This window comes from Triticum aestivum, chromosome 7A (assembly GCF_018294505.1).
Source record: "Triticum aestivum cultivar Chinese Spring chromosome 7A, IWGSC CS RefSeq v2.1, whole genome shotgun sequence".
Lineage (NCBI taxonomy): Eukaryota > Viridiplantae > Streptophyta > Magnoliopsida > Poales > Poaceae > Triticum > Triticum aestivum.
Window position 1 is genome coordinate 18,447,219 of NC_057812.1, and position 72,089 is coordinate 18,519,307.

A 72,089-nucleotide genomic window follows, 5' to 3' on the forward strand; every position below is an offset into this window, starting at 1 on the left:
TGTGATATGGCCAAAAAAGGATGTGATGAATGATATATGTGATGTATGAGATTGATCATGTTCTTGTAATAGGAATCACAACTTGCAGGTCGATGAGTATGACAACCGGCAGGAGCCATAGGAGTTGTCTTTATTTATTTATGACCTGCGTGTCAACATAAACGTCATGTAATTACTTAACTTTATTGCTAACCGTTAGCTATAGTAGTAGAAGTAATAGTTGGCGAGACAACTTCATGAAGACACGATGATGGAGATCATGGTGTCATGCCAGTGACGATGATGATCATGGAGCTCCGAAGATGGAGATCAAAAGGAGCAAAGTGATGATGGCCATATCATGTCACTATTTGATTGCATGTGATGTTTATCATGTTTTACATCTTATTTGCTTAGAACGACGGTAGCTTAAATAAGATGATCCCTCGCAATAATTTCAAGAAAGTGTTCTCCCTAACTGTGCACCGTTGCGAAGGTTCATCGTTTCGAAGAACCACGTGATGATAGGGTGTGATAGATTCTTACGTTCGAATACAACGGGTGTTGATGGGCCTAGCATGTACGGACATGGCCTCGGAACACATGCGAAACACTTAGGTTGACTTGACGAGCCTAGCATGTACAGACATGGCCTCGGAACACGGAGGACCGAAAGGTCGAACGTGAGTCGTATAGAAGATGCGATCAACATGAGTGTTCACCGATGATGACTAGTCCGTCTCACGTGATGATCGGACACGGCCTAGTTGATTCGGATCATGTATCACTTAGATGACTAGAGGGATGTCTATCTGAGTGGGAGTTCATCAGATGAACTCAATTATCATGAACATAGTCGAAAGGACTTTGCAAATTATGTCGTAACTCACGCTTTAGTTCTAATGTTTTAGATACGTTCCTAGAGAAAATTTTGTTGAAAGTTGATAGTAGCAATTATGCGGACTGGGTCCATAAACTGAGGATTGTCCTCATTGCTGCATAGAAGGTTTATGTCCTTAATGCACCGCTCAGTGAGCTAAACCTCAAGCGTAAGTTGTAGATGTTGCGAACATCTGACATACACGTTTTGATGACTACATGATAGTTCAGTGCGTAATGCTAAATGGTTTAGAATTGAGGCACCAAAGATGTTTTTGGAAACATTGCAGAACATATGAGATGTTCCAAAGGACTGAAATTGGGATTTCAGGCTAGTGCCCACGTCAAGAGGTATGAGACCTCTGACAAGTTTCTTAAGCCTGCAAACTAAGGAGAAAAGCTCAATCATTGAGCATGTGCTCAGATTGTAGGAGTATTACAATCGCTTGAATCGAGTGGGAGTTAATCTTCCATATAAGATAGTGATTGTTCTCCAAAGTCACTGTCGCCAAGCTACTAGAGCTTCGTGATGAACTATAACATATCAGGGATAGATATGATCCTTGAGCTATTCGCGACACCGCGAAAGTAGAAATCAAAAGGGAGCATCAATTGTTGATGGTTAGTAAAACCACTGGTTTCAAGAAGGGCAAGGGCAAGAAAGGTATACTTCATGAAACAACAAATCAGTTACCGTTCTAGTAAAGAAACCCAAAGTTGAACCCAAGCCCGAAACTAAGTGCTTCTGTAATAAGGGGAACGGTCACTGAAGCGGAACCACCCTAAAGACTTGGTAGATCAGAAGGCTGGCAAGGTTGACAGAAGTATGTATTGGACATACATTATATTAAATGTGTACTTAACTAGTACTCCTAGTAGCAGCAGGGTATTAGATACCGGTTCGGTTGCTAAGTGTTAGTAAATCAAAATAAAAGGCTACGGAATAAACGGAGACTAGCCAAAGGTGAGATGACGATAGGTTTTGGAAGAGTTTCCAAGGTTGATGTGATCAAACATCGCACGCTCCGTCTACCATCGGGATTAGTGTTAAACCTAAATAATTGTTATTTGGTGTTTGTGTTGAGCATGGACATGATTAGATTATGTCCATCGCAATACAGTTATTCATTTGAGGAGAATAATGGTTACTCTGTTTATTTGAATAATACCTTCAATGGTCTTGCACCTAAAATGAATGGTTTATTGAATCCCGATCGTAGTAATACACATGTTCATTCCAAAAGATATGAGATAGTAATGATAGTACCACATATTTGTGGCGCTGCAATTTTAGTCACAATGGTATAAAACGCATGAAGAAGCTCCATGTTGATGGATCTTTGGACTCACTTGATTTTGAATCACTTGAGACATGAAAATCATACCACATGAGAAAGATGACTGAAAGGCCTCGTTTTCAGTAAGATGGAACAAGAAAGCAACTTATTGGAAGTAATACATCTTGATGTGTACAATCCAATGAGTGCTGAGGCATGTAGTGGATATCGTTATATTCTTACTTCACAGATGATTTGAGTAGGTGCTAAGTATATTTGCTTAATCAATCACAAGTCTGAATTATTGAAAGGTTCAAGTAATTTCAGAGTAAAGTTGAAAGATCGTCGTGAAAAGAGGATAAAATATCTATGATATGATCATAGAGATGAATATCTGAATTACGAGTTTGGCACATAATTAAGACATTATGGAAATGGTTTGACAACTGATACAGCCTGGAACACCATAGTGTGATGGTGTGTCCGAACATCATAACTGCACCCTATTGGATATGATGCATACCATGATGTCTCTTATCGAATTACCACTATAGTTTATGGGTTAACATTAGAGACAACCACATTCACTTTAAATAGGGCACCACGAAATTCCGTTTGAGTTGACACCGTATGAACTATGGTTCAGAGAAACGTAAGATGTCGTTTCTTAAAAGGTTTGGGGCTGCGACGCTTATGTGAAAAAGTTTCAGGCTGATAAGCTCGAACCCAAAGTGGATAAATGCATCTTCATAGGACACCCAAAAACAATTGGGTATACCTCCTGTCTCAGATCCGAAAGAAATAGGGATTGTTTCTAGAATCAGGTCCTTTCTCGAGAAAGAGTTTCTCTCGAAAGAATTGAGTGGGAGGAAGAAAGAACTTGATAAGGTTGTTGAACCTTTACTTCAACCAAAGAGTGGCGCAGCACAGGAAAAATGTTTCTGTGGCACCTGCCTCAGTTGAAGAGAAAGCTAATGATGATGATCATGGAGCTTCAGATCGAGTTACTATCGAACCTCATAGGTTGACAAGGGTGTGTACAACTTCTAAGTGGTAACCCTGTCTTAAAGGTCACGTTGTTGGACAACGATGAACCTATGAGCAATGGAGAAGCGATGGTGGGCCCGGATTCCAAGAATGGCTCAAGGCCATAAAATCCGACAGAGGATCCATATATGAAAACAAAGTGTAGACTTTGGAAGAACTACTTGATGGTCGTAAGGCTGTTAGGTACATGTGGATTTTAAGAAGAAGATGGACGTGGATGGTAATGTCACCGTCTATGAAGCTCGACTTGTGGCGAAGAGTTTTTTCACAAGTTCAAGTAGTTAACTACGATGAGATTTTCTCACCCGTAGCGATGCTTAAGTCCGTCGGAATCATGTTAGCATAAGCTGCATTTATGAAATCTGGCAGATGGATGTCAAAATAAGTTTCCTTACCAGTTTTCGTAAGGAAAGGTTGTATGTGATACAATCAGAAAGGTTTTGTCTATCCTAAGGATGCTAAAAGGTATGCTAGCTCCAGCGATCCTTCCATGGACTAGAGCAAGCATCTTGGAGTCGGAATATACACTTTGATGGAGTAATCAAAGTTTATGGGTTTATACAAAGTTTGTTAGAAACTTGTATTTACAATAAAGTGAGTGGGAGCACTACGCCATTTCTGATAAGTATATGTGGATGACATATTGTTGATCCGAAATGATGTGGAATTTCTGGAAAGCATATAGGGTTATTTGAAAGGTGTTTTTCAATGGAAAACCTGGATTAAGCTACTTGAACATTGAGCATCAAGATCTATAAGGATAGATCAAAAACGCTTAATGGTACTTTCAAATGAGCACATACCTTGACATGATCTTGAAGGTGTTCAAGATGGATCAGACAGAGAAGGAGTTCTTGCCTGAGTTGTAAGGTATGAAGTTAAGACTTAAAGCTCGACCACGGCAGAAGAAAGAGGAAGGACGAAGGTCGTCCCCTATGCTCTTGTCATGGGCTCTATACGATATGCCATGCTGAGTACCGCACCTGATGTGTGCCTTGCCACATGTCTGGCAAGAGGGTACAAAGGTGATCTAGGAGTAGATCACCAGATAGCGGTCAAAATTATCCTTAGAGGAATAAGGATATGTTTCTCGGTTATGGAGGTGATAAAGAGTTCGACATAAAGAGTTACATCGATGCAAGCTTGACACCTATCTGGTAGCTCTGAGTAGAGATACCGGATACGTATAATGGAGCAACAATTTAGAATAGCTCCAAGTAGAACAGTTATTTGACATGGCTCCAAATAAAGCGTAGAGATTTGCGAAGTACATACGGATCTGAATGTTGCAGACCCGTTGACTAAAACCTCTCTCACAAGCAACATGATCAAACCCAGAACTCATTGAGTGTTAATCACATAGTGATGTGAACTAGATTATTGACTCTAGTAAACTCTTTGGATGTTGGTCACATGGCGATGTGACCTGTGAGTGTTAATCACATGGCGATGTGAACTAGATTATTGACTCTAGTGCAAGTGGGAGACTGTTGGAAATATGCCCTAGAGGCAATAATAAATTAGTTATTATTATATTTCCTTGTTCATGATAATCGTTTATTATCCATGCTATAATTGTATTGATAGGAAACTCAAATACATGTGTGGATACATAGACAACACCATGTCCCTAGTAAGCCTCTAGTTGACTCGCTCGTTGATCAATAGATGGTTATGGTTTCCTAACCATGGACATTGGATGTCGTTGATAACGAGATCACATCATTAGGAGAATCATGTGATGGACTAGACCCAATCCTAAGCCTAGCACAAAGATCGTGTAGTTCGCATGCTAAAGCTTTTCTAATGTCAAGTATCATTTCCTTAGACCATGAGATTGTGCAACTCCCGGATACCGTAGGAATGCTTTGGGTGTGCCAAACGTCACAACGTAACTGGGTGGCTATAAAGCTACACTACGGGTATCTCCGAAAGTGTCTGTTGGGTTGGCACGAATCGAGACTGGGATGTGTCACTCTGTGTGACGGAGAGGTATCTCTGGGCCCACTTGGTAGGACATCATCATATGTGCAATGTGACCAAGGAGTTCATCACGGGATGATGTGTTACGGAAAGAGTAAAGAGACTTGCCGGTAACTAGATTGAACAAGGTATCGAGATACCGACGATCGAATCTCGGGCAAGTACAATACCGCTGGACAAAGGGAATTGTATACGGGATTGACTAAATCCTTGACATCGTGGTTCACCCGATTAGATCATCGTGGAACATGTGGGAGCCAACATGGTATCCAGATCCCGCTGTTGGTTACTGGCCGGAGAGGTGTCTCGGTCATGTCTGCATGATTCCTGAACCCGTAGGGTCTACACACTTAAGGTTCGATGACGCTAGGGTTATAGGGAAAGTATGTACGCGGTTACCGAATGTTGTTCGGAGTCCCGGATGAGATCCCGAACGTTACGAGGAGTTCCGGAAGGGTCCGGAGGTAAAGATTGATATATTGGACGAAGGGTTTTGGAGTCCGGGAGTGTTCCGGAGGTACCGGGTGATGACCAGCATGACCGAAAGGTGTTTCGGGAGCCCCGGCAAGTGTTGGGGGGCTTCGTGGGCCAAGGGAAGGGGGCAAACCAGCCCACTAAGGGGTTGTGCCCCCCCCCCTCACCTATTCCCACGTGACCAGGGGGTTTGGGGCGCCCCATCTAGGGTTCCCACCTCCTGGCTTGGGGGCCAAGTCACCCAAGGGGGAGATCCCATCTGCCCTGGCCGCCCCCCCCCCCCTAGGGGAAACCCTAGGGCGCCTTCCCCTCCCCCTTGCCCCTATATATAGTGGAGGTTTTGGGGCTGCCCAAGACACGAGATGAACTTTCCTAAGGCGCAGCCCTACCTCTCTCCCTCCTCGTCTCTCGTGGTGCTTGGCGAAGCCCTGCTAGAGTTCCGCGCTCCTCCACCACCACGCCATCGTGCTGCTGCTGGACGGAGTCTTCCCCAACCTCTCCTTCTCCGCTTGCTGGATCAAGGCGTGGGAGACGTCACCAGGCTGCATGTGTGTTGAACGCGGAGGTGCCGTCCGTTCGGCACTAGGATCATCGGTGATTTGGATCACGACGAGTACGACTCCATCAACCCCGTTCACTTGAACGCTTCCGCTTAGCGATCTACAAGGGTATGTAGATGCACTCTCCTTCCCTCGTTGCTAGATTACTCCATAGATTGATCTTGGTGTTGCGTAGAAAATTTTGAATTTCTGCTACATTCCCCAATAGTGTGCTCCTATAATACCACGGTTGAAACGTTTGTTCCAAAACAAAGAGCATGCCAAGGCGATGCGATGTCACACAGAAGACCGTAAGAAAGATGGGAGGTTGAGAGTACCCGCTGACGGGTCGCAGTGGAGAAAAATCGAGAGAAAGTACATGAAGGACTTTGCAGGTGATGCAAGGAACGTATGGTTTGGTCTAAGCGTAGATGACATTAATCCTTTTGGGAGCAGAGCAGCAACCATAGCAGCTGGCCTCTGACTCTACGTATGTATAACCTTCCTGCTTGGTTGTGCATGAAGCGGAAGTTCATAATGATGCCAGTGCTCATACAAGGCCCTAAGCAACCCGGCAACGACATTGATGTGTACCTAAGGCCATTAGTTGAAGAACTCTTACAGTTGTGGAATGGAACAGGTGTACATGCATGGGATGAGCATAGACATGAAGAATTTGACCTAAAGGCGTTGCTGTTTGTAACCATCAATGATTAGCCTGTTCTCAGTAACCTTTCAGGACAAACAAACAAGGATACCGCGCATGCATGCACTGTTTGGATGATATCGACAATATATATTTGAATAATTGTAAGAAGAATGTGTACCTGGTACATCGTCGATTTCTTCCGAGCAGGCATGCTGTAAGAAAGAAAGGCAAGCATTTCAAAGGTGAGGCGGATCACGGGACGAAGCCTCACCACCGTACTGGTGCTGATGTATATTATATGGTCAAGGATTTGAAGGTAATCTTTGGAAAGGGTCCTGGAGGACAACCTATTCCGAATGACGCTGACGGACGTGCACCCATGTGGAAGAAGAAATCTATATTTTGGGACCAGCCCTATTGGACAGACCTAGAGGTCCGCTCTACAATCGACATGATGCACGTGACAAAGAATCTTTGCGTGACCCTGCTTGGCTTCTTGGCTGTGTATGGGAAGACAAACGATACACCGGAGGCATGGGAGGACCAGCAACGTATGCATGGAAAAGACGGCATACATCAGGGTCATGCCAGCTATGCTCTTACCAAAGAAGAGAAGGAAATCTTCTTTGAATGCCTGCTCAGTATGTAGGTACCGTCTGGCTTCTCGTCGAATATAAAGAGAATAATAAATATGGCAGAGGAAAAGTTTCAGAACCTAAATTCTCATGACTGCCACGTGATTATGACGCAACTGCTTCCGGTTGCATTGAGGGGGCTTCTACCGAAAAACGTTCGATTAGCCATTGTGAAGGTATGTGCATTCCTCGATGCAATCTCTCAGAAGGCAATCGATCAAGAAATCATACCAAGGTTACAGAATGATTTGGTGCAATGTCTTGTCAGTTTCAAGTCGGTGTTCCCACCATCCTTCTTTAGCATCATGACGCACGTCCTAGTTCACCTATGTGAAGAGATTACCGTTTTGGGTCCTGTATTTCTACCCAATATGTTCCCCTTTGAGAGGTTCATGGGAGTCTTAAAGAAATATGTTCATAACCGTGGTAGGCTAGAAGGACGCATCTCCAAGGGCCATGAAAATGAGGAGGTCATTGAGTTTTGTATTGACTTTATTCCTGCCTTAAGCCGATTGGTGTTCCTGAATCGCGGGATAAGGGCAGACTGGGTGGAAAAGGCACGCTAGGAGGGGATCAAATAATATGTATGGACGGACATTCTCTCACTCAAGCACACTACACAGTTCTACCGAATTCTGCCTTGGTGGCTCCATACATGGAGGAACACAAGAATTTTCTACGCTCTAAACACCCGGAGTAGTCTGATGACTGGATTACACATGAACAAACGGGGACTTGCGCCGGTTGGTTGCAGACATGTGCCATGCATGACGCCGCTATTGAAGATGAACTGCACTTGCTGTCCAAGTTGCCATCTTTGAATATATTGACTTTCAAAGGGTACGAAATAAGTGGGAATACATTTTACAGGATCGCCCAAGATAAGAAGAGCACCAACCAAAACAGTGGTGTCCGCTTTGATGCACCAACCAAGACGGGAAAGGACACATATTATGGTTACATAGAGGACATATGGGAACTTGACTACGGATGTAGTTTGAAGGTCCCTTTGTTTCAGTGCAAATGGGTCAATATGACACGAGGCGGGGTAACTGAAGACCCGCAGTACGGAATGACAACAATGGATCTCAACAATCTTGCGTATGCAGACGAACCATTCGTCCTAGGAAATGATGTGGTGTAGGTTTTCTATGTGAATGACACGTCTACCAAGCCGAGAAAAAGAAAAGGTAACAAAGTGAATACATCATACAATCAGCGAAAGCGCCACATAGTTCTTTCAGTGAAAAGAAACATCGTTGGAGTGGATGACAAGACAGACATATCAGAAGATTATGAGAAGTTTGATGAAATTGCTCCATTCAGAGTGAATATTGACCCGAGCATCCAGTTAAATGATGACGATTGTCCATGGTTGTGGCGCAAAGGGACACACGTGAAGAAAAAGTTCCACACCCAAAGATCCCACTCTCGGATGTGATCGGCTTGATCACTATCATCACTTTCTTCTCTAGTGAGTCTCCGTACTTGTATATGTTTATAATAGTTAGGGTGCTTATGTGTTTTGGCACTTGAAACGTGTATTTTTGTGCTTCGGGCAAACGTGTACCTTTCTGACATCATTTGCTATTCTTCATGCATTTACTAAATTTTTGAGCTAAATGACCCTAGAATTGAAAAGAACTACAAATGAACTTTGAAAAGGTTGAATGTTGGCATGGTATCATCATTTCACCCACATGGCACGTGCAAAAAAGTAGAGAGGGTTACAGCAAAAACTGGATGCACTTCATGTACAAAATGGACAATCTGTTTCGAAGTATCAGGGTTTTGGACGAAACTCATCTGTTACAAAAGGCATTTCATATTTTTGAACTTATTTAAACTCCAGACTTTTTGTGTGTTCTGTATGTACCATTCAAAGTCATGTCATCAATTTTCAACCCTTTCTGACATTATTTGCTATTTTTCATGTATTTACTGAATTTTTGAGCTAAATGACCCTGAAATTGAAAAGCACTACAAATGAATTCTAAAAAGGTTGAAAGTTGGCATGATATCATCATTTTACCCACATAGCATGTGCAAAAAAGTAGAGAGGGTTACCGCAAAAACTGGATGCACTTCGTGTACAAAATGGACAATCTATTTCGATGTATCAGGGTTTCGGACGAAAACTCATCTATTACAAAGGCATTTAATTTTCTAAATAACCTATGTATTACCAAATTGAATATAATGATAAAACACACTAATATTAAGCATAAGAAAAAAGAATCACTGAAAAATGTATTTTTAAAGGTAAGTTATTCACAAACTAGTGATTCACACAAATTTCAAATGATTCAAATTTAAACTATTCAAATTTGAAAACTACTGGCACTAACAGAGAGTTTGTAATTTTTTGTACCTAAAGCAAAAAATATTCAAAAAAAAAACTCTAAATACAGCAAAAAACAACTAAAAAATAAATAAAAGAAATTAAATAAAGTAGAAAAGAGAAAAAACTAAAGAAAAAAACTCACCTACTGGGCCACAGTAGCCTGCATACGACTAGAAACCCAACCTGTAGTTGGTCCAGGATGCAGGCCCACAAACCCAGTAGGCCCCACAGGGCAGAGTAGGAGAGGTAGGCCTAGAGGGCCTGCATTCGAGAGGAGCTCAATGCAGTGTCCGCTCCCCTCGCCGGCCAGATGACGATTAGAATGAAGAAGATGACGGCTCCCAATATCTGAATAATACCGAGGAGGGTGATATCATATTCAATCGTGACGACCGAATTGATGAAATCCAGAACTATGATTATGCTGACAAAGAAAATGTTGATCTTGAAATAACAGAGACCAAATCAGTGCGGAGTTCTTGTGAAGGACCAAATCCCGATCTCCACGCAAGAATGGAAAAAGGCACCGTCCAGATCTTACTTTTGTCGACGACAAAGCAAAAGATCTACTTTGGGAATCTCTCATGAAATATTTCACCCTACCAGATCATTTCACAGATGCAGATGTGTAGAAAGTCAAGGACGCTGCTCTTAGAAAGATGGCAATTGCATTCAACACCCACAAGAAAACTATATGGGCCAAGTACGTCAAAGGAGGAAAGAAGACTCCAGAATTCACGGGAACACTAGAGAAGCAGAGAGATCACTGGTCCCCTTTTGTGAAATTCAAGGGATCGAAATTACCTAAGGAACGGTCGAGAATAAACAAGGCCAATGCTGAAAAAAGGAGCAGTTCCATACGCTGGGGCTAGGTGGCTACGCGGTGGCAATGCCTAAGTGGGATAAGTCTGAGAAAGAGACGGTGGATGGAGGGGTCATTCCAGTTACATTGAGCTGGCCCCCCAGGTGCAGGACTTGGTTCTATGCGCATGGGGGGCGTTGGACCTGAAGACATGCAAGGTTGTGAAGAAGGCAACTCTTAAAGGAGCCAAGGACAAGTTACTTGTTGCAATAGAAGATGCTCGAGCGGGGGTGTTCACGCCCAACAGAGAGAACGACGAGTTTATGCACGCCCTGGGAAATCCTGAACACCCGGGAAGAACACGAGACAAAGGCGTTGTTCTGTGGTATGAGGGGTTTGCGGACTGGAACAACGACTACATAAGCCATGCGAGAAGGAAGATGGAGGAGGAGAAGAAGAGGAAGATGGAGGAGGAGCAGAGGAAGCAGAAAGCAGAACACCTTAAAGGCCTAGAATCAAAGCACGCGGAGTTGGCACTCCAATTCCAGTAGCAGCAGCAGCAGATCGACTCACTTAGCCAAGAAATGGGGTCTCAGTAGCGGCAGCAGCTAGCGAATGATCCAGCATCGGATAGCACTGTCCCATCCATGCCGAGAAGCAGCGTGGGTTCCGCCCCGGGCGAGGCATTGCTGGATAGATACCCTGTGGATGACATCATGGAGAACCCTAATTGTGAGCTACACTTCAAAATGAAGAACATATCCATGAAGGTGGTGGACGACGTTGCTTATACAAATCCCCCTGAAGCAACCTTCCATTGCAACCCAATTCCAGCTGGCTATGCTCGTGTCGTGGTTGATGAAGTGGTGGACCAATATTCGGGGCTAGAGCTTGACATTCCTAGAGGCGACGAGGAGCACACACTGGGAGAGGCCATACATCGTATCATCCTATAAAGAAAGGATTGCATCATCATTCCAAGGCCACCGCCTCAGCACAGTCCTGCTCCTTCAAGTCCGCCAACACGTCAGGCCACTCCTCCTTCAAGTTTGGCACCGTGTCTGCCCACTCCTCCTGCTCCAAGTCCGGCACCGCATCAGCCCACTCCTCCTCCTCCAAGTCAGCCACATCAGCCATCTCCGTCGCCTCAGCAACAGCGGAAGAGATCCGCCGCAACTATGGTGCGTAGCGGTACAAGTCGAGGTACAGGAGCAGGTACAGGAGGCAAGCGATTTCAATATGGTCCAAGCAACCTCGTTCCTCTTTCGAAGAGGCCTTACGAACTAACTCCGGAGGAAACCAAAGCCGAAGTGCGATCCCAATTGGACGCCCATTTTGGACCGAAACCGCCAATGCTGCCAAAGGAGAAAGTGGCCGAGGATGTCATTGACCACTTTATTCGTATGGCTAAAGCACTAGATCCCAAGCCTGTTGACTCAGACTATGAGCGCCAAATCGTAAAGGCACATCCAGCACAACAAAAGAAGGAACCAAGCTCGAGCTCGAGCCAAGCAGCTGCCAAAAAAGGGGGAAAACCATTCCCTAGCTGGGAGAACAGGCAGTGCAATCGATCCCCCCGCTCATTGTACCAACACACGCGAGTACAAACGCCGATCAGCTGGTAATAACCGACGAGCATAGAAGGCAGGCTGAAGAGATCGGTATCATTGTTTATCAACTCCTAGAGCTCGAGCCCATGGATACGATTAGAGAGGAGGACATAAAATGGAAATATGTCGGTGGCAAACCTTTGGTCAAGCCTGAGGAGGTCAAGAAGCTCTCAACGAGAATGTATGAATTGCATCAATGGTACATGGAAATTACGAAGACTACCAATCGAGAGTCCCTCATGGTGAATGTCAAGGAAGAGCATTACTTCCATGAGCTAGCTCTGTCTGTTGAGTATACATAACTGTTTCAGTTATTCAATCAAGATGCACTCGACAAATCTATCGTCAGTTGCTATTGTCTCAAGCTAGCTGTAGTGCTCTCGTTGATCATTACATGTAATTATCCTCACTATATTCTTTTCTGTGGTATTATGCAGGATGAAGATATATGAAATGAAAAAAGTTGGACGCTATGGCATTATGTTCATTGACCCAAATACGATTAATAAAGATACATGGACATATCAATTGTATAAAGTAGAGGTAGAGAAAAACATGCTAGAGTTCTTGAAGAGCCTCAATACCAATCGAGATATACTACTTCCTTACAGCTTCAAGTGAGTCACACTGTTTTGTACTACAAATTTTGTTTTTGCTTACTAGCTAGATGTTAATAAGTGTATAGGGTTTAGAATAGTTGATGAATGTTATGCACATGCCTGCTTAATTTATACATGCAAATGTATGCGCATGCATTTTCCACTAGATCTTGTTAGTCATTAAAGTTGAAGACGCAACAATTGAAGTACTAGACTCACTACTTAAAGAAGCTAGTGACTACTCAATCGTGAAGGGGACAGTCAACAGGTAATTTGAATCATTATTAAACTATATGTCGGCCTCAACTAATTAATAACTCCTTTATTCATTTTCTTTGCTGGTGGGCATGGCTTGTCAAAAGTTCATCAAAGAGGTTCCAGGCGAATGGAAACAAAAGCTGTATTGGTTTCGACCCAAGGTAAGTAATTAAGTATAGTACTAGCTAGCTACCGTCTCTTTAATTCTAGTTTCTATACCATTAATTATCATGCTTGATTAATTATTATCTGATTGAATTCTATTCTCGTAAAGGTCATGAAGCAGGCGTCGGGGACTGATTTATGTGCATACTAGGTTTGCGAGAACATTCACATGATGGCATCCGAAAGAAACAAAGGTGCTAGACAGCTATGGGTACATTTGCCAGAACACTATTCACAATTTTTACATCATTATCGATATCTAATCACACAACTATTACATGCATTTTGATCTCCTTCTTAAAAGTTCAATGAGGTGCGGGATAAGCTCTTACCAACGGATCGCGTATGAGCAATTGAAGAAGAAATAGCAGGATTTCTAATTGACCAGGTCATAGATTCCAAACGAAAATACCATTACCTGCTACCGTAGTAATGCCTCCATGTAGGAGAAATTGTATATACTAAATTATATATATATATATAGTAACGCTATACTAAGAGTGAGTGTAGAATAACTTATTCTACACCCCAGTAATGATACATACAAAATATAGTAACACACTATGTAAAATATAGTAATTTTCGTAAAAATGTAACAAATTACAAACTTAGATGATAAAAAAATTATATTTCGAATTACTACATTTTGTATACCGTTTACTTGATTTTGTATATAGCGTTACTAGGGGTGTAAAATAAGCTATTCTACACTCACGCTTAGAATAGCGTCCAAACCATCCTTGCCGTAATAAAATTGGACTTGGGTGGTATGGTTTCCTTCGTGAGCCAACTACCAACAAACTAGACGAGGTAAGATTATGGTTTGCCTTCGTGATCCAACCACCAGCAAACTAGACGAGGTAAGATTATGGTCTTCGTGATCCAACCACCAGCAAACTAGCCAAGGTAACTTTCCTTCTTGGTAACGTAATATTACGACACACCGACGTGACACCAGATTAAGTACAGATTTCTTTTTTTCTTTTTGCCTCCTTGAGCCAATGACCATGAAACTGAAGTAACAAGTATACCGAGAGGTGACATTTCCCACGTAAAATTCCTCATACATATGCCATGTGGGACCTGGCCCCACATGTCATCCACACTACAGCACCATACGGTACTGCAGAGGATCTGAACCCGTTAATGTAAGCAAACTGCCGTATATTTATTTATAAAACTAGAATTTCACGTGTCAGGACAAGAAAACAATGAAATATGCATCACTATAGCTTATTGTAAAATCACACGAAATAAAAATAATCAGCAAAACCAAATTCAGACGGCATAAGAACTTCTCACATGGCCTTCGTGTGCCCATAAAAGTTTGCAATATAAAACTGTTTTCTACATATTCGTGCAATGTAATGACTATCAACTAGTATATCTCCCATGCATTGGTACTATATAACTAAAACTGGCACATGTTGAGTGTCTCCAGATACTTCGTCTCCAAGTCGCTTACAAACAGCTTCTTCCTTCCTTGATTATCACAGATTCCCTATTTGTCATTTTCCTGATAAAATCACAAAACGTGGATCAAGTGAGATAATGTCAGCTAAAAAAATACATGTGTATTTGCATATGGTGCAACCGATGAACCAGAGTAGCTCATCATGTACATTCTACCAAAAAAAAAACTTTCTTCCATACCTTACAAAAAATGCAAGGCAAATTCAAGTAGTGACTTTCCTAAGGCAATTACACAATAGCCCTAAAGTCGATTCACACTAGGGGAATTCTGCAAAGAGGAGAAAACATTATGTTTCCATGAAGTTCATCATGATTGATGACAATAACTAGAGCTTAGTTATATGGTGCGGCCTCACGTTGATCACTCCAAAAACAAAAACTGAACTAGAGAATGAACCGCGCTTCAATTGATATAAACCACATCAAGAAACAACGCTAGTTGGAAACAAATACCTTCCTTTTGACATTGGATATTTGTTCCTCCATGAGAATGACGAAACAGTAGAAGAACGTGCCAACAAAATTAACACCTAGCATGCACCCAAACTACAAGCTGGAGGAAAAATGCAAGAACCCAAATTACAAGCTTAAGAAAATTTGCAAGAGGCTAGATACCAAGGTCGCAGCTATGCTTGCGTTGTGGTAGATGTCGCAGGACGCCTATGCAATTTCTGTTGACCAACTCAATTCCAACATAGAACTGCTACCTAACTAGAGGTCAACGAGGCAACACAGGACATGTAAACTTTAATATTGCTATGCAATTTTATTCCACTAGTTTCAAACAATCGAACACATTACAAAATATGCAACCCAAAAATCCTGGTTCTGAAATTGATAAATGGGTTCTTCCCCATTACAGTTTCCAGAAACCAGTGGCTCTAACATGATGATTTTGGCAGAAACTTTAGGAAAAACTTACAACAACTACTATTGTTCTCTAGTGAAAGATCGCACTAAATATACATGGACATATTGTGCGAAGGTAGAGTAAAGGGTAATGCCATCATCAAGATCACGTTTTACAAGACATCTTTTATGGATCAATAAACATGTACAAAGTTCTATGAGGTAACTAAAGCCCACGTATCGTCATATGATGTGTTGATCCCAGAATGATTAGTTTTCCTAAGCATACCTAATGTTGCCATTAGAGTGTCCAAAACTGAAATGCATAGTGCTAATGGAAATAGTACAGTACCGGTTAAACGCAAACTCAGAAGAGAATGAGTGTGTTTCCATGAGAGGAAAAACCTAGACATGCCCATGCAAATGTGATGGTGTCGCGCTATTTTTCTTTAAAACAAACATCAATTGTTGAGATTTGCCATGTTCCTTCAATGGATCTTCCAAGAATGCAAGTGTGGCAACTTTATTATGTTTGTTATTGGTCCTACTAATCAGTGGAGTTACTTTTCAGAAAGAAGATTAAAAGAAAGAGGAGCTACAAATCTGTAACAAAAACACTTAAGTGTCAACTGAACCAAAACTTGCAAAATCATCTTCCGCTTCTCGGTTGATGTATCCATGAACAAGGTCAGTAGGAGCTAAAACAAGACGAACCAAAATAGAAACATGATTGGGACCCCTCAACAGTTAAACTAATACACTGAGAGGTCCTAATCCTGTTTGTAAGAATTCTGAGAGACAAAGATAAGATATATAGGGCCAACAAAAACTAGGAGCATGTCCAACTAATACATTTTCCAAACTTGCATGCAATGTAGTCCCTCCGTTCCTAAATGTAAGTCTTTTTAGACATTTCAGATAGACTATAAGATACGGATGTATGTAGACATATTTTAGAGGGCATAATCGCTCATTTTGCTCCGTATATAGTCACTTGTTGGAATATCTTAAAAGACTTACATTTGGGAACGGAGGGAGTAGATTGCATCGCTTGTTTACATCAACATACAATTGGAGCATGTCCAGTTTTATTCTTGTGTTCAGTGTGCATCAACAGATCAAAACTAGAAATAAATAGGTGCTTAACCATTCATCATTCGCCTTAAGCACATTGTAAAAATGTGAGAAGCAAACCTGAGAAAGGTTAGTGTACTGAAGGCGTATGCAGTGCTTTCACAGAGGTGACAAAGAGCTACAAAATGTACGATGAATTGTAAAAGGAAAACAAAATTCTGCACTTGTCATTTTCGCTAGTTGCTACTGTATCTCACTAGTCTTCAGGTCTGCACCCACAGAAAGTTCTGAAGCATCACTAGTGTTCAGTTCTGAAGCAGATTCAGAATGATGGGATACCATCCTAAATATAGTAGCAGCATCCCAACTCCATTCCAAGTGAAAATGGCCGGAACTGGTTCTTGTTTTTTTGTAGCAGTGGAGCTCTAAAGAAGAAATAAGGAATAACAGTTCATCTAAAACAGAGAAGATAGACAAGAAACAGGGCTATCACGTTTGGCTGGATCTAAGAAGATACTCTGGTGTTGTTCCTCCTCTGCAGCTTCTCCTCCTGCGTGATCCCCACCTCCTTGATTTGATCCCACAAACGAGCTAAGGTTTTCTCCATCACCCCCTTCAGTATGCAAGCTCATCTCTTCTCTTTCATCTCCTTAATTTCTTGGTCTTTTACCCTTTCTTTACCCTGCTCCTCAAAAATATAGAACCCTAACCCTAAAAATTAAGAAATTCATGGAGAAAAGGGAATGGAAGAGGAAGAGGGAGGTGTTACCAATGAGAAGACCGCTGACGATGGAGAGGGACGCCGGAAAAGGTCGTTGCCGCTGCCGACGTCGCACCAAATCGATGCACTGCCCAGTTCGCCTCCTGTTCGCTACCGCATGAAGAGGGAAAGGGGGAATAATCCATGCGGGAGAGAGAGGGGTAGCCCTTGCTTCAAGATTGTCCCTCCGGCGCCATCGACATGGCTGCCGCCGCCTCCGCAAACCGCAATTGCCAACGAGGAGGGGCTGACGAGAGAGGAACGTGAACCGCTCGCACCTGATTAGAAAAGACAGGGTACGGGTGGAGACGTAGAGTGGGCTAGCTCCAAAGGACCAGTCAACCGTCGCATCAACGTAAGCAAGGTAAATTTATGGCGGTAGACGTGGAATTATATTTTTTTTATCGGTTGAGGATTCGTTAAGCCACACTGTTGCTCGGTCAGATGACTGGGGTGAAAAATTACTTATTCTTCACCATGTGTCCTTAATAGACTTTCTATATATATAATCAAAATATATGTTATGTGGTGAAACTAATGATGCTACCGAACAATCCCTTTCGAGCATCTTCTATTGCTTCAAATAAAGCGTCTGAGGCTGTTTCAAGATTTTTCTTTTCAATAATCTGTCCTGTCACAGCGTCCAACTGTCCGCTATAGCTGGAGTGACCCCTGTGGCCAATCCGTTTTGCTGGAGTGACCCCTTCATCAAGCATCTTGGCCTCAGCTGCTTCCCACTTAGGCACAACTCTCTTGTCACCACCTGTCCCCAGAACATGGTGATACTCTTTTTTCGATGCATTTATCTTACTTTTTTCTCGACCTTTCTAGAGCTTCATCCGACTCCTTGTACTTCACAAATTCGTCCCAGTGATGTTTTATCTTCTCTAGTGCTCCCGTGAATTCTGGAGTCTTCTTTTTTGCCTTGTAGTCGTTGTATAATATTTTCTTACAGCTCTGGAATTGTGTGGCCATCTACTTAAGAGCCCACTGCTTGACTTCCAACTGTTTGGCATCTGTGAGACCATTTGGTAGGTTGAAATGTGACATGAGCGTATCCCAAAGCAAATTTTTCAATCTTTTGTCGACATAACTAACTGCTTGATTTTTCTTTGGCTTATTCCATTCTCGAATGCTGGTCGGGATGTTGTCCCTAACAATAATTCCTCATTGATTTACAAATTTACGGGCATTCTGTTCAGGAGCAAGCGGTTCGACATCTTCTGCGACTTCATCGATGTTGAGCTTTATGTCATCGCCCAACTTTTTGGCCAGGCCTCGTATCCTTCTAGGAAATTGGCTCGATCCGGAAGGCTAAAATAAGAAGATTCGTTAATATATATTGTACAAATTAATTAATACATCTAATGAGCACCAGAGGCTTTATATATATGTCCTCGCCGAACTTCTCCATAATCTGGTCGTGAAATACCTCGCATGGCGATAAAGTGTCGTGAGAAGGAGGTTCCCACTCCCGGGAAAGTCATTTGCGGCCTACTAGCGTTCAAAGTAACAGCAATTTTTAGGCGTTGGACGGTGGTACGCTAGTAGAAAATGGCCCATCTGTCCCGGTTTAAGAGGTCCATTAGCCACGGTTCTGGAACCGGGACTAATGGGTCAAGACTAAAGCCCAACACCTTTAGTCCCGGTTCGCTTACGAATCAGGACAGATGATGCTTCACGTGGCCGTTGCGACGAGCCCAGGCAGGAGGGTTTTTAGTCCCAGTTGGTAACACCACTGGGACCAAATGGCATCCACGCGTCAGCAGCTGAGGAGCTGAGGTGTTTTTTTAAAGGGGGTGGGGGGAAAGGGGGTTTTGGAGGGCTAATTATTTAGGGGTTTCATATATTGTGTTAAGTAGCTAATAGTTAGAGAGAAGTGACCTCTCTTATCTCCGTGCTTGATCGATGCTAGCTACCATACGTATAGAGAGAACTCGACATGTTAGCTAGTAAGAAAATTAAGGAACCATTAAGTACACAAGATCGTGATGATGAACATATACAGAGAGAAGTGATCGACCTCTGTTTCTCCGCGAGATTGGTCGAACAACAAGTTTCCGTATATCTATCCGACGCTACTAGCTACATATATACAATATAAGATCTCTAACAAACCCTAACGTCTAAGGTCTATTTGAACTTCCACATGGTATTCTCCGTCTTTATTTATGACGTGGTCAAGAAAGAATCCCGCCAATTCCTCTTGAATTGCTCGTATGCGATCATGTGGTAGGAGTTCATCCCGCATCACCCACATCTAATTTAAATAATTGGTTCAATACATGAATATGAATGAAACTCAAGACAAACGATGGTAATAAAGAAAATTGTGAATATTATTGTTTACATACATCAAAATCATTTTTAGAGTAGCCCCCCCCCCCCCCCCCCGCCTAGATTTCGTCGAGTTGTAAATGAACTCACAAACGTAGTATCCACAAAAATAATTCCCGGCTTCCTGCCACAAGACCTTTACGAAAAATAGAGTTCAATCAAACTGATAATCAAGCATGCTTAATGGTTTTGATGAAACTAGATAGAATCAATGGGAGATGCGCGGAACTAGCTAGTAGTACTTACTTTCGGGTGTGTAAATCGCAACTCCTTCGACCGTGCCGGAGCAATGGCGGTGAACTGTTTCCAAACCCGGCCAGACAAAGAGAATAATTACTTGATATGAGGAAATGAACAAAGTTGGCGATACGGTGCGATAATGATCGATTGAACTTACCTCTGGAGCATACAAGTCATGTTCACATACTCCTCGGGACTTTTTCTTAGTGTCCAAGACAGTTATTATTCTAGTTTTAAGCTTAATCTCTAGAAAAATAAAGTGAAAGCTGCACACGCATGCATAACTCATCAATTACATTAATATAATTAACCTCGAGTAAGGGAAACCGAATATGCACAAGACAGTAACAATCACTGGAAGTTGTAAGGAAAGATTATTTTTTATTTTTTTATTTTTAATCAATGATTGTAGCAAGGTTGTACTCGATCTCTTCGACAGTGTTTGACCGTGTATTCATGTATGATATTTGGGTTAATGAACCCAATGTTGTAGATATCTGCTTTCCTGCATTCGACGATCTTCAACCTGCATAATATAGTGAGGATAATTATATATACATGCAATGAAAGAGCTGAGATATATAGAGAGAGACTTAATTACAAAAGTAGTACCTACAGAAAGTAGGAAGTCACGAGTGTTTTGTCGAGGGCCTTTTGATTGCATAACTGGAATAACTCGTCAAATTCAATATTCAAAATATCCGTTCCAATTAGGTTGTGCTCCTCTTTAATTCTCATCGTCAAAGTATGCCTCCTAGACTGCCTGGATCTTCCCATGTACCAGCCATGGAGTCTTCGCATCATCTTGTTGGACGAGGATGGTCAGGTTTGACGAGAGGCCTCCCGTACTCGAATCTGAATTCGTCCACCTCCATTATTTCAATGGGTACATCATCAGGCAGGTAATCACCAAGATTGGTACCGGGCACCATACCCGGATGAATAGCGACGATATCGCTAGACACCTTGAGCGGGGGGGCACATTTGCTTCACCTGTTCGCCGAGCTGGGGAATTTGTTTCCCACTTTTTTGTGCTGCTAACCTTGCATCACTACAAGTACTTCCCGACCGCTCTGCTTCCTTATATGCCTTTTTAATAGTGCGCTCATAGTTGGAATCCGGCGGAGGCGGCAGTGGTCGCATCAGGGCATCGATAGTCCGCTTCAGTTTCACCGGATCCATCGTTTCCTTCGGAGGTGGATGTTTCGGTGCAAAAAAGTCCATCACTTGGGATGACTGATGTCCTCGTTTTCCTTGCCGGTCCTCTCATAAGGTAACTTTTCCGGAGCGTTGAGAGATGGACCGTATTTGAACTTCTTCGCTCCTCTGCTTGTACTACTGCTAGCCACCGGAGCGGCGGCCTCTCTCTTCCTCCGTTGCTGACACGATGGAGTCGGATGACGCACCGGAGGAGGCGGAGTGCTCCAACGCGCCGGAGGAGGTTGAGTGCTCCGACGCGCCGAAGTAGGAGCCGTAGTGCCCTTGTGCGCTGGAGGAGGCGGGCTACTCGTCGGGGGAGGCGAAGAAGGAGCCGGAGTGCCCTCACACGCCAGAGGAGGAGGCGGAGGAGGAGGCGTCTAGTTTGGAAGCTTGATGTACTCCTTCTCGCATGGACATGGAGTCTTCAGAGCAAGACCCAACTAAATCTCCCCTTCACATGTAGGGTAGTCAAGCTCGAGCTCCTCAAATCCCTGCAGTACTTCATCCGCCATCACAACAGCATAGCCCTCTGGAATCGTACGGCAGTGAAAAAGTTCCGTCGGGTTGAGGAGGTGGAACAGTGCCAACAACCGCCTTCAAGGTGATGTTTTGCCATTTCACCATAGGCTGGCAATGTTGAGCCTCCATGATAGCATCCACGGGGTAGGTAGGAGCCGTGAAGTCAGGTTGCTGAACAAGCTCCGTGGAAGCCACGCTGCTTCTCCGCTGAGATGGCGGGATAGCTTCTGGGGTAGCTTCGTGCCGCTGAGATGGTTGGTAGGCAGCTCGCTAGCTCTCAACTTGTTCCTCTAGCTTTAGTACTCTTGCATTGAGCTTATGTATATCGTTGAGCTCCCCTTTCCTCTTCCTCTCCCGGGTTTTGTAACCGGCTGCGCCGGGAAACCCAATCTTCCATGAAAAGAAGCCTGGCGTGCCTCGTGTTCATCAAGGGTGCTCTGGATTCCCGAGGGCCTCGGTCAGCTCATCATTCTCTCTGTCGGAAATGAACGTCCCTACCTGCGCTGCCTTGATTGCTGCCTGAACTTCGTGATGGGTGTTGCAAGTTGCTCGCCCGTCCAACGGCACTTCCCTGTTTCAGGGTCCAAAGTACCCCCAACCCCGAAGAACCAAGTCCTCAAACGGTCAGACCAGTTCAATGTCTCTGGTTCGACCCTTTAGCAATCAGGTCTTGCTCAGCTTTGTCCCACGACGGCCGGGCTTTGAGGTAGCCGCCAGACCCCGTGCGGTGGTGCCATTGCTTCTTTGCAGCATTCATCTTGTTTGTCTCTGACATCTTCTTACTCTTGTCTGATGTCTTGTAGGCCAAAAATGCGGGCCAGTGAACTCTTATCTTCTCAAACAGCCGACGAATTCTGGAGCCTTCTCTTTGTCGACAAACTTTGATTTCAACTCTTCCTTCCACCTCCTAAATAGCTCTACCATCTTCTTAAGAGCATACGACTTGATAAGTGGCTCTATAACTGGCTTATTCTTATCTTCATCTGGCGGTAGGGTGAAATTTGCCTTCAGCGAGGTCCAAAGATCATCTTTCTCTCTATCGGTGACATAAGAAACTTGAGGGTCTTCTAACTTAGGACTATTCCGTAGATGGAGGCTGATCGGGATGCTGTCCCTAACAATAGCTCCGCACTGAGCAGAAATCCTTGGTCCGCGTGGGTTCAATCGGTTGGCCATCGCCCGCGATTGCTGTGATCGTGAACCTTTCATCCACGCGCAACCTTTTCTTCGGGCCTCATCTCGTTACCGAAGTATGGCTCGATCCAGAGGGCTATAAAAGAAGAAAGAAGAGTTAATATATGTACATACCAAAACAATTAATGCATCAATTAGCTAGTAAGCATAGGCTTAATTAATACATATATACCTCGCCGCACTTTGCAACAGCTGATCCCGACTCCGTTTGGTCACCGGAGCCGTCACCACAGTCTCCTTCTTCAACCGGCATTCGTTCGCCGGAGCCATCATGATCATGACATTCCTTCTCCATTGTTCGATCACCGTAGCCCGCTTCCTCTCCTTCCAGACCATCGGTGTCATTGAGAAACGATAAGACATCACACCCATCGTGGATTATGTCCCCCAACATCTCTTCTTGTTCCAAGTCTCTTTGTTGATCCATAGTTTCTGCAAAAATTACAACATGGCAATTAATATACAAACATGAGAGATGGATATATTAATAGTGGCAAACATAGACCTAGCTAGCTAATCACACAACAAGGAATATTAATTAGTGGGTTGATCGATGTCCCCCCGCATGTCGAAGAGTTACCAGAGTTCTCTCATGAATGTCGACGTCCGAACCGCCTCTCTCATGAATGTCAAACAAGGGATTTAACAAAATGGTGCCATTCTGGATGTGCAGAAAATAGTCCATATTTTTCCTGATCTCATCTACCCTTCTGTATGTCATGTTGTCTAGTCTAAAACGATTCAAGAAAACCATGGCTTCATCATTAGTCGGAAGTAACCGGGGCATGTTGGTACGAAGCTCCCCAAAGTTATTTTGGAACGGAGTCCCAGATAGGATAATTCACTTTTTGCTACAAAGTTCAGCAAGAGCCTTCCGAATATCGCTATTTGGAAGGCCTTTGCTGAACTTCGTAGCAAAAAGCGGATTATCCTATCCGGGACTCCATTCCAGAATAACTTTGGAGAGCTTCGTACCTTCATGCCCCGGTTACTTCCGGCTAATTATGAAGCCATGGATTTCTTCAATACTTTGACACAAGAAAACATGACATATAGAACATTACGTAGATGAGATCAGAAAAAAATGGATCAACTTTTGCACATCCATAATGGGGGCATTCTTGATAAATCTCGATCCTCGACCCCTCGATCCCTCCGCGATCCTCGAACCTCGACCCCTCGATGACCCTTGACCCTCGACCCCTCGGCGATCCTTGAACCTCCACCCCTCGGGGACCCTCGAACCCTCGGCAAGGCTTCTAGGGTTTGGGGTGGCCTCGACGCTTCTAGGGTCTAGTCGGGCGAGAGGGGGTTGATCGACGTCCCCCTCATGTTGAAGAGTTACCGGAGTTCTCTCATGAATGTCCGACGTCCGGACCGCCTCTCTCATGAATGTCGAACAAGCGATTTAACAAAATGGCGCTATTCTGGATGTGCAGAAAATGGTCCATATTTTTTTCTGATCTCATCTACCCTTCTATATGTCATGTTGTCTAGTGTCAAAAGATTCAAGAAAACCATGGCTTCATCATTAGCCGGAAGTAACCGGGGCATGATGGTACGAAGCTCTCCAAAGTTATTTTGGAACGGAGTCCCATGTAGGATAGATCACTTTTTATTACGAAGTTCAGCAACAGCCTTCCGAATATCGCTATTTGGAAGGCCTTTGCTGAACTTCGTAGCAAAAACGGATTATCCTATCTGGTACTCCGTTCTAAAATAACTTTGGAGAGTTTTGTACCATCATGCCCATGCTAATTCCGGCTAATGATGAAGCCATGGTTTTCTTCAATATTTTGACACAAGACAACGTGACATATAGAACATTCTTGTTAAACTGCGACACTCGACTCCTAGGCGACCCTCGACCCCTCGGCGATCCTCGAACCTCGACCCCTCGACGACCCTCGACCCTCAACCCCTCGACGATCCTCGAACCTCGACCCCTCGGCGACCCTCGACCCTCTATCCTAGTTCCCGACCCTCGACCGCTCGGCAATCCTCGACCCATCGGCAACCCTCGACCCTCTACCCTAGTTCCCGACCCTCGACCCCTTGGCGACCCTCGACCCCTTGGCGACCCTCGACCCTCTAGCCTAGTTTTCGACCCTCGGTCGCTCGGCGATCCTCGACACCCTCGTTCCCGATAAAAAATAAGAAGAGGAAGAAGAAGAAAAAAAGAGGAGAAGAAGAATGAATAGAGGAGAAGAATAAAAAATAGAATTCTTCTTCTCCTCTGTTCCTTCTTCTTCTCCTCTTTTTTTTCTTATTCTTCCTCTTCTTATTTTTTTTTCTCCTCTTCTCCCTCTCCTCTTCTTCTCCTTCCAACGTCCCTCCTCATGTCGAAGTTACCGGCGAGGGGGTAGACGACAACGACGCTCACCCCTCATGACATGCCTGACGTCCGACATCCCCCCTAATGTCTTGTCCGACGTTCCCCCTCATTTTAACTAATTTCTATGAACAAAAAAATATTCTATGAACAAAAAATATATTCTATGAACATCATATATATATATATATATATATATATATATATATATACATCTCCATCCATATGAACATATATGGACAAAAAAATACATAGCCACATATATGAAAAAGAAAATACATATATGAAAAAAATGCTATGAACATATGAAAAAAAAATGTTATGAGTCGGGGCGGCGTGGTGGCTCATAGCGGGGGCAGCTGGCGACGGCAACGGCAATGGCGACGGCGACGGCGAGGGCGGGCCGGGGCGGGGGCTCGGGCGCGGGGCAGGGGCGGCGCGGACCTGGGTGGTGACAGAGCGGGGGCGGTGACGGCGCGGCGACGAGGGCTCAGGGCAGGGGTGCGGCGACGGCGTCGGAGGCAGGGGCTGCGCGGCGACGACGCCGGAGGCAGGGTGACGATAGTGACAGCGGGCAGAGGGTCAGCCTACCAGCGTCGTCGAAGGGATTGAAGAAACTGAACGACTATTTTGACAAGTGCTGCTTATATAGACGAAGCTTTGGTCCCGATTCGTGGCACCAACCGGGACCAAAGGAACCCAAGCCCCGGCGCGGGGCTCGTGCCACTTGGTGGGCCTTTGGTATCGGGTGGTGACGAACCAGAACTAGGGGGGGGGAGGGGGGGCTTTAGTCCCGGCCCTTTAGTCCCGGTTCACATACAGGGACTAAAGCTGCATTTTCCACTAGTGATTGCCGGCCTTTCTAGCTGGCATTAATGTTTAATTAACGTATTTTATTTTTGAAATATTTGTGATATATTTTTTCGCGCGCGAACTCAAAAAATTGGTCGGGCCAGCGTTGGGCGCAAGCACCGACCCAAAGGTGAAAGCGCACATGAGTGTCCGCCGAGAGGACCCAAACGGACAAAATCGCCATCCGTTTGGGTCGGTCGGTTGGAGTTAGCTCTTATTCTCTTATTTCTAGCACAATCAAATGTTTGCGCAAGACTTGTTCAGAAAATTTCTAGAGCATATTGATAGACACGGTAATTATACATGCAGTTGAGCATAGTAATTATGCATACAATTGGCATATACTGAGGAACAAAGCTTGAGGGACACAGTTGCTCCCGGCATATACTGAGGAACAAAGCTTGAGCATAGTAAACATTCACAGAGTAGAGATGGCGTCGTAGCATGCTGTCATCGCGTCCGTTGTATTGAGGGCCCCAAGAGCAATGCACGCCTCTGACATTTCACAGGTAGGAACATAAGGGTGTATAGAGGTCACAACCAACGGACTTAGTATGGTTGGTGATGAGCGTGATGGTCAATGAAGGCGGCATCACAATATATCGAGCTTTAATATTAGCAGCATCACCTGCAGTGTAGTCCATTGCATTTTCCACTGTCTTCTCCCCATCTGAATACATATATACGAAACATGCATGAGTTTAATTCAGCGGGAAATGTATATGGTTGCAAACTGAAAACAACATCAGATGTTGTAAGTACACACAGAACATGCTTGACTCACCGGTCATCAGGACCATTACTTCCGTTTCAGAAGTGCTTGGACTGTCGAACCGCCACGAACTAGCTCTCTCCTATATATCAGAAATAAGATCCAATGACTTCCAACTTCACTCGACATTATTTTTTCCTTTGCGGCACATGATGTATTTCAGGTGCACATGCTCCCTGCTCAAATCTCATCTTGCAGAGTTGCTCTAGTGTTGTAAGTAGAAGAGAGAACAAACGAAGAAGAAGAAGAAGAAGAGAAATGGGTTATCACATTTTCGATGAAGGATGGATTTTATTGGCTCAAAATGAAGCATCTAGAGGATATATAATGAAAGAGAAATTAACTGACCCGACTCTCGCAGTCAGCACGATCAGTGCACCTCCAGGCTCAGGAAGAATATATGATTCCGCCGCTGCTTCTTCCACTTGCACAACATTGACCTTGGATAAGCATTTACCTTGGATGTCAATATATGTCCATTCCCAGTTCTGCCCGCAGGTCGTGCTCGGACCGGTCCTCCCGTAGTCGCAGTACAGGATGATTGGGGTGTGCGTTCACTTCACATGGCAGCGTATCAAACCTTGCAACTTTAGCACCATAACTAAGTAAAATCTCGTTCAGCTTTGGAAGGTGGTTGATACCAATAATCCCTGATTCCAGCTTGCACCAGCTGATTTCTATCCTTTCCATGTGGGGCGATGCACCCTCCACAAACCTCACCTCCCTTAGTAGAACGAGACCAATAATATCAAGTTTTCTGAGGTTTGGAAATGCTCCCGCACTTAAAACGAGCTTCTCTCCACCATACGACCACCAATCGAGGCGAAGGAGCATGAGGTTGGGCAGTGACCCGAGTATCTTCATGCTTCTCCCCCCTTCTATCATCTCGCTCTCCCTTAAGTGAATCTTCACCAGATACATCAGCCTTCCAACCCAGTTGGGCATCTCTTTTCCAAGAGATCCAACCAACTTGAGGCTTTTTAGGAGTGGGGTGGAAAGGGAAATAGAATGCAGCCACTCGAGCGAACTTGTGGTAGAACTATTTCCTCGACCATCCACTCTAAGCGAAGAGAGGGAAGACAGCTTCTCAATGGATGCACCAAGTATCTTGCATTTCTGAAGGCTGGCCGTATGTGTCATAACACCTAATTTTCTTAACTGTGTGAGCTCCCCTAGCTCTTTAATTGCTCGGCACGCAGTAGGTTCCACTTCGACAATCATTAGTGTCTGTATCTCCTGTAGGTTGCAGATTCCATTAGGCACAATCACACCATCAGCAGTACCACGTGTACAACGGATGCTACGCAAACCCTGGAGTTTAGTGATCCCAGTTGGTAGGCATACAATATCTCTGTTCCTTGTCTCCAGACTTTGTAAGGCTCGCAGTTTCCCTATGGATATTGGAAGGGCAGACCTCTCTGAATACCCAGCGTTAACATATCTTAGGTGGAGAAATAGCCCTATGTTGTTGATATCTTTTTGTCTGATGTCAAATCGTGAACCATGTAGATCTAACACTCTAAGCATTCTCAATTCAGGCGAACAAAGTGAAGTTGTTCGAGCTATGGTTCTCTCCCCAAACACAGTATATGACCGAACATGGCTCCAATCCATGCCTATCTTTTGACACTTGCTCCCGTGGTATGCTACATGGCGGAAGTTCTCCCCTGCCACACTAGCTAGATTATCCTCCGCCAAGCATACAAAATTTTCTTCTCTAGAAATCGACACCATGACATCATGCATGATATCATGAACTCGACAGCTCTTCACACATCCTTCTATGTTCACTTTTGATGGCTGAATCATGCTTCGGTTGATTAGCTCGTCAAAATAACTTTTTGCAACCTCTTCAATTGTCACCCCACCTCTGACTCTAACAAACCCCTCCGCAATCCATCTGCCTACCAGATGTCTCATTTGGATTTCAACATCCTCGGGAAATATACTTAGGTACAAAAAACATGACTTAAGATGAGATGGCAAGTGGTTGTAACTCATGGTAACAATCCTCCTCATCGCTTCAAGGCTTGGGTTAGTCTCAAGCTCCGTGGGGAGCTGGCTATAAAAGAGTCCCCACTCAGTGACCTTTTTTGTAGCAAGGATGCCCCCTATTGTGAGTATAGCTAATGGTAAACAACCACACTTTCTAACTAGTTTTTCAACTGTAATATGCAAGTTGTCATCTTTCTCCAGGTCATCATATGTTCTGCCTGTCTTTTTTAGTAGCAAATTTGTGGCATCATCTATTTGCAGGGGTTCAAGATGATAGATAAGGGACATAGAAGTACACAGCTTAGCTAAGCCGACATCTCGTGTTGTAACTATTATCCGACTACCTTTGTTGTTTCTATTAGGAATAGCTATATCTTTGATCCACTGCCATGCTTCTACAGTCCACAAATCATCAAGAATAAGAAAGTATCTCTTATCCTTTAGCTCTTTTTTGAGATACCTGGCAAAGTCCTCTACTTGGGCTGCCTTACCTTCAATTTCTTTCAAACATTTCTTCAGTGACTCACAACCCAAAAGCTGCCTGATCATATCCTTGAGGATTTCTATTCTTAAAAATGATTGCGAGACTGTGATCCAAGCACAACAAGAAAAGTTCTTCACAATACCTTCCTTACTTTCATAGGTCTTCCTTGCAAGAGTGGTCTTTCCTAGACCGCCCATGCCAACCAAACAGATCACCTTGGCAGGACCATCCTTAGTTTCGACATCCATTAGTTGAATCAATTGCTCCTTAGGCTTGGAAAAGCCCACAAGTTCCGCTTCATCAATATTGTTAGCTAAGTGAGTGCGAACATCATCCGTGTAGGAATCTATCTCTAGGATATTGGAGGCTTCTGTCTTGATTAAGTTGTACCTTATATTCCTATTGCTTACTTCTTCAACTCTTGATTTGAGTTCGCGGATTTGCATGGCGATCCGACGACGGTCTTTTAGTTTTATCAACCGCCATGACAAGCTTTGGCTTCCCACATGCAACATGAACTCGTCCAGGCAATCTTCAATGTTGTAAGACAAGTCTCTTATTTGCTTTGCCCACACCTTGAGAAGCATATCTTTGTTCTTTATCCTCTCAGCGACCACTAGGAATACTTGCATCGTCTCTAGTTCATCTTTTATAAACCTGCCAAACAATAAGAGAAATAAAACACACTAGCTTAATGTTGTTCTACAACTTGCGGCACACCACAATGTATGCAAAATTTGAACCTTCATGAGTATATTTTAAGTTAGCCATGAACACTTGATGCCATTCTCAATAATTCTATGAAATATCATAATGCTATCAGTTAGGTATTACCTCCATTTAAAAATACACGATATTACAAAATATATACACCCGTTCTTTAACTATTAAGAACTATTTTGTATGGAGATAAAAAGATAGTACTATGATTTGATTTATCATGAACTTTTTTCATAAATATCAAAATTGTTATAACATTTCTGCTAAAAATGCATCCATATGACAAGAGCAGTCGAACTTGCATGTTGGAGACCATGCTAAATCATAATTGACATGTATTGTGGAGTAAATTAAATGTTTATTTTTATTTAAAGTATTCATAGATCGAAGCAGTATTGTTGCCCTAGCAAGGAGGATTTGGAATTTATAAACATAAAAGGATGTTGTTGTTTTTTCGTGGGGAAATTTTTGATCTATTCATCTTCAATCATGGCAGTACAACGAATACCGAAAATAACAAAAAATACATCTAGATCCGTAGATCACCTAGCGACGACTACAAGCACTGATGCGAGCCAAAGGCGCGCCGCTGTCAACGCTCCTCCATCGCCGGAGTCGGACACAACTTGTTGTAGTAGACTGTCGGGAAGTCGTCGTGCTAAGGCCTCATTGGACCATCGCACCAGAACAGCAACCGCCGCAGATGAAGAATAACGTAGATCAGAAGAATCCAACCCGAAGACACATGAACGTAGACGAACAATGAGATCCGAGCAAATCCACCAAAGATAGATCCGCCGGAGACACACCTTCACATGCCCACCAATGATGCTAGATGCACAGTCGGAATGGGGGCTAGGCGGGGAGACCTTTATTCCATCTTCAGGGAGACGCCGCCATCTCCTCTTCCTGAGCAGGACACAAACCCTTGCAAAACTGAAAGAAACGACTAAAAACGGAGCCCTCCCGCCGGCCCTCGCCGAGATCCATCGTGCCCCCATGGCCACCGGAGAGGAGGCGGATCTGCGGCTGCACCGACGGAAGGCAGAAACCCTAACTCTATTTGTGGAGAAGGAGGAGGCGGCGGCTAGACATTTCTGCTTCCTGAGTAGAACAATGTTGCATTTGTGGCATGGTATAAGGGCGCCACCAACTTAAGGAAAAACAATCGGTTATCAGCTGGTTTTCCGTACCTTTTCTGTCTTTGTTTTTTCCTTTTTCCTGCACTTGTTATTTTCTTCACTGCTGTTTTTTATTTCTCTTTTCCTTGTTGTTCTACGGTTTTCTTTGTTTCTTTCAAGGTTTTCACCAGATTTCTTTAAGTTTCTTTTTCGGCTTCATTTGATTCTTTCTCGTTTTTCAACGGTTTTTTATTTTCTCTCGGCTTTCATTATTTTCTATACATATTTTTGGTATATCTAATACATTTTTAATAGTTGCTAAACATTATTTAATCAAGATTAACATATCTTAATACTCCCTCTGTGCCTTAAAATATGAAGTTTTAGCCGTTCAATTTGAGCTACTAAAATATCATATATTATGGTACAAAGGGAGTACATGGTTAACACTTTTTTCTATACACATTTAATATTTTTCAAATGATACATTAATAATTTTTAATATAAAAAATCTTTTTCGATACCTAGTCAACATTTTTCTATACACATTTACCTTATTTCAATCACTTGATTGACATTTTTTCAATACATGGTCAACATTTTCGTATAAATATTTAACATTTTTTAAATGCTTGATGAACATTTTTTAAATACTTGTTTAACATTTTTTTCAAATGCTTGCAGGCTTTTTAAATACATGTTCAGCTTCACACACACATTATATATTTTTTGTATACATGAGAAACATTTTCTTTATACATAATTAACATTTTTTAAATGCTTGATTAACATTCCTTTCAAAAGCATTATGTAAAATGTGTTTAAATATATGTTTGTAGAATATTTGCGAGCATAAATGAAAAAAAAACATGATGCAATCCTCCACATTTAACATGTCTTGCAACTTTTGTAGTGATTTTTTTTATCCGCAAACGCTTAGGTCGGCCGAACAGGCGTTCGATGGGGTGATGCTGTCACCTAGTTGTGACAAGGTCTAAGAGTTTTCTTCCTTTTTCTTTTATTTTTGTTAAATTATTTTTCTCCTTTTTTGGACTTTATCATTCTTTAGGAAACGAATTTTCAAATATTGTTTATATTTTTTTAAATCTAGAATCTCAAAAAATGTCCCCCTTTTTAAAAAATATTCACAAATTTAACAAATGTTTGCAATTCAATGAAAGTTGATAAATTTTAATTAACATTATGTGGTTAGCAATTTGTGGTCAAAATTTTCTTAAATTATTGGGAATTTGTAAAAAAAATTGGAAATAGTGTTCAAGTTTGTAAAATTTTCATACACAATTTGATATTTCAAGTTGTTGACAATTTTGAAGAAATGGTTAGGACATGAGAAAATGTTCATGTTCATTGGGGGCATTTCATGACAAATTGTTGACATTTTTTCCATGCATGAAATGATAGAAAATTTTGACAGTGGGTGGGCATATTCATACTAGTTATCGCTGCAAAATTTGAACAAATTCGAACACCGAACACTTGTTGTGTCATGGCCGGCTAGTATTTTAGGGTTTTTGCACTAGGAAAATGCTAGAAATTGAATAAAATGTCAGGTATCAATGAAACTTGGCAGGGATGCTTTCCATGGTGATGCCATTGTGTAGAAAAAATTTGGTCTGTTTGGCAGAGGTGAAAAAAAAGTGCTTCGAAACTTGCCCTACCGGCCTACCCGAACGGTTCAGGTTGTACATGGTGTATTTCTTGCTATGCATGAAATAGTACCAAATTTTGCCAGTAGGTGGGCATACCCATGGTAGTCTCCCACGCAAAAATTGAAGGAATATGGACACTAAATGCACATTGTGTCACGGCCGGCTAGTATTTTAGGGTTTTTGATTGAGAAAACTCTAAAAATTGTATAAAATGTCAGATATCAACGGAACTTGGCAGGGATGCTTTCCATGGTGATGCCATTGTCTGAAGAAAAAAATTTGGGTTCCTTTGTTGGAGGTACAAAAAAGTTCTTCGAGACTTGCCCTGACGGCCTACCCGAACGGTCCTGGTTGTATATGCTGTTTTTCTTACCATGCCTGAAATGACACCAAATTTTGCCAGAAGGTGGGCATACTCATGATAATCACCCACGTAAAATTTGAACCAATGCAGACACCAAACACACTTTGCATCATGACCGGCTAGTAATTTAGGATTTTTTCATCGGAAAAACCCTAGAAATTGCATAAAATATCATATATCAATAAAACTTGGCAGGGATACTTGCCATGGTGATGCCATTGTGTGGAAAAATTTGGGTCTATTTTTGTGGAGGTGAAAAAAGTGTTCCGAGACTTTCCCTACCGGTCTACCCGAACTGTTAAGGGTGTACATATGGTGTATTTCTTTCCATACATGAAACGCCGCCAATTTTTTGTCAATAGGTGGGCATGCCCATGGTAGTCCCCCACGCAAATTTTGAACGAATCCGGACACCGAACTCACGTTGCATCATGGACAACCAATATTTTATGGTTTTTCACCGAGAAAATCCTAATTTTTTTAATAAAATGTCGGATATCAACGAAACTTGGCAGGGATGCTTTCCATGGTGATGCTTTTGTGTCGAAATAATTTGGGTCCATTTGGTGGAGGTAAAAAAAGTGCTTCGAGACTTGCCCTATCGGCCTACCCGAAAGGTCTAGGTTAGGATTTGGCCCAACTAGGTGACGACATCGCTTTGGTCAGGTGCCTGTTAGCCCGGGCATAGCGCTCACGGATTTGGAAAAAGTACAACGATTCAAAAAATGTTCCTATTTTCAAAATTCATTCACAAATTCAAAAAATGTACTTATTTTCAATATGTGTTCACAAACTGAAAAAATGTTCCCTTTTATCAAACTTGTTCAGAAACTCATTTTTTTGGGTATTTTTCAAATAATGTCCGCACTTCCAGAAATTGTTCCTATTTTAAAACAATCTACACATATAAAAAATGTTCGGGGAAATTAAAAAAAAGAAATATATTAAATTTGTTTTTCGTATTTTTCTGTTTTTTCGAACTTCCAAATTTATATTGTTTTAAAAATTGTTTGAAATTTTAAAAAATGTTCCTGTTAAAAGCTTTGTACGCTCTTTTTAAAAAGCGTTCATGTTTTGACATTCTGAGGAATTTTGGAAGAAACAATTATTTTTAAAAAATCTGCCACTATTTTAAAATACTAATATTTTCAAGTTTTTGAATTTGTGACAATAAGTTATTCTTTTGGAAGTTTTAATGATATCTTACCACATATCGCACGTGGTTGTGACAACATATCTCTACTTGTATATAACGGCCACTCAAATCACAAGTCCTTAGCAAAGTTAAATATGAACTACTGCTTAGCGAGGTGGCAGAGTTGTGGGCCATAAGGGCATCTTCAACGCCAACCCTCAAAACACATGTAAACGTCTAAACCGAGCTGTCCGAACGCACTTAGCCATTCAACACCGACCCATATTTGGCAGCTCCAGCGAGTCCATTTTTCCACAAACTGTGAGCAAACAAACGGGGCATTGAGGGAGTCAGGGCTCAGGACCTCCGCCACATTGGACTATGACACACTGGTCCATCCAAAACCGAGGCGTAGCCCGCACATTTGGAGTTGTCCGCTCTATTTCCGTGCCAAAACATGTGCTTTCCCCACACTCTCCGCTACGATCGCCACTAACCTCCACCCCAAGTCTCACACCTTTCTGCCTGCACGACATCGTCGCAACTTGTCTGGTCGCGGAAAATGGACGCGGATCGGTCAAGGTGCCAGCTTTCTGTTTGTCGTATGTCTCAACCGGGCAAGATGGTGTATGACTATGCAGACATGGAGTTGATGGTGATGATCCATGATGCGGAGATAGATGTGGCTTCTAGGATAGACATGTGGATGACTCGAAGCCGGAGGTGTACGCCTCACAGCCGGGCTCGTATACGGTAGACCTAGGAATCAAGCATGTACACAGGGTAGCCGAGATCATACACTGGGCCGCTGGAGTAGGCCACACACGCCGACGAGACGAGCCTTGATCTGGAGGATTGGCCGAGGGATCCAAAGAAGATATGATTGAATTGAGTCGAATATTCTTACATATGACAAGTGCATGGTCTTAGCATGCAATTTACATGGATTTGAAAATGAAGGAAAAATTTTATGAGAAACATTGATTCATTTCCATTTAGTCAAATTTATGTTACTCAATATGCTAACTTTTGAAGAAAAGTTCAACTGAGTTTCATTTCTGTCACTCAATATGAGTGGCATTGTAATATCTGATATTGTTTAATATCTTACATATGATCGGAATTGAGTCAAATTTTCTTACATATGACAAGTGCATGGTGTTACAATGTTATTTAGACGGATTTGAAATTGAGTGACAAAGTTTTGGCGAAATGTTGGTTCATTTCCGTTTCAGCAAATTTCTGTCACACAATATGTTAACTTTTTAAACAGAGTTCATGACGAATTTTCTCTGACCCTTCTTAGCCGGTTCCTCTCCTCAATATTACTTTCATAAGCTAGTATTCATGTTAACTATATTCATAATGATTATTAGGGATCAGGGCACATAAGATCTGCCATATCCGCAAAAGTCCTTGTATGGACAGTATGAAAACTGCAGTACAATACCAGCCCTTCTTGAAGAAGGGATTTGAGAGATTAGTGGTACCGGTCTTTAACTTCAATTAGTATTCAATTCTAACCATTTGTGTAATTCCTTTACGACTTTATTGTTAATTATAAACTTTTGGGTAGTGTATCCCACGCAACATAATGGTTAACTTCAACAATTTATGTGGTAACTTTATGGAATTTGAGGAGGATCAACGCACACATTGGAACTGGATGTGCGTAAACAATAGGATAGAACCATCATATAAGGCGGTGGATGGGAGAAGTACATTTTACAGAATAATTTCATCAGAGAAGAGTACATAGCCTTTTCCTTGAAATGAGTGGTCAATAGGTTAAGGACACTATATTTCTGCAAAAATCGTGATGAGGTTGACAAAGATGATGAAGATGACCAAGATCATGATGATAGCCAGGAGGACCAGGATGATGGTAACAACAAAGATAACGAGGACAACTATGAAGATGAGGACAACCAGGATGATGGCGACAGCCAGAGTGGTGAGGATGAGCAAGATAATGAGGATGAGGAAGATGATGAGGATGGTCCATTCAATTCTGCAATTTTCTCTCAAAGAATGGAGAAGCTTACACGAGATGAGACCGTGAACGTCACCGCGATGCTACCATCCAATGTGGTCTTCTTGGGGAGGCCCTTTGTGCACCGTTTAGCTAGACCTACATCGTCAAAAACAGCATCACCAAAATTTAAGTTTCACCTTGCAGGGAGCAGCGCTGGGGATCGGATGGGATGGCACCCCAGTCGGGCAACATGAGGGTGGGCGATCCAAAATTTCCCAAGCATATACTAGTCAATTAAACGCGAACCTCCGTGCGAGCTAGTGCCTTTGCTAAAATTAGATATGAGTTTTTCCATGGGAAAGCTAATATGGCTGCGAATGAATTTTTTTTACGAGAAATTTTCAATCTATTCATCTTTAATCATGGCAGTACAAAGAACAACAGAGGTAATAAAAACTACAACCATGTCCGTGAACCACCTAGCAACAACTACAAGTACTGGAGCCGGACAAACCTTGTTGTAGTAGACAGTCGGGAAGTCGTCGTGCTAAGACCCTATAGGATCAACGCACCGGAATAGCACCCAATGCCGATGAAGAAAGTCGTAGATTAGAAGGATCAAATATGTAAACACCTAAACGAACACGAACGAAGACCGGATTCAACGGAGACAAACCTGCACATGCCCTCTGACAATGCTAGATGCATCATCTGGACGGGAATATAACGTGGGAGACATTATTTTTACTAAGAGCCATCGCCGCTGCCACACAACCCCAACCAAGACGCCGACTCTTAGAAGAACGACAACGGGGTCCCTACCGCCGGTGGGGTGCCGAGATCCTCTGCACATCCATGGCCTAGAGGCCATCGGAGATAGGACGGACCGGCGGCAGTGCCAACGGGAGAAGAAGAGCTTTTCATGTGGAGAAGGAAAGAGATCTGATCCTGTGTTGGGACGGCTGCAAATGAAGTTGCTCCATCCGTTTCTATTGTAGATGAATCATGTACATGGGTTGATGAAGACCTAGATTCTAATTGAGTTACACTCATGAATAAGTTTGCAAATGAATAATTAGGCCGAAAAACTTCCCGTCAAAAAAGAAAAGATGTATTCAAATTAAACTAGCTAGACTTGCACGCTAACCATATTAAAGAAAAGATAAATGAAACAAAAAGATTGCCAACATGCATACCAGATATCCTTACGCACGCCCATGATCAAGCTCATCTCGGCGGCGGCAGCTGAAGCGGCCAGGCTGACTACGACCCCCAGCATGGATCTCGCCATGCTCAGCACTGTCTCCACCATCTCTGGCCGCCTGGTGTGGATCTCTTCAAACAGCTCACAACAAACGAGCTGTTGAGGAAGGACTCGGTGCACCAGGCAACAAAGTCTCTCGTCTTATAGAGTGCACACGAGTTTCCTGCTTGCAAAATCTTCGGTATTTTCTAAGAAAGTGCAAAAACAATAGCCACGTCCAAAAGAAAACTAAAATGCCTCGTTATCTCAGAGCACCACTCATGTGACATTGAGATGTATGTATCCAAGATTCAGGTGCGATACCACCTTGACATATCCGTAGGGCCCTACTGGAACCATTTGGAAGTTATCTGAGAGCACTATTCGTGAGACATTGAGATGTATGTATGCAAGATTCTGATGCGATACCACATTGAGATGTCCGTAGGGCCCCTCTGGAACAATTTGGAAAAATAAAAATGCTTCTTTTTTGCAAAAAAAGTACTGTATATTAAAATTGCATATTGAAATACGATATTATTGTATATGAATACATATAATGAAATTATACATACATATTGTAACACCAAGATTGCAAAAGATATGTAGAGAAGTACTTCCTCCAATTCCTATTTTCTCTGTGATATGTAGCCGCACGGATACCAAGGAGCAAGGATTCAAATTGCTGGCCATATCGACGGTATAGCTGCGCTATAACTTCTTTCGGGACTAAAAGCCAAGCTATGTAACTTTGTATCGCTATATTGGTTACGCTCGCTACAACACCAAATATCCCGGTGGTGCGTCTAGCATCATCAGAAGGTATGCGCAGATGTGTCTCTGGTGGACCTCGTGGGATTCGGGCGTTGTTGGCCTTCCGTGCATCTTAGTGGATCCAGTCTTCATTCGCTTGTGTTCGTGTGTCTACAGATCCTTTGATCTACACTTCTCTTCATCGGTGACAGTTACTATTATATTCCGCTGGTCTTGTGGTGTCTTACCACGACGACTTCCACCTGTCTAATACAACAAGGTTTGCCCGGCTCCGACTTGTTTTAGTGATTGTTGTCATCGTTAGGTGGTCTATGATCTTGAATATAGTTTCTATTACTTCTGATATTCTTTCCATGAACATGAAAGTTGATGAATAGATTGTAAGTTTTCATGGAAAAGAACCGTTACCTTATAAGTAGTGTACATGGGCCAAAAATAGCATGTTTACATTTATAAATATAAGTTCAAAACAAAATGACCACATTTATAACTAAATACTCCTTCCATTCAATAATTCTTGTCTTGATTTTAGTTCACATTTAAACATAAGAAAAATAACCTAACAATGTAGAATCCAATCCTTCTTGGGAGATATTTTATCTTGGAGCTTCGGCTGACAGACGACTCCCACTTAGGGGTGGGAATATAAAACGATGACCGAAAAACCGATTCAAATTAACCGAGATCGAACCCAAAGATACTAAACCGAATTCTTTTGTGAGAGCCTTGGTCAGCAATCCAGGAAAACCGAAATTAGATCGGTGATTTTGGTTTCATGCATAAAGTAACCTATTACTCCAAATTACCCGAAAAATGACAGGAGATATGCCTAAGTTTGTATGAGTCTTCATAGCCCACCAAGCCCAACATTTGAATCAAAGCGCAACTGCTCCACTACTCGATTCAAAGTGGGCAAGTACGATAGAATCTCGGAAAACCCTATTTGATGCTCTCTGCATCAAAGGGTCGAGCAAATGCGCATGTGCTCGATAAATTGGGCCAGGCCATCTTCAGTTGTATGCATACCTGGGTAGTTCCTGTTTCAGGAAACTTCTAGATGTTCCCAGCCGTTTTTTTTCTTTTTCTAAAATTTTGTTCCCATTATCAAACTTTGTTCACTAATTCAAATTATGTTCACGTTTTAAAAAACATGTATTCTTGAATTTGGTAAATGTTAACATTTTGAAAAAATGTTCAGAAAATTTAAAAATGTTCGAGTTTTAAATAAATTGATCAGAACTTCAAAAGATGCTCAAAAGTTGATCAAGTTTTAAATAAAATATAAACAAAAAATTCTCAAAAAAGATGATCAAGTTTTAAATAAAAGACGCTCAAAAGATGTTTAAATAAAAATGTTTGAGTTTTAAATAAATTGTGTTAACATTTTTCAAGTTTTGTTTACAAATTCCAAATATATTCGGTTTTCAAAAAATGTTTCGGAATTTGAAATTTTCTTTTCATTTTCAAAAGATGATCAGAAAAAAAAATCACGTTTGTTAAAAATTATTCATAGCTTCAATAAATTGTTCGATATTTGAAGCATTTGTTTCCCATTTTTTTTAAGTAATGTTCAGGTTACGCCACTGAAATATTTCTATAGAGATTCGCTTTGTTAATTTATCAACAACACACAATGGATGTAGTAGTTAGCCACTTACATGCGAAAACAGGAGGTTTGGAGTTCGAATCCTAGCTCTCGTCCTGCAATATTTTTGCAGTTTTTTCATCATGGCTGGCTTCAATTCAACTCAAATGTGCCAGCCCAGTCGGGGCGCACCCTATGCGAATGGACGCCTATTAGCCGCATAATGCGTCGAATAGGAGCTCCATAGAATCTCCTCTTGACCCCTGCTGGCAGCGGCTGCAGTGCCGCACTAGCCGATGTTCCCAATTCCCATCTCACGTTTGTCTATCCTGCTCTAAACCAAGCTGCTGCCTTTCGGCAGCTTATCGCCCCATTCCCTTCACTCCTATTCGCCGCGGCGGCTCAAGACTGTCGTTTGACTCCACCTCTCCGCCCCGACAGAAGAGAGAAGAGCAAGCGGCCATGTCAAGCTAGGTTGGAGATGATTTAGGGGGATTTGAGGTGGGTCCGGTGTGTCGGACCCAGTGTTGCGGGCGTGTCAGTGCCTCCTCATATCCGCCCATACATGGTCTAGGTTTGGAGGTGCCAAACAACTGAATCGTATAGGGACGGTTTGAGGGAGCCGATTGGGTGGCATTTTCTTGACCGGTCACTAGCTGTTCGTCCGGATGTATAGGGACGATATGGCATGTCTGGCTGTATATGCTAGCAACATTTAATACTACTCACTGGTCGTGTAGTAAAAATCTAGTGGGGCATCGGATAGAAGAGTTCACCATAACTTATCGGATAGAGGAATAATGTTGTAGTCTTCATCTTCATCATACATATCTGTTGGTACTGTTGTTGTTGCTGCTGCTACTGCTGGCACTGGCACAATTGCCTGCTGCCTCTTGCCCTTAATAACTGACAATCTAATTGACTTGATGTCCTCGTATTCCCTCAGCATTTCATCCACCTTAATCTGATTGTCTAGAAGTTTAAAACCATCCAATCCTATGCCATTGCTACGTCTTGAGCATGCGTTGGTTTTTCCTTGAAGAGGAAAGGGTAATGCAGCAAAGTAGCGTAAGTATTTCCCCTCAGTTTTTGAGAACCAAGGTATCAATCCAGTAGGAGGCCACACGCAAGTCCCTCGTACCTACACAAACAAATAAGAACCTCGCAACCAACGCGATAAAGGGGTTGTCAATCCCTTCACGGCCACTTGCGAAAGTGGGATCTAATAGAGATGATAAGATAATATTTTTGGTATTTTTATCATAAAGAATAAAAGTAAAGAAAGTAAAATAAACGGCAACAGAAATAGCTAGTTGATGGGAGATTAATATGATGGAAAATAGACACGGGGGTCATAGGTTTCACTAGTGGCTTCTCTCAAGATAGCATAAGCATTACGGTGGGTGAACAAATTACTGTCGAGCAATTGATAGAACTGAGCGTAGATATGAGAATATCTAGGCATGATCATGTATATAGGCATCACGGCCGAGACAAGTAGACCGACTCCTGCCTGCATCTACTACTATTACTCCACACATCGACCGCTATCCGGCATGCATCTAGAGTATTAAGTTCATAAGAACAGAGTAACGCATTAAGCAAGATGACATGATGTAGAGGGATAAACTCAAGCAATATGATATAAACCCCATGTTTTTATCCTCGATGGCAACAATACAATACGCGTCGTTTCCCCTTCTGTCACTAGGATCGAGCAACGCAAGATTGAACCCAAAGCTAAGCACTTTTCCCATTGCAAGAAAAATCGATCTAGTAGGCCAAACCAAACTGATAATTCGAAAAGACTTGCAAACATAACCAATTATACATAAAAAGAATCAGAGGAGATTCAAATATTGTTCATAGATAATCTTGATCATAAACCCACAATTCATCGGATCTCGACAAACACACCGCAAAAAGAGTTACATCGAATAGATCTCCAAGAAGATCAAGGAGAACTTTGTATTGAGATCCAAAGAGAGAGAAGAAGTCATCTAGCTAATAACTATGGACCCGAAGGTCTGAGGTAAACTAATCACACATCATCGGAGAGGCTGTGGTGTTGATGTAGAAGCCATTCGTGATCGATGCCCCCTCCGGCGGAGCGCTGGAAAAGGCCCGAAGATGGGATCTCATGGGTACAGAAGGTTGTGGCGGTGAAAATAGGGTTTCGTGGTGCTCCTGGTTGGTTTCAGGGTATATGAGTATATATAGGCGAAGGAAGTCGGTCAGGACAGCCACGAGGGGCCCACGAGGGTGGGGGCGTGCCCAGGGGGCAGGCGTGCCTCCCTGCCTCGTGGCCTCCTTGGCTGTTTCTTGACGTCAACTCCAAGTCCTTTGGATCATGTTTGTTCCAAAAATCACGTTCCCGAAGGTTTCATTCCGTTTGGACTCTGTTTGATATTCCTTTTCTGCGAAACACTGAAATAGGCAAAAAAACAGCAATTTGCACTAGGCCTTGGGTTAATAGGTTAGTCCCAAAAAATAATATAAAAGTGTATAATAAAGCCCATTAAACATCCAAAACAGAATATATAATAGCATAGAACAATAAAAAATTATAGATACGTTGGAGTCGTATCAAGCATCTTGAAGCTTAATTCTTGTTCGTCCTAGAATAGGTAAATGATAAAAACAGAATTTTTAATGTGGAATGCTTCCTAGCATATTTCTCAATGTAATTTCCTTTATTGTGGCATGAATGTTCAGATCCGAAAAATTCAAGATAAAAATTTAATATTGACATAAAAATAACAATACTTCAAGCATACTAACAAAGCAATAATGTCTTCTCAAAATAAGATGGCCAAAGAAAGTTATCCCTACAAAATCATATAGTCTCAAACTTTTGATGTTCTCAAACTTTTTCAATCTTCACACAATATATGAGCATGAGCCATGGACATAGCACTATATGTGGAATAGAAGGGTGGTTGTGAAGAAGACAAAAAAAAAGATGGTCTCACATCAACTAGGCGTATCAACGGGCTATGGAGATGCTCATCAATAGATATCAATGTGAGTGAGTAGGGATTGTCATGCAACGGATGCACTAGAGCTATAAGTGTATGAAAGCTCAACAAGAGAAACTAAGTGGGTGTGCATCCAACTCTCTTGCTCACGAAGACCTAGGGCATTTTGAGGAAGCCCATCATTGAAATATACAAGCCAAGTTCTATAATGTAAAATTCCCACTAGTATATGAAAGTGACAACATAGGAGAATCTCTCTATCATGAAGATCATGGTGCTACTTTGAAGCATAAGTGTGGAAAAAGGATAGTAACATTGTCCCTTCTCTCTTTTTCTCTCTTTTTTATTATTTTTCTTTGTTTAATCTATTTGGGTCTTTTCTCATTTTTTATGACTTTTTTTTTGTCCGGAGTCTCACCCCGACTTGTGGGGGAATCATAGTCTCCATCATCCTTTCCTCACTTGGGACAATGCTCTAATAATGATGATCATCACACTTTTATTTACTTACAACTCAAAAATTACAACTCAGTACTTAGAACAAAATATTACTCTATGTGAATGCCTCCGGCGGTGTACCGCGATATGCAATGAATCAAGAGTGACATGTATGAAAGAATTATAAAGGTGGCTTTGCCAGAAATACGATGTCCACTACATGATCATGCAAAGCAATATGACAATGATGAAGCGTGTCATAATAAACGGAACGGTGGTAAGTTGCATGGCAATATATATATATCTCGGAATGGCTATGGAAATGCCATAATAGGTAGGTACACTAGTAGAAAACGGAGCTTTAAAACCGGTTTGTAAGGGCCTTTAGTGCCGGTTATGGAACCGGCACTAAAGTGTGGGCACTAAAGCCCCTCCCCCCCCCCTTTTAGTACCGCTTCGGCACGAACCGGCGCTAAAGTGCCACCACGTGGCGTGAGCTCGCGCCCTGGTATGGGGGACCTTTAGTACCGGTTGGTGTTACCAACCGATACTAAAGGTTATTTTTTTCTCAATTTTTTTTTTGAAAATTTTGGAAAAAAAATTGATTTTGTTTTTCGATTTTTAATTTTCCTGAATTATTTTCTTGAATTTTTGAAATAATTATTTAGTAACACTAATATTATTGAATAATTATGTAGTAACACTAATATTTCTTGAATGAGTAGTTTGACCATAGTTTGACCACAGTTTGACCAGATTTGACCAAAATTTAAAAAACTGAGATACTTATTTAGTAACACTAATATTATTGCGTAATTATTTAGTAACACTCTATATTTCTTGAATCAGTTGTTTGACCGGTTTGACAAGATTTAACCATATTATTGCATATATTTTTTTCCTTTTACAATTTTGTCATTTAGTAACACTCTATATTTCTAAACCCTAAACCCGGGACTTAAAACCTCGGAAACTCTATGCTAAATAGTAAAAACTAAGGGTTTAAACCATAAAACCTAACCCTAAACTCTGAAATCTAAACCCTAGCACTAAACGCTAAAAACGTCTAAAACGTCTAAAACGCAGAATGCACACAAATCAGTCCCCTGCGCCTGCTTCAGGGCCTTTATTACAAGAATGGAATTTAATTTGATCAGATAATAATTAATCAAGCATGATAATTAAAGAGATGGCAGCTAGCTAGCTAGCTAGTACTACTTAATTACTTACCTTGGCTCGAAACCATTTCAGCTTTGGTTTCCATTCACCTTCTGTGACGCTGATGAACCTTGCCCAAGTCCTGCCCGTCGACAAAGAAAATGAATAAAGGGGTTATTAAATAGTTCATATCATGAAATGACGAATTACTAAATAGGCCGAGATATATAGTTAATAATGATTGAAATTACCTGTTGACTATCCCAAACAAGATGTTATAGTCACTTTGTTTTTTAAGTAGCGAGTCAAGTATTTCAACTGTTCCCGCGTCAACTTTAATGATACACAAGATCCAGTGAAATCTGCATGCACACACGTTTGCATGTCTTAATTAAGCGGGCATATGTAAGCAAAAACATGTAGCTAGCTAGCTAGTAGGCAAAAACAGAGAATTTGTAGTACAAGAAAGTGTGACTCACTTGAAGTTGTAAGGAAGTAGTATATCTTCATTGTATTTGAGGTGCTTCAAAAACTCAGCATGCTGTCCTCTACCTCTTTTTCTTGATGCTTGTTCATTTTCCATGTGTATTAATTAACGGTGTTTGGGTCAATGAACCCAATGCCATAGCGTCCACCTTTTCTCATTTCATACATCTTCATCCTGCATAATACCACAGAAAAGAATATAGTGAGGATAATTACAGGTAATGATTGATCAAAAGGATCACTACAGCTAGCTTGAGACTTAAATTACAGAAAGAAATCACTTACAAACAATAGCAACTGACGATAGATTTGTCGAGTGCGTCTTGATTGTATAACTGAAACAGTTTAGGATACTCAACGGCCACAGCTTTCTCATGGTAGTAATCATCCTTCTTGACATTCACCATGAGGGACTCTCAATTGGATCTGTTGGTAATGTCCATGTACCATTGATGCAATTCATACATTCTCGTTGGGAGCTTGTTGACATCTTCTAGCTCCACCAAAGGTTGGCCCCGGACATATTTCCGTTTTATTTCCTCCTCTGTAATCCCAGGCATGTCCTCGATCTCAAGGAGTTGTCCAACAGTGATCTTGAGTTCTTCAGCCTGCATTATATGCTCCTGGGTTATTACCACATCGCCCACCTCGGGAACGTAAACTGTTTGGCCACAATAATATTGGGCGCGCGACTGTCACGTGTTGTTGGCGACACAACAAGCGGGGGGGGGGGTCGATTGCGCCGCCTATTTTCCCAGCTGGGCAACGGTTTTCCCGCATTTTTTGACAACTGCTTGTTGTTTTCTCGAGCTCGAGCTCGCCTCCTTCTGTAGACGTCGTCGATGTAACTTCCTGATGTGGCGCTCATAGTCTGTGACAACAGGCTTAGGAGCTGGTGGTTCAGCCATACGAATGAAGTGGTCAACTACTTCCACAGGCACTTTCTCTCTTGGCGGCAGTGGCGGTTTCGGTCCAAAATGGGCGTCGAATTCTGCCTGCACTATGGCATTGGTTTGCTCCTCGGTCCTGTCGTAAGCCCTCACAGGAAGAGGAGTAGTGAGGTTCGGACCATATTTATATCGCTTGCCTTGGCCTGTACTTCCTGTACTATGACCTCGACTCGTACCGCTACGCACCATAGCTGCGGGGTGTCTCTTCTGCGATTGCTGAGGCGGCGGAGACGGTTGACGGGGCTGAGTTGGACGAGGAGGAGTGGCCTGAAGCTGTGCCGGACTTGCAGTGGCCTGAGGTTGTGCCGGACTTGGAGGAGGAGTGGACGTCTGACACTGTGTCGGACTTGGAGGAGGAGTGGCCTGACACTTTGCCGGACTTGGAGGAGGAGGAGTGGCCTCACGCGTTGGTGGACTTGGAGGAGCGGGAGTCTGCTGACTCGGTGGCGGACTTCGATGAGGAGTCGGGTGACGATGTGTCGGTGGCCTACGAAAGATGATGCAATCCTTTCTCCATAGGATGATACAATGTTTGGCCTCTCCGAGTGTGTGCTCCTCGTGACCTCCAGGAATGTCAAGCTCTAGCCCCGAATATTGGTCCACCACCTCATCAACCATGACACGAGCATAGCCTGCTGGAATCAGGTTGCAATGGAAGGTTGCATCGGGGCAATTTGTATAAGCAACGCCGTCCGCCACCTTCAAGGATATGTTCTTAATTTTGAAGTGTAGCTCGCAGTTAGTGTTATCCGTGATGTCATCCACGGGGTATCTATCCAGCAATGCGTCAAACGGGGCGGAACCCATGCTGCTTCTTGGCATGGATGGGGCGGTGGTATCCAATGCTGGATCATCCGCTAACTGCTGCAGCTGCTGAGACCCCCTTTGCTGGCTAAGTAGGTCGATCTCCTCCTGCTGCCGCTGGAATTTGACTGCCAAGTCCACGTGCGCTGATTCTAGGCCTTGAAGGCGTTCATAGTCCAGCCTCCTCTTCTCCTCCTCCATCTTCCTCAGCTTCTCCTCCGCAATCTTCCTTCTCGCACGGGTTCTGTAGTCGGTGTTCTAGTCCGAAAACCCCTCATACCATGGAATAGCGCCCTTGCCTTGTGTTCTTCCCGGGTGTTCAGGATTTCCCAGGGCACGCGTAAGCTCGTCGTTCTCTCTGTTGGGCTGGAACACCCCCGTTCGAGCCTCTTCTATTGCAATAATTAGCGCATCGTCGGCTCCGTTCAGGCATGCCTTCAACGAAACTTCGCCTGTATTCGGGTCCAACTCCCCCCCCCCCCATGCGCATAGAACCAACTCCTGCACCTGGGGGGACAGCTCCTAGTAACCGGAGTGACACCTGCATCCTCCATCTCTTTCTCAGACTTATCCCACTTAGGCATTGCCACCGTGTAGCCACCTGGCCCCAGCTTATGGAACTTATCCGTTTCTAGGAGCTTGTCTCGCACCTCTGTGAACTGTTAAGAAGGAGATCAATATGCATGTGTATTAGTTGTGTGACTAGATATCGATAATGGTGTAAAAATTGTGAATAGTGTTCTGACAAGCGTACCCATTCCTGTCTTTGATATCTGCTCCTTTCGGACGCCATCATGCGAATGTTCTCGCAAACGTAGAATGCACACGGATCAGTCCCCTGCGCCTGCTGAAGGGCCTTTATGAGAATGGAATTTGATCAGATAATAATTAATCAAGCATGATAATTAAAGAGATGGCAGCTAGCTAGAGCTAGCTAGTAAGTACTACTTATACTTACCTTGGGTCGAAACCATTTCAGCGTTTTTTTCCATTCACCTGGAGTGACGCTGGTGAACCTTGCCCAAGCCCTGCCCGCCGACAAAAAAATGAATAAAGGGGTTATTAAATAGTTCATATCAGGAAATGACGAACTAAATAGGCCGAGATATATAGTTTAATAATGATTGAAATTACCTGTTGACTATCCCATACAAGATGTTGTAGTCAGCTTTTTTTTGAGTAGTGAGTCCAGTATTTCAACTGTTCCGGCGTCAACTTTAATGATACACAAGATCCAGTGAAATCTGCAAGCACACACGTTTGCATGTCTTAATTAAGCGGGCATATGTAAGCAAAAACATGTAGCTAGCTAGTAGGCAAAAACAGAGAATTTGTAGTACAAGACAGTGTGACTCACTGGAAGTTGTAAGGAAGTAGTATATCTTCATTGTATTTGAGGCACTTCAAGAACTCTAGCATGCTGTCCTCTACATGCTTTTCATGATATAAATCTATTTTCCATGTGTATTCATTAACGGTGTTTGGGTCAATGAACCCAATGCCATAGCGTCCACCTTTTCTCATTTCATACATCTTTATCCTGCATAATACCACAGAAAAGAATATAGTGAGGATAATATTACAGGTAATGATTGATCAAAAGGATCACTACAGCTAGCTTGAGAGACTTAAATTACAGAAAGAAATCACTTACAGACAATAGCAACTGACGATAGATTTGTCGAGTGCGTCTTGATTGTATAACTGAAACAGTTCAGAATACTCAACGGCCACAGCTTTCTCATGGTAGTAATGATCCTTCTTGATATACACCATGAGGGACTCTCGATCGGATCTCTTGGTAATGTCCATGTACCATTGATGCAATTCATACATTCTCGTTGGGAGCTTGTTGACATCTTCTAGCTCCACCAAAGGTTGGCCCCGGACATATTTCCGTTTTATTTCCTCCTCTGTAATCCCAGGCATGTCCTCGATCTCGAGGAGTTGTCCAACAGTGATCTTGAGTTCTTCAGCCTACATTATATGCTCCTGGGTTATTACCACATCGCCCACCTCGGGAACGTAAACTGTTTGGCCACAATAATATTGGGCGCGCGTACCGTCACGTGTTGTTGGCGGCACAACAAGAGGGGGGGGTCGATTGCGCCGCCTATTTTCCCAGCTGGGCAACGGTTTTCCCGCATGTTTTGACAACTGCTTGTTGTTTGCTTGAGCTCGAGCTCGCCTCCTTCTGTAGATGTCGTCGATGTAACTTCCTGATGTGGCGCTCAAAGTCTGTGTCAATAGGCTTAGGAGCTGGTGGTTCAGCCATACGAATGAAGTGGTCAACTACTTCCACAGGCACTTTCTCTCTTGGCGGCAGTGGCGGTTTCAGTCCAAAATGGGCGTCGAGTTCTGCCTGCACTATGGCATTGGTTTGCTCCTCGGTCCTGTCGTAAGCCCTCACAGGAAGAGGAGTAGTGAGGTTTGGACCATATTTATATCGCGTGCCTCGGCTTGTACTTCCTGTACTATGACCTCGACTCGTACCGCTACACACCATAGCTGCGGGGTGTCTCTTCTGCGATTGCTGAGGCGGCAGAGACGGCTGACGGGGCTGAGTTGGACGAGGAGGAGTGGCCTGAAGCTGTGCCGGACTTGCAGTGGCCTGAGGTTGTGCCGGACTTGGAGGAGGAGTGGACATCTGACGCTGTGTCGGACTTGGAGAAGGAGTGGCCTGACACTTTGCCGGACATGGAGGAGGAGGAGTGGCCTCACGCGTTGGTGGACTTGGAGGAGCGGGAGTCTGCCTACTCGGTGGCGGACTTCGACGAGGAGTCGGGTGACGCGGTGTCAGTGGCCTTCGAAAGATGATGCAATCCTTTCTCCATAGGATGATATGATGTTTGGCCTCTCCAAGTGTGTGCTACTCGTCACCTCCAGGAATGTCAAGCTCTAGCCGCGAATATTGGTCCACCACCTCATCAACCACGACACGAGCATAGCCTGCTGGAATCGGGTTGCAATGGAATGTTGCATCGGGGGAATTTGTATAAGCAACGCCGTCCGCCACCTTCAAGGATATGTTCTTAATTTTAAAGTGTAGCTCGCAGTTAGTGTTATCCGTGATGTCATCCACGGGGTATCTATCCAGCATTGCGTCAAACAGGGCGGAACCCACGCTGCTTCTCGGCATGGATGGGGCGGTGGTATCCAATGCTGGATCATCCGCTAGCTGCTGCAGCTGCTGAGACCCCCTTTGCTGGCTAAGTGAGTCGATCTGCTCCTGCTGCCGCTGGAATTTGTCTGCCAAGTCCGCGTGCGCTGATTCTAGGCCTTGAAGGCATTCATAGTCCAGCCTCCTCTTCTCCTCCTCCATCTTCCTCTGCTTCTCCTCCGCAATCTTCCTTCTCGCATGGGTTCTGTAGTCGGTGTTCTAGTCCAAAAACCCCTCATACCACGGAATAGCTTCCTTGCCTCGTGTTCTTCCCGGGTGTTCAGGATTTCCCAGGGCACGCGTAAGCTCGTCGTTCTCTCTGTTGGGCTGGAACACCCCCGTTCGAGCCTCTTCTATTGCAATAATTAGTGCATCGTCGGCTCCGTTCAGGCATGCCTTCAACGAAACTTCGCCTGTCTTCGGGTCCAACTCCCCCCCATGCGCATAGAACCAACTCCTGCACCTGGGGGGACATCTGCTAGTAACCGGAGTGACACCTGCATCCTCCATCTCTTTCTCAGACTTATCCCACTTAGGCATTGCCACCGCGTAGCCACCTGGCCCCAGCTTATGGAACTTATCCGTTTCTAGGAGCTTGTCCCGCACCTCTGTGAACTATTAAGAAGGAGATCAATATGCATGTGTATTAGTTGTGTGACTAGATATCGATAATGGTGTAAAAATTGTGAATAGTGTTCTGACAAGCGTACCCATTCCTGTCTTTGAGATCTGCTCCTTTCGGACGCCATCATGCGAATGTTCTCGCAAACGCAGAATGCACACAGATCAGTCCCCTGCGCCTGCTGAAGGGCCTTTACGAGAATGGAATTTGATCAGATAATAATTAATCAAGCATGATAATTAAAGAGATGGCAGCTAGCTAGAGCTAGCTAGTAAGTACTACTTAATTACTTACCTTGGGTCGAAACCATTTCAGCGTTTTTTTCCATTCGCCTGGAGTGACGCTGGTGAACCTTTCCCAAGCCCTGCCCGCCGACAAAAAAATGAATAAAGGGGTTATTAAATAGTTCATATCAGGAAATGACGAACTAAATAGGCCGAGATATATAGTTTAATAATGATTGAAATTACTTGTTGACTATCCCATACAAGATGTTGTAGTCAGCTTTTTTTTGAGTAGTGAGTCCAGTATTTCAACTGTTCCGGCGTCAACTTTAATGATACACAAGATCCAGTGAAATCTGCAAGCACACACGTTTGCATGTCTTAATTAAGCGGGCATATGTAAGCAAAAACAGGTATCTAGCTAGTAGGCAAAAACAGAGAATTTGTAGTACAAGACAGTGTGACTCACTGGAAGTTGTAAGGAAGTAGTATATCTTCATTGTATTTGAGGCACTTCAAGAACTCTAGCATGCTGTCCTCTACATGCTTTTCATGATATAAATCTATTTTCCATGTGTATTCATTAACGTTGTTTGGGTCAATGAACCCAATGCCATAGCGTCCACCTTTTCTCATTTCATACATCTTTATCCTGCATAATACCACAGAAAAGAATATAGTGAGGATAATATTACAGGTAATAATTGATCAAAAGGATCACTACAGCTAGCTTGAGAGACTTAAATTACAGAAAGAAATCACTTACAGACAATAGCAACTGACGATAGATTTGTCGAGTGCGTCTTGATTGTATAACTGAAACAGTTCAGAATACTCAACGCCCACAGCTTTCTCATGGTAGTAATGATCCTTCTTGACATACACCATGAGGGAGTCTCAATCGGATCTCTTGGTAATGTCCATGTACCATTGATGCAATTCATACATTCTCGTTGGGAGCTTGTTGACATCTTCTAGCTCGACCAAAGGTTGGCCCCGGACATATTTCCATTTTATTTCCTCCTCTGTAAGCACGGGCATGTCCTCGATCTCGAGGAGTTGTCCAACAGTGATCTTGAGAGTTTCAGCCTGCATTATATGCTCCTGGGTTATTACCACATCACCCACCTCGGGAACGTAAACTGTTTGCCCACAATAATATTGGGCACGCGTACTGTCACGTGTTGTTGGCGGCACAACAAGCGGTTCGATCGATTGCGCCTTCTATTCTCCCAGCTGGGCAATGGTTTTCCCGCATTTTTTGACAGCTGCTTGTTGTTTGCTCGAGCTCGAGCTCGCCTCCTTATGTAGACGTTTTCGATTTAACTTCCTGATGTGGCGCTCATAGTCTGTGTCAACAGGCTTAGGAGCTGGTGGTTGAGCCATACGAATGAAGTGGTCAACTACTTCCACAGGCACTTTCTCCCTTGGCGGCGGTGGAGGTTTCGGTCCAAAATGGGCGTTGACTTCTGCCCGCACTATGGCATTGGTTTGCTCCTTGGTCCTATCGTAAGCCCTCTCAGGAAGAGGGTATTGAGGTTTGGACCATATTTATATCGCTTGCCTCCGCCTATACTTCCTGTACTATGACCTCGACTCGTACTGCTACGCACCATAGCTGCGGGGTGTCTCTTTTGCGATTGCTGAGGCGGCGGAGACGGCTGACGGGGCTGAGTTGGACGAGGAGGAGTGGCCTGAGGTTGTGCCGGACTTGGAGGAGGATTGGACGTCTGACGCTGTGTCGGACTTGGAGGAGGAGTGGCCTGACACTTTGCCGGACTTGGAGGAGGAGGAGTGGCCTCACGCGTTGGTGGACTTGGAGGAGCTGGAGTCTGCTGAATCGGTGGCGGACTTCGACGAGGAGTCGGGTGACGCGGTGTCGGTGGCCTTCGAAAGATGATGCAATCCTTTCTCCATAGGATGACACAATGTATGGCCTCTCCCAATGTGTGCTCATCGTCACCTCCAGGAATGTCAAGTTGTAGCTCCGAATATGGGTCCACCACCTCATCAACCAAGACACGAGCATAGCCCGCTGGAATCGGGTTGCAATGGAAGGTTGCCTTGGGGGAATTTGAAAAAGCAACGGCGTCCGCCACCTTCATGGATATGTTCTTCATTTTGAAGTGTAGCTCGCAGTTAGTGTTCTCCGTGATGTCATCCACGGGGTATCTATCCAGCACTACTGCATCGCCCGGGGCGGAACCCGCGCTGCTTCTCGGCATGGATGGGGCGGTGGTATCCAATGCTGGATCATCCGCTAGCTGCTGCAGAAGTTGAGACCCCCTTTGCTGGCTAAGTGAGTCGATCTGCTCCTGCTGCCGCTGGAATTTAGCTGCCAATTCCGCTTGACTTGCTTCTAGGCCTTGAAGGCGTTCATAGTCCCGCTTCCTCTGCTCCTCCTCCATGTTCCTCTTCTTCTCCTCCGCAATCTTCTTTCTCGCATGGGTTCTGTAGTCAGCGTTCCAGTCCGAAAACCCCTCATACCAGGGAAGAGCGCCCTTGCCTCGTGTTCTTCCCGGGTGTTCAGGATTTCCCAGGGCACGCGTAAGCTCGTCGTTCTCTCTGTTGGGATGGAACACCCCCGATCGAGCCTCTTCTATTGCAACAAGTAGCGCATCGTCGGCTCCGTTCAGACATGCCTTCGTCGAAACATTGCCTGTCTTCGGGTCCATCTCCCCCCCCATGCGCATAGAACCAAGTCCTGCACCTGGGGGGGGCAGCTCTTAGTAACCGAAGTGACACTTGCATCCTCCATCTCTTTCTCAGACTTATCCCACTTAGGCATTGCCACCACGTAGCCACCTGGCCCCAGCTTATGGAACTTATCCTTTTTTTCGGCATTCTTCTTGTTTATTCTCGACCATTCCTTAGCTAATTCTGAATCCTTGAATTTCACGAAATCGTCCCAATGAGCTCTTTGATTCTCTAGTATCCCCTCGAATACTGGAGTCTTCCTTCCTCCCTTGACGTACTTCTCCCACGTCGTTCTCTTGTGGTTCTTGAATGCAACCGCCATCTTCCTAAAAGCAGCGTCCTTGACTTTCCGCACATCTGCTTCTGTGATATTATCTGGTAGGGTGAAATGTTCCATGAGAGTATCCCAAAGCAGTTTTTTTATTCTCGTCGACAAAAGTAACATCTGGACGTGGCTTTGCTGGCTTTCTCCATTCTTGAAGGGAGATCGGGAGTCGGTCCTTCACAAGAACTCCGCACTGACGAATGAACTTGTCCGCAATCTTCTTAGGCGCTAATGGTTCGCCATTAGGTTTGAATGCCTCGATATTGTACTTTACGCCCTCCTTCAACTTTTTGTTCGGGCCTCGTTTCGTCCTTTTGCCTGAAGATTTGCTCGATCCGGATGGCTGAAAGAAGAAAGATTGATTCGTTAATATATCTTCAACTCATTTAAAATATGTGATGATCACCAGATTCTTGCTTATATAAATATATATACCTCACCGGTGTTTGTTGTTTCAGGATCAACATGTTCTTCGTCATAGTTCATGACTTCATCTTCTCGGTCGTCGCGATCGAATATCATATCACCCTCTCCGGTGTTGTTTAGAAATTCGGAGCCGTCAAAATCTTCTTCATTCTGATCATCATCTGGCCCGCGTATGATATCGAACATGGTCTGTTCTCTCTCTCTGTCGGTATTGTCCGCCATAGCTTTTATTCAACTATGCCAAAAGAAATATAAAACAATTTAGTATAATCTCGAATAATAGATATAATCTTGAATACATCGTCTCGAATAATAGATATAATCTCGAATACGTCGTCTCGAATAATAGATATAATCTCGAATACATCGTCTCAAATAATATATATAATCTCGAATAAATCATCTCGAATATTATATATCGAATACATCACTAGCTAGCTAGCTAGCTAATAAAGATCGAATACTAGAGAGGAATCTAGGCGGTGGACAACCAAAGTGAAGGAACTATCACTGGATCATAGCTCGGGTGATCTCCCCAAAGAACCTGCCAGGTATTGGAGAACCTGACGTCCATAGCAGCCATGTAGCGATGGACATGCTCGTCCTCCTCCCTGACACGGCGACGTACCACCTCCGGCGGGACCGGCTCCCTCTGCACCGAAAGTGGCCCACGCGAATGTCACCAAAGGAGATGAGGGTCGACGACGGGACCCGGGGCCGGGTTCCTCACCAAGCGTCGCGCCCCTGAAGGTAGCACCTCCCCGTGCCAGCCCGGCGGAGCCCAGTCCCGGACATGGGTCCTCTGAAGCAGGACGTCGTCGCGAACGGGTCGACGGCGAGGATGCGGGCCGGGCATCGTCGACAACAAATACTATATGCAAATGTAACACTAATTATGCTATCATTGCATATGTCAAAATTCTATATGCTATTTCATACTAATTAAGCATCTAACACTAAAAACAGAAAAAACAACTTCTATACATCCATTAAAAACAGAAAAACAACATTATATTAAAAAATTCCATACTAATTAAACACTAATTATATCCATATAACATGCATTCATACATATATACTAGTGAAAAAATAATAATCTGAAAAATCTAAACTAATTAAACATACAAAATACGTATATACTAATTAACTTAAGGAAATGCGCGTGTGTGTGTGTTCATCATGCATGCTTGTGTGTGTGTATGGGCTCGGGGGGGCGGCGCCCATGGTGGCCACCGGGGGCGAGGGAGAGGGGTTAGAGGGGGAGAGCTCACAGCGGGGCGATGGCGACGGCGAGGCAACGGCCCGGGGCGGCGACGGGCCGGGGCGTGACGGGGCGGCGACGCGGGGACGGCGTGACGGGGACGGGCCCGGGGCGGCGACGGAGACGAGGGCGGGGACGGCGACGTGGGCGGCGACGGGGACAGGGGCGGTGACGGGGATGAGGGCGGCGACGAGGATGGGGGCGGTGACGGCAACGGCGCGCGACGGGGGCGGCGTAGGACGGGGGCGGCGACGGCGTCGATCGATCGGGAAGAAACAGAGGGAGAATGAAATTTTTCGAAGTGTTGTATATATAGAAGGCACCTTTAGTACCGGTTGGAGCCACCAACCGGTACTAAAGGCCTGTTTTGGCTAGGCCAAGCAGCGGGAAGGGCAGGCCTTTAGTGGCAGGCCTTTAGTACCGGGTGGTGGCTCCAACCGGTACTAAAGACCCCCCCTTTAGTACCGGTTAATGCCACGACCCGGTACTAAAGGGGGTGCGCTGCTAGGCGAGGGGCGCAGAAGTTTAGTCCCACCTCGCTAGCTGAAGGGCGCTCACACCTGCTTATAAGCCCCGCCGCCGCTGCTGTCTCGAGCTCCTCTCTAAAGCAGGCCTTCTGGGCCTACCTCTGCTACTCTTCCCTGTGGGGCCTATTGGGCTTGCGGGCCTGCATCCTGGCCAAACAACAGGTTGGGTTTCTAGTCGTATGCAGGCCGTTGTGGCCCGGTAGGTGGGCTTTTTTCATTTAGTTTTTTCTTTTCTGCTTTATTTATTTTGTTATATTTATTTTTAGTTGTTTTTTGTTGTATTTAGTGTTTCTTTGTGAATATTTTTGATAGTTTTTAGAAACTTTCAGGTAGTGCCGGTAGTTTTTAAATTTGAATAGTTTAAATTTTGAATTATTTGAAATTTGTGTGAATCACTAGTTTGTGAATAACTTAACTTTAAAAATACATTTTTCAGTGATTCTTTTTTCTTATGTTTAATATTAGTGTGTTTTATCATTATATTCAATTTGGTAATGCTTAAGTTATTTAAAAAATGAAATGCCTTTGTAACGGATGAGTTTTCGTCCGAAACCCTGATACTTCGAAACAGATTGTCCATTTTGTACACGAAGTGCATCCAGTTTTTGCAGTAACCCTCTCTACTTTTTTGCACATGCTATGTGGGTGAAATTATGATACCATGCCAACTTTCATCCTTTTCTGAGTTCATTTGAAATGCTTTTCAATTTCATGGTCATTTAGCTGAAAAAATCAGTAAATGCATGAAAGAATTTGCTTGCACATAAAATTTCTTCGCGTTTCAAATGCCAATCATTGATGGTCACGAACAGCAACGCCTTTAGGTCAAATTCTTCCCCCATGTGCTCATCCCACGCACGTACACCTGTTCACTTCCACAGTTGTAAGAGTTCTTCAACTAATGGCCTTAGGTACACATCAATGTCGTTGCCGGGTTGCTTAGGGCCTTGGATGAGCACTGGCATCATAATGAACTTCCGCTTCATGCACAACCAAGGAGGAAGGTTATACAAACATAGAGTCACAGTCCAGGTGCTATGGTTGCTGCTCTGCTCCCCAAAAGGATTAATGCCATCTGTGCTTAGACCAAACCATACGCTCCTTGCGTCATCTGCAAACTCCTTCCCGTACTTTCTTTCGATTTTTTTCCACTGTGACCCGTCAGCGGGTACTCTCAACTTTCCGTCTTTCTTACGGTCTTCTCTGTGCCATCGCATCGCCTTGGCATGCTCTTTGTTTTGGAACAAACGTTTCAACCGTGGTATTATAGGAGCATACCACATCACCTTGGCAGGAATCTTCTTCCTGGGCGCCGGCCCTCGACATCACCAGGGTCATCATGGCTGATCTTATAGCGCAATGCACCACATACCGGGCAAGCGTTCAAATCCTCGTACTCACCGTGGTAGAGGATGCAATCATTAGGGCATGCATGTATCTTCTGCACCTCTAACCCTAGAGGGTAGATAGCCTTCTTTGCTTCGTACGTACTCTCGGGCAATTCGTTGTCCTTTGGAAGCATATCCTTTATCATTACCAGCAACTTTCCAAATCCCTTGTCAGATACACCATTCTCTGCCTTCCATTGCAGCAATTCCAGTGTGGTGCCCAGCTTTTTCTTGTCACCTACGCAATTCGGGTACAACAATTTTTTGTGATCCTCTAACATGCGCTGCAACTTCTTCTTCTCCAAATCACTTGCGCAGTTTCTCTTTGCATCGGCAATGGCCCGACCTAGATCATCAACGGGCTCATCTGATGCCTCTTCTTCAGCTTCTTCCCGCATTGCCGGCTCAGCTTCTTCCCGCATTATCGGCTTAGCTTCTTCCCCCATTGTTGTATCATCGTATTCAGGGAATCCATGGCCAGGATAGCTATCGTCATCCTCTTCTTCTTCATTGTCTTCCATCATAACCCCTCTTTCTCCGTGCTTGGTCCAAACATTATAATGGGGCATGAAACCGGACTTAAACAGGTGGACGTGAATGGTTCTTGACGTAGAGTAATTGTGACCATTCTTACAGCGAGCATATGGACAAGGCATAAAACCATCCGCCCGCTTGTTTGCCTCAGCCGCAAGCAGAAAAGTATGCACGCCCTCAACGAACTGGGGAGAGCATCAGTCATCGTACATCCATTGCCGGCTCATCTTCATTACACAACACCGAATAAACCAAATTAATACATGTTCATACATAAAGTTCATACAACACTTAAATGCAACAAACAAATAACTCTCTAGCTAAAGCATTTAAATGCAACAACAAATATGATCAAGATCGCAACTAAGGTAACAATGGATCCAACAGCATAATGATACCAAGCCTCACTATCGATGGCATATTTTCTAATCTTTCTAATCTTCAAGCGCATTTTCTCCATCTTCATCTTGTGACCATCGACGACATCGGCAACATGCAACTCCAATTCCATCTTCTCCCCCTCAATTCTTTTCAATTTTTCTTTCAAGTACTCGTTTTCTCTTTCAACTAAATTTAACCTCTCGGCAATAGGGTCGGTTGGAATTTCCGGTTCACATACCTCCTAGAAAAAATTTCTATGTCAACTTGATGGGCATAATTTGTCATAAACACAAAATGCAACTAGTTTTAAAAGAGAATATACATACCACATCCGAATCATAACAAGGACTAGGGCCGACGGTGACGGATATCAAAACCATGGCACTATATGTATAACAAACAACGTACGGGTAAGATAATTATACGAGTAACTATATATCCAAATCACACAAACATTAATTTTTATATAAAATTTCATGAACAAGAGGCTCACCACAAGGTGGTGCCGGCGACGGGACGGTGCGGGCGATCGACGGTGGCTACGATGGAGATTTAGAAGGCACTAAGTAAACCACACCTACATATGCAAACTAAGTGTTATTTTTGACCTCAAATTGCATATAAATCAAATACTAGCACATATATATATATATATATATATATATATATATATATATCCTCCCAAATTACTAAACTCACAAATTAATCACTATATAAAGCATTGCAAGAGCTAATCTAGCAATGAGAGATGAAAGGACAAAGTTGCTAACCTTTGTGATCATTTGAATGGATGGGGGCCCTCAAATCTTGACAAATTTCCGGCAAAATGTGTGATGATCTCGAGAGGAAGAGGGGAAGAACAGAGAGGAGAGGGGAAAGGGGAAGAACAGAGCGAGCTCGGGTGGATGAAGGGTTTATGTAGGACGACCTTTAGTACCGGTTCGTGCCAAGAACCGGTACTAAAGGGGCTGGAGGGGCCCCAGTCTGACAATATCCTGCCACCACTCTCATTAGTACCGGTTCATGGCACGAACCGGTGCTAAAGGTTCGCCACGAACCGGTACTAATGAAAGCGTCCCGGCTAGCCGTTGGAACCGGCACTAATGTATACATTAGTGCCGGCTCAAATACAAACCGGCACTAATGTGCTTCACGTTTGACCCTTTTTCTACTAGTGTAAAGGTTCAACACGAACTGGCATTAATGCAAATCCGTTCAAACCGGCACTAATGGTACCATTAGTACCGGGCCAAAATCAAACCGGCACTAATGTGCTTCACGTTTGACCTTTTTCTACTAGTGGTATGGTGGCTATTTTGAGGAAGGTATATGGTGGGTGTATGATAGCGGCGAAAGATGCGCGGTATTAGAGACGCTGGCAATGGTGGAAGGGTGAGAATGCGTATAATCCATGGACTCAACATTAGTCATAAAAAACTCACATACTTATTGCAAAAATCTATTAGTTATCGAAACAATGTACTACGCGCATGCTCCTAGGGGGATAGATTGGTAGGAAAAGACCATCGCTCGTCCCCGACCGCCACTAATAAGGAAGGCCATAAATAAATAAATCATGCTCTGACTTCATCACATAACGGTTCACCATATGTGCATGCTAGGGGAATCACAAACTTTAGAACAAGTATTTCTCGAATTCACAACTACTCAACTAGCATGACTCTAATATCACCATCTCTATATCTCAAAACAATCATCAAGTATCAAACTTCTCATATTATTCAACGCACTTTATATGATAGTTTTTATTATATCCATCTTGGATGTCTATCATATTAGGACTAATTTTATAACCAAAGCAAATTACCATGATGTTCTAAAGGACTCTCAAAATAATATAAGTGAAGCATGAGACATCAGTAATTTCTATAAAATAAAACCACCACAGAGCAAAACTATCTCACTCAAAAGATATAAGTGAAGCACATAGAGTATTCTAATAAATTCCGAATCATATGTGTCTCTCTAAAAAGGTGTGTACATCAAGGATGATTGTGGTAACTAAAAAGCAAAGACTCAAATCATACAAGACGCTCCAAGCAAAACACATATCATGTGGTGAATAAAAATATAGCATCAAGTAAAGTTACCGATGGACGAAGACGAAAGAGGGAATGCCTTCCGGGGTTCCTTGGATTTTACCTTGGGGTGCCTTGGGCATCCCCAATCTTAGGCTCTTTCCACTCCTTGTTACATAATCCATCAAATCTTTACCCAAAACTTGAAAACTTCACAACTCAAAACTCAACAGAAAATCTCATGAGCTCCGTTAGCGAAAGAAAACAAAACACCACTTCAAGGTACTCTAATGAACTCATTATTTATTTATATTGCTGTTAAACCTACTGTATTCCAACTTCTCTATGGTTCATAAACTCCATTATTAGCCATAGATTCATCAAACTAAGCAAACAACACACGAAAAACAGAATCTCTCAAAAACAGAACAGTCTGTAGTAATCGGTAACAAACTCATACTTATGGAACTCCAAACATTCTACCAAAATAGGAAATCCTAGATAATTTGTTTATTGATCTATTGCAATTGGAATCAGTATTTTATCACGTTCTGGTGATTTTTAACAATTGTTTTCGTGAACAGAAAGTTTCTGACTTTTTCAGCAAGATCAAGTAATTACTATCCAAGAAGATCCTATAGGTTTCACTTGGCACAAACACTAATTAAAACACAAAAACAAATCTAATCAGAGGCTAAATCAAATATTTATTGCTAAATAGGAACAAAAATAAAATTGGATTGCCTCCCAACAAGCACTATCGTTTAACACCCCTAGATAGGCATAAAGGCAAGGATAGATCTAGGTATTGCCATCTTTGGCAGGTAATTCTTCAATAGAACACTTATACCCCTTAGGAGTTTCCTTCTTCTTATTGATAATCAAACTCCTAGGCAAGAAGTCAAGAAGTTCATTTGTAGCAAACGGTTCCTTATAATTAACGGTAGCAAAAAAGTTAGGGTGAACACTTATTGATTTGAGATCCGTGGTTTTCGTACTAGAAGATTCACCCTTATTTTTAGGAACATACATAACTTTGGCAACTTTGGTGGTAGGAGGACTTGGAGTATTTCTAACGGAAGAAAAAGCGGATCCTAAGTTGGTAATAATCCCCTCAAGTTTATCAATTCTAGTAGAATTTTGATCTATTCTTTCATTAACTATGGGTTATTTTTTAAAAAACTTTTCAGAGTAACTCCTACCTTAGATCCATATTGGGTAATTTTGTTGTGGATCTTTCAATCCAAGTTATCAATTAATTCCACGGTGGCAACTTTATTTTCAATAATTTAAAACCTTTGCATCACATGTTCCAAAGTTAACAAAGTTCCATTAACCAGAAGAGGTGGTGAGCCAAAGAAATCTATCATAGCATTACAAGAATCAAAAGTATGGCTTCCTAAGAAATTCCCTCCGGTAATGGTATCAAGAACGTATCTATACCAAGGGGTAACGTCTACATAAAAATTGCGAAGAAAAACGGAAGTAGATTGCTTCCTAGTAGATCTATTTTGAGCATTGCAAATTCTATACCAAGCATCTTTTAGATTTTCTCCCTCTCTTTGTTTAAAATTAAGAACTTCATTCTCGGGAGACAAAGGAGTAGATAAAGGACTACCATAACGACGAAGCAAGCGAAAAAGAGGCAAACGGAAAAGGAGGGCGAATAAAACGGAAAGGGTGAAGTGGGGGAGAGGAAAACGAGAGGCAAATGGCAAGTAATGTAATACGAGGGATAAGAGTTTGTGATGGGTACTTGGTATGTCTTGACTTGTGCGTAGACTCCCCAGCAATGGCGCCAGAAATCCTTCTTGCTACCTCTTGAGCATGCGTTGGTTTTCCCTTGAAGAGGAAAGGGCGATGCAACAAAGTAGCGTAAGTATTTCCCTCAGTGTTTGAGAACCAAGGTATCAATCCAGTAGGAGGCCACACGCAAGTCCCTCGTACCTACACAAACAAACAAGAACCTCACAACCAACGCGATAAAGGGGTTGTCAATCTCTTCACGGCCACTTGCGAAAGTGAGATCTCATAGAGATGATAAAATAATATTTTTGATATTTTTATCATAAAGAATAAAAGTAAAGAAAGTAAAATAAACAACAACAGAAATAGCTAGTTAATGGGAGATTAATATGATGGAAAATAAACCCGGGGCCATAGGTTTCACTAGTGGCTTCTATCAAGATAGTATAAGTATTATGGTGGATGAACAAATTATTGTCGAGCAATTGATAGAACTGAGCATAGTTACGAGAATATCTAGGCATGATCATGTATATAGGAATCACGTCTGTAACAAGTAGATCGACTCCTGCCTGCATCTACTACTATTACTCCACACATCAGCCACTATCCAGCATGCATCTAGAATATTAAGTTCATAAGAATAGAGTAACGCATTAAGCAAGATGACATGATGTAGAGGGATAAACTCAAGCAATATGATATAAACCTCATCTTTTTATCCTCGACGGCAACAATACAATACGTGTTGTTTTCCCTTCTATCACTAGTACATAAAAGAATTCAGAGGAGATTCAAATATTGTTCATAGATTGATCATAAACTCACAATTCATCGAATCTCGACAAACACACCGCAAAAAGAGTTACATCGAATAGATCTTCAAGAAGATCGAGGAGAACTTCGTATTGAGATGCATAGAGAGAGAAGAAGTCATCTAGCTAATAACTATGGACCCGAAGGTCTGAGGTAAACTACTCACACATCATCGGAGAGGCTATAATGTTGATGTAGAAGCCCTCTGTCATCGATGCCCGCTCCGGCGGAGCGTCGGAAAAGGCCCGAAGATGGGATCTCATGGGTACATAAGGTTGCGGCGGTGTAAATATGGTTTCGTGATGCTCCTGGTTGGTTTCAGGGTATATGAGTATATATAGGCGAAGGAAGTCGGTCAGGGGAGCCATGAGGGGCCCACGAGGGTGGGGGCGCGCCCTGGGGGCAGGTGCGCCTCTCTGCCTCGTGGTCTCCTCGGCGGTTTTTTGACGTCCACCCCAAGTCCTCTGGATCACGTTCGTTCCAAAAATCACGTTCCCGAAGTTTCATTTTGTTTGGACTCCGTTTTATATTCCTTTTCTACGAAACAGTGAAATATGCAAAAAAAAAATAGCAATTTGCACGGAGACTTGGGTTTATAGGTTAGTATCAAAAATAATATAAAAGTGTATAATAAAACTCATTATACATCCAAATCGGAATATATAATAGCATGGAACAATCAAAAATTATAGATACGTTAGAGACGTATGAGCCATCAATACTCAAATAATACATATAGTCTGATTCATTATAGCCATTCTCAATCAACAAAGCCATAAGATAGAAATGTCTTATGTCTTTCCTATTTAAATACATTATAACTGAGCATCCTTCCTGCCCTCTCAGACTATTAGCATTTGTAGCCGTCCGATCAACACTTTTAAGCGTTTTTAGTCGCCCGATTAAGAATGAACATTACGTACGCTCGGTTCGCTCGCTACGAACGAGCGCTACCTTCATGGGCCGCTGCTCTGGCAACAATTTTGGGTGTCCGCTGTTAAATACGTGCATCCAAAGGAGCTGGACTCTCCACGCAACCCTCGTTCTGCTCGGAAGGTCGCAACCCTAGCGTGGCGGCGGACGATGGGACAATGCACGACTCCCGTGGCAACGATGCTGGGCTCCGATGACAGAAGGACCTCCTTCATGCTGACCTCTCATGCCAAGACTATGGCCCTCCCACCATTGGTGCCGCTGACCACAACGTCGAGCAACAGCGTTCACGCTGAGGCATGATTTGCCGGAAGGCGGCACCAGTAGATCCGGCATCCCGGACAACTGCCGTCCAAAGGCAGGGTGGACACACTGTCGAGCAGGTGTGCCTCTTTCTCTTTCTCCTCTGCTCTGATCTAACACCCGTCGCTGGGGTTGCCTTCTCCTGTGCGCTCCTCCGTTTTTCTATTGTTCCTGTGGGGATTGGTTGGTTGGTTAGTCCTGTGGGTCCTGCAAGTGCGATTCCTTCCTTGATCGTTGGGACAGCTTGGGATTCCGTTCCTTGTTTACTGAACGATACACGAAAGATGGAGTTTAATTTGCATGACATGTTTCTTGAGGGTATTATGGGTTAGCTCAAAAATAATAGTAGTGAAACCATATTGGGGCTTGATATTAGTTTTATAAGTCATTTCAAAATCTTTGAAGCAATAATGCTAAAGCGTTGTAAATGGATATCATACTAAGACTACTTATGCCCACAAGATGAAGGCACTTGAAGAAAGAGGAGTAGAAACATCATGAGAGGTCTTGGCTCAAACCCACTTCATCATCCTAAGAAAGCAAAGTTAGGACATCAGCCAAATATTATAGAGTTTCAAACGTCACAAGTGATATGTGGTAAAGAAAACAAATATAATAATAATGCTTCACAGATAATTTTTTTTATGAAAATTAAATAGTTGAGATTCATTTCACAGGGTATTGAATAGTTTGAGAAAATTTTCAGGGAGAGAACAGAGATATTCCAGTGATGCTTCATCTTTCCATGACGTTATTTCCAAAGGATTTTATCGACCGACAAAATTATAATCCCTTGGTATCTTATATGGCATCCCAAGCACAAAATAATCTATGAATGCCAACGCTAGAATGAACTATGCTTGACCTGAATGAGAAAACTACGAATTAGTCTATCCTTGAGGAGCTACTTCAACTCCAAAATTAAAAAATATGCAAAGAAAGTCATTCATATATTATTTCAGTAACAATGATCTGCAGCCTAGTTGCACTCACGTCAAACAACTTGTGTACACAAATTTAAAAGCTGCAAAAATTGAACTGCAGTGGCACAAATTGTTGAATATAAATCTGAATGGTTATCGATTCAATATGAAGTGGGAAATCCTTTCCGTCGGTGCCCTTCAAAAGTCTTAATATTAAATGAATCAGATTAGAGAAAATATGAGACGGAAATTTATGTACCTTGCTATGTTGATGCTAAGGATAGATGAGATGCATCGTGCGATGACTTCCCAAGGGCTTCCAAGGTCGGAGACCAATCATGATGTAGTTTGTGAGATATATATTAAGGTCATCATACATATTCGGCAACAGAGTTGCAACAGGCGGAGAGCTCATCGACTGCACTCAGTGCTCGCGGCGTGCAGCCTGCGCTTTTTGTTGGCCTAATAGTAAAAGACCTTACCAAAGAAGAGAAAAAACTTTATAGAACGAAGATGTAGCTCACAGCTAACAGCTAAGGTATGTCGGCTTTGCCACTCTCTTACAGATTACATTATACAGTGGTTAGCAAATTCATCTTTGCTTAGCACTCCAAGTAAACTAACCAGATTGGCATTGCAAATAGTCAACTCATCAATATCTCTTCCAATAAAATTCCAGAACCAGCCTCAAATAGTCCCCAAACAATATACCATAACTTGCAGCAAAAAGAGAAAAGATGAAACAGATTTAGAACGAGTAGGACTGATCAGATGGAATAGGTAACGGCGAGGAAAAAATATGCAGATAGCAGCCTGGTGGAGAAGCATGACAAGTTGACATGGTATTGAGGGACGGACATAGCTTATATACATAATAACAGAGCAAAATTGTACCGCACTTCCACCATCCGTCAACATCGGTCCCTCGACTGCAATTAATTGCTATACCAAACAGACGAGCGCTTGACTCCTCGCTTAAAAGACGGCGGCTGAACTTCCTTGCATCGGCCGGTGAGACCTTCTTCGCATTGATTGGCGAGTTCCACACTTTGCAGAAGTGATCTGAGCAATCGTGGAGCATAAAACCATGGACGGTAAAACATGCAAGGATTAGGTATAGAGTAATTACCTACTCAGAAGCCATATGAGATTATGAGTTGCTGAAGTAAAAATATAAGAAATCCGATTAATAGTCTCGAAGATATGCCCATATCAATTGATCACAACCAGCATATATATATATATATATATATATATATATATATATATATATATATATATATATATATATATATATATATATATATATATATATATATCACCTGTATGCACAAGTTGGATTGAAAGGAAATTAGTATAATGCAATTATTTGGTGGAAGAAGGAATCATACATGAAATGGAAGGAAGTATAAGGGACCTAGTCACCTAGTCGAGCATTGTGTTGAAGGATGTTTTGTTGCCGGAGTGGAAAGGATGTGGGAAGAGTTGTAGGGGAGGACGTACTTGTACCGTGAGGCAACAGAAAGGATAGGACATCCCTCGCCATGAATTTGTGCAGAGTAACCGAAGAATTGCGGCCTTCAAATATGAGAAGAACAGTTTCGATCAGATGAAGCGCCGGCTCGCATCACCCGCATCCCTCCATTTTCCCCTCGCTGTGATGGATTAACCCCGCATCGACTGGATCGAGCGGCCCCCGCCTCGGCTCGATCCCGCGCGTGGGCTGGATCCTGAGTAAACTTAGAATTGTTGTAATCCTGCGTATCAATTGATCCTGCAAACACAGCAGGAACACAATTTTTGAACAACAAGAGATCACAGTCATCTATCTTTGGCGAGCAATCTTCAGATCAGAGGAACCACATGGACCAGGAGGAAGAAGATAGGAGGGGAAAGAACACACAGTGGAATTGTTTATACCGCAGATTCGCGGGAGTAGAAGGGGCGAACCAAAGGCCACTGCTGCTACAAATTGATGAAACGATGGGGAATGCCCAGCAAACCAATAACACCACGCCGCCACCAGATAATCAATCCAAGAAGGCCACTCAGATGGCTGAGTAACAGGGGCGTGAGTGCAGCCACCGCCATCTCCATCGCACGATGTCTTCTGTTGGGGAAGGCGGAGGGCGAGGGTGGAGGCCGATGGAGAGAGGCCGCCGCCGGGCAAGTCGCCACCACGGTGTCTGAATCGTGGACACGAAACCAAGGGCATGGGTGTGGGAGGCGAGGAAGAACACGGCCGATTAGGAAGTCCCTGTCGCTTCGTAGTCTAGCTTTTCTTTTTGAGCGTTGCTTCGCAGTCTAGCTGATGGGCCTTGCTTTCCCTTGCGCTTGCTAGAAGGGCTACCTGGCCCAATCAACCAGAGGCGTCGAAAAAAGCCACGAGAGTAGCTGCCCCCAGGACAACAGGCCCAGTTTGCACGAAAGCTGCGTTTCTGGTGCATCCAACAGACGAAAATGGCCAGACCGGGACAATGGACGGCTGAGAAAACTGATGGCGTGAGAGGCCTCGGTTTAGGTTCTGTTATACTGTCCTTAATAAGGACATTGGAAATATTTGTTTTCAACATCAGTTGTGCTGTTGACTGGCTTAAAAACATTTGTACTTCTTTTTTTTGCATGGTAATACGTGTCTCATTTATATCATAACGACCATAGTACAAGTCACGTACATACCGACCTGATAAAACTGAAAAGACAGCAGAACGCTAGCCTTTACACATAGGAACATCAGCCAAGAAGTAAAGTTACAAACAAGGCTGAAGAATCCTCTGAGCTTGACACCAATGCCCGTCACCTGCCTCTGGCACCACCATAGCAGCCACCAAAGGAGAAAATGACGGATCACCTCCACACCCGAACTCGAGGCGGCTCCATCGCTGATATGCAGCTTTGCGGAACTCCAAGGTGGCTCGCCAATAAAGACGAAGCCATTGCCGCTGAACGAATCAGACCGGGGCAACACCCCGGACACCTCATCGAACTCCAGATCTGGCATCCCCGCCCAACTAAGACGTTGGAGGAGGAAACCATACCTGCATACCACGAACCACGAACCCAGATCCACCATCTTCCAGATGCCGTCGATGCAGACCACAATCTGCATCCGCTCCTGGACTACCTCCCAAGCTCCACGCCGGCGCTGCAGCAAACGCCATTGCAACAGCGAAGCCCGAGGACACGGGTCCACCACGAGGATGCCGCCGCCGCCGCGCCATCCTTGCTTGAATAGTCTGGTTTCTAAATTCACCCCAAAAGCGGATCATCTCGTTGGGGAAGGATCTGAAGATTTATTAGTCGGCGCCGCCATCGCAATCACCGAAGCCATGACGATGAACAACCCAAAATTCTAAGAAACTAAGGCCTAAAACAATCCACACGCATGGATCCAGCGACCCCCCTCACCACCGACGACCGAAGTCGTCAGCGAAGGGGAGCCGCCGGAGGACTGCGGCGGAGGAAGTCGCCCTGGCGGCAGGAGGCGATCACCTTTCTTTTTTTCCCCTGGAAGAGAACCATTTGTACTTCTCTCTATATATATATGCGTGATGAGTCGAGGCGTTTATGAAAAGTTTGAATAATTCAGCGTGGCCGCCGCCACCGCCACTATCGATGCCACGAGATCCCTCTATTGCCCGAGCAATGAAGACACCCCAGGCAGCAGGTACACACAGCCACCACATCCCTGTATCGCCTGGGGGAGGAAGACACCCCCGGCGGCAGATACACATTGGACACGCACGAGGATTCGGCAGACTGCAAGAAGAAGAAGGCGTTGGTGGGCGAGTCCCCGCTGCAGGCCTGGTCCAGCTTCTTTCTACGCCATATTTGAACTTCTCAGCAGCGCCATTGCTGGATCCTATGTTGACCGAGCACCCGATCAGCAAGATACGATCGCGCGTCATATGATCTCTGGGCACGATCAAAATGCAGGCAACATCGATCGCTAGCTGATGGAGTCACGGCGGGTCACCGTGTCTACAATAGCAGCAGGTGGATGTATACACCTGACCCCTCCTATATACATGTACAGTCGCTGCGATTTAAGGAATAGACCATGCTAACCTGCCGGGGCAATCTACAAGTACCCTATATTCCTCCAATTTCTTTCTGTTGAGATGGCGCTTTAACCTTTGCACTTGAATTGTTCGATGAATTGCCGATATGCTGTGAAAAATATGATGTTAGTGTTCACCATTATCGTCAGGTACTTATCTTCCCTCCTAAATATTTAAATATTCCAACCCTGCAATCCTCACCACTCACAATCAGACATGGCTTTCTGATGTATCTTTCCGATTTGCTCAATGTCAATCAGATTTCAGGACGTTTCTGAGGACATATATTTCTGATACATCTGTAGCAAAAAGTATGAATGTTTCTGTACTCCAAATAATTTATTACCAACTCACTATAATCATTTTTTATGTAAGAGCTGCTTGTTTTGATTGAAAAGTATACTGGGGATGCATCGAAGTATTTGTTTTTCTTTCTCTCTCTCTCCAGCGTTTTGATCTTCGATATATGTTATATATCGCTCTGCTTCTTTCATGCATTAAAAGAAAAATGTGTCAATGGACATGTTTATAAGAAAAAAAGAACGGAAGTGGAGATCAGTAGATCTATTTTTCTTTGCTATGCAAAATGTATCTCCAATGTAAGGTCAGCTTTCGCTGTTAGGATGTTTTTCCTTGGCTGGTGTACCTCTTTCTAAATTGTTGCAAATTCAATATTTTCATACTAATTCACTGGTTTCATGATTGGCTCCTCACTAAGTTATCACCGGTTCTATGTTTTTTCTCATGTATGTATATATATTGTGTTCATAACTAAAATCCCCATTCCATTCTGTCATTATGGATGATTGAATATACAGCTTAGACTGTTACTGTGACCGAAGCTGCTTCCAGATTTTGACTTCTTTTCAAATTAAATGAAATATTATTTCCGTCAAGCTCTATTGTTTATTTTGTGAGCTATTTAGGCCATCCTTCCTCTGATCAAGCCAGACATTTTATTAGTTACTTATGTGTTATGGTGTAGAGGCGTTTCTCTGAGCTTGATGACCTGAAGCGATGATTGATTCAATATAGTTCAAGCGGCACATTTACAGTACATATGCAGTCTTTTACCTTTACATATGTTTATTTTATGTGATGTCTGAACAGTCAAATATTGTCTCTTCCTGCAAGGAATAATGAAATTATATCTGCATGGTGTGGTGTTGTTGCAGCATTGAGGAAATATAACAGCTAGGAATAACAGTGTGCAACATGTGAAATTAACCAACACTCCTATAATTCCAGCTTATAGAGGCTATGGTAGGAGCATTGAGAGGTATGTCTGCTAGCTGCATCAGTTATTTAATAAATTGAGTCGGCAGAAATTTGGAGATTTGTGCTTTCTTTCTGTGGGCCATCCCTTCATCGGTCTGGCCTATTTTCACGTGTTTATCCATGGCTACCAAGTTAAGAGTATTTAGACATTGTTTTGTTTATTGAGCAAATTGTTCTTGTGAATCTAAATTCGTGTGTTTGTTTGACTAATGCAGGTCCACGTACTCAAGCATACTGTCTGGTCACCTGAGCCTAATTGAGAAGTTATTTAACCATTCATGGATCAGGAAAAATATTCCATTCGAAAATGTATTTTGTGTGCTTTCAGTTTGTTGATTTTAACAAGCTTCGGAATACAAAACTTATTTTGGGTCAGTTATTAGCTTTTTACATCTTCACATATAACTGATGATACGGCTCGAATTGGTTGGAGGTTATTTAATTTAGGTGAAACAGTTCCAACTTCAACTATATGGTTCGGGAACTATATATAGTCTTGCTGCTAAGAATAGCAGGCAGCCAGATATTCTCAGTTTTCTTTATTCTTGCCGATCTTTACATCATAGCGACAAAAACAGGCATGCATCATGACCGGCTCGAGCTGGTTGGAAGATTAGTTATAGTATTCTCACACTATTGTTGGGCTGCTTTTTAAATGCCTTCTATTTGACGAAGGGGATTACATGTATTCTCACAAAAATGATCAGTTTATAGGTGTACTATTCAATATGTGCTAATGAGACAGAAACCCATTGTTGCATGTCTCCATCTCCGGCCTATGGGAATCCTTCCCTGTAAAAGAGGTTTCACATTCCTTTGTTAGAATTATTAAACTTGTTTCATTTTAGTGAATAGATGGTAGCTCAACCTGGCTGCCGAATGACTTAGAAATTATTGTTATGTCTTCTATGTTATTTGATTATTTGCAGTTCAGAGTTTGTCCTTAAATTTGTTTTGGAGCTGGTTGTGTGTGTTTCATTCCATTATATATGTATCGAATTCCCAGTCATTCTATCAAAAAAATGAACGGGCGCAGCAACGCGCGCCTATCATGATCTAGTACATCTTAGTCTTCAGATATTTGGACCCTTGAAAATCGATGTGAACATCCCACTGCTCATACCTCAACCTAATACAATGCCAAAATGAAGTAAATGTAAATATAAGCTATCTTCTTATAGCTATCTTGTTGAACTAAAGATGCTGAATCAAAACCTAATAGGCAGACAAATGAAACCCTAAATCAACCTAATACGCTAGCAAGTAAATCACAACTACTACAATGTAAGGCTAAATCAAACATAATTCAACCTAATACGCCAGCAAGTAATTCAATGTGGCGACGGGGCGGGGGGCGGTGGGGCGGCGGGGTGGTGGGGCGACGGGGCGGCGGTGAGTGCTGGGGGCGGCGGCGCGCGTGTGAAGAGCAAGGAGAGAAAGAGAGAGAGGGGTGGGGTGGGGCGCGGCCGTTAACATTAGTGGGGCCCCTCCCTCTTTGCCGTCCGCCCCCCTTTGCCGTCCGCTTATTTGCTCTTTGCCGTCTGCTAGCGGACGGCAAAGAGGGGGGGGGGGCTTAGGTTTTTTTTAAGCAGCTCGTCAGTGGGGCCCCCTCCCTCTTTACCGTCCGCCAGCCGACGGCAAAGAATCTTTGCCGTCTGCTAGCCGACGGCAAAGAACTGGCTGATGGCAAATTAGGTCTTCGCCGTCAGCCAGTTCTTTGCCG

The 72,089-nt window shown here is 43.3% G+C and overlaps 2 protein-coding genes and 1 long non-coding RNA gene across 3 annotated transcripts; all 3 read right to left on the minus strand.

Moving 5' to 3' along the window:
* Window positions 1–16,935: 16,935 nt before the first annotated feature.
* Window positions 16,936–17,719, minus strand: LOC123151439 (uncharacterized). Its single transcript, XR_006475646.1, has 2 exons — window positions 17,406–17,719; window positions 16,936–17,318 (listed from the first exon to the last, which is right to left on the minus strand). It is a non-coding gene; the product is annotated as an uncharacterized lncRNA (long non-coding RNA).
* A 9,588-nt stretch (window positions 17,720–27,307) lies between these two features.
* Window positions 27,308–37,618, minus strand: LOC123152825 (putative disease resistance RPP13-like protein 3). The gene is made up of 2 exons (XM_044572251.1): window positions 37,503–37,618; window positions 27,308–29,978 (listed from the first exon to the last, which is right to left on the minus strand). Exons 1-2 carry the CDS (start codon window positions 37,616–37,618, stop codon window positions 27,308–27,310), a joined length of 2,787 nt encoding a protein of 928 aa, XP_044428186.1.
* A 28,843-nt stretch (window positions 37,619–66,461) lies between these two features.
* LOC123147941 (uncharacterized) lies at window positions 66,462–67,273 on the minus strand. Its single transcript, XM_044567272.1, has 2 exons — window positions 66,948–67,273; window positions 66,462–66,801 (listed from the first exon to the last, which is right to left on the minus strand). The coding sequence occupies exons 1-2, from the start codon at window positions 67,240–67,242 to the stop codon at window positions 66,608–66,610; spliced, it is 489 nt and encodes a 162-aa protein (XP_044423207.1). The 5' UTR covers window positions 67,243–67,273; the 3' UTR covers window positions 66,462–66,607.
* Between the last annotated feature and the right edge of the window lie 4,816 nt (window positions 67,274–72,089).

Bases quoted from the DNA above. Each gene is read 5' to 3' on its own strand.
- LOC123152825 (XM_044572251.1), bottom strand. From the start codon at position 37,618: ATGGTGGAGACAGTGCTGAGCATGGCGAGATCCATGCTGGGGGTCGTA. The intron at 29,979-37,502 runs GTATGCATGTTG...ATTGTTTGGCAG, and splicing joins GGCGTGCGTAAGGATATCTG to GTTTATAAAAGATGAACTAG.
- LOC123147941 (XM_044567272.1), bottom strand. From the start codon at position 67,242: ATGCCCTTGGTTTCGTGTCCACGATTCAGACACCGTGGTGGCGACTTG. The intron at 66,802-66,947 runs GTATAAACAATT...CTGTGTTTGCAG, and splicing joins TCTACTCCCGCGAATCTGCG to GATCAATTGATACGCAGGAT.